We start from the raw sequence: 72,089 nt of genomic DNA, 5'->3' as shown, positions 1-72,089 counted from the left end.
TTAGGTGATTAGTCCAGGCAAACCTCAGTTTATATTTTGAAAAATGTGTTCAAAGTTCAACCACATTACTTAAAGGGGCATACATAGTTGGAGATCTAATTCAGCCTCGGGCAGCTTTCAAAGAGGCACGGGTGGTGTGGATGGATGTAGACTTAAGGCCTCATCATGAGTTGAGCAGTATCCCAGCCGTATTATGGCCGGGTTACCGCCCACGCTAATAGCAATACCACCAACCGGTCCTGCACTATAAGCGCCAGATCAAGGGTTGGGCAGTAATTGTAATTTCCAATTCCCCACTGGGTCTATTGGACCCAATGGGGAATTTTTGGTGCAAATTAATCCGAAAATTGGAATTTTTCAAAGGTGTTTACCCCGGGTTCTGAGCTGGGGGTAAACACGCTTGACCCATCTTTAGGCAGATGCTTAAATGTGGCAGTAATAGCGTTGCCGCTACATTCAAGGATGACTGGCCAACTCGTGATGATGCCCCTATTGTATTTCAGAAAGCCATCACAAACTGGAGTGCATTTACAGACGTTTTAGGATGAAGGGTAAGGGGGGGTAGTGAATGACTGGACTTGTCTGAGTGTGTATTTTAGGTTTGTGTTTGCTTAGACACTCCTACTTGACACATTCAGTGCTTTGAAGTGGGTGAAAAACATGAGTGCCATCACCAGAGATTTGTCCGACTTTTGAAGTGAGTGGATTTGACATTTGCCATTGGGTGACACCTGGGATGAGGAGTGGGTAAGGCTGTGAAACCCTGAGGGCAGTTTGTGGGGTGGTCATGCTCACCAGATTTTTCTGGTAGGGAGTAACAGAGATTCAGGTAGTGATCGTCAAAAAGGTCAGCGTCCATTTATGAAAGCAAGTGTATGAGCTATGTGCCATAATGTAACACTTCAGAGATTTAGTGGGAGTAGCTGGGAACCATAAGGGCTGATTGTTGGAGGGGCTTGCTTGCTTGGTTTTGATGTGAGGGAGCAGCAGAGATTTGGGGAGGTGGGTGACAGACCAGTCAGTGCCTGTAGCAGCAGAGATTTGGGGAGGTGGGTGACAGACTAGTCAGTGCCTGTCTCTTGAAGTAAATGACGAGACATGTGCCATCAGGTGGAGGAGATGGAAGAACAGTTAAACCCGGAGGTCAGCTTTTGGCAGGGCCACTCTAACCGGATTTTGCTGCGAGGTAGCAACAGACATTCAGGGAGGTGTTTGACACACAATGGGACACATTTAGAATAACATGACACCGCCCAAATGAACAAGAGGCAGGAGAGCAACTTGCTGCTCATGATGTTTCACTCCTGCAGCAACACTTTCTGTGTGCACTGGGGATGCCAAAATTGCATGTCTTCAATTGTAGGTATCATCCAATTCAAGATCCACACCCCGTTTCAAGTCACTCTGATGTACATATAGCAGACCAAAAAAATGCATAGGTATTGTGCCACTAATGTGAGCAACCACTGATGCTGACAGAGGAGATTTCACTCTTAGTTCCATGCACTGTCTCAGGGATAGAAGGGGGAGGTGTATGGATGTTACATGATGAAGATCACAGAGGAACTACAGATGGGGTATGTGAACATCGAGAGGAGATTGCAAATTATCAGTTCTCTATCTCTGCTGCCCTGATCCACTGAGAGGTCAGACAGTAATGAAGACAAGATGGATGATGATCATGAAAAATATTATGCACCAACAGGAATAACACCGAAACACACATTGCTCTTGGAAAGCAGCAATACGGAGGATGAAGATGAAGATGAGAATGTTCAGTTGCAGAGGCTGTACTATTAATAGACTGTCACCCCAAATGTTTACAGCCTGAAATTAGGGCCCTTTAGTAACATGCATGCAATGGATGGGTTCACAGAATAATTCTGAGTACAAGTAACGCAGCCAACTCAAATAGATGGCAAATTATTGTTTTATTCACAATTATCTAAAACAACGGAAATTAACGGACATTCACTCAATTTCTCTCAGTGATCTGTTCACAAAACATAGACTTTCTACTAAAAATACGTCAGAATAGATAAAGAAAAACCTACTTTGATTGTGATAGGCTTAGCAGAGCATCTAATGGTACATTACATAAGAACTAAGATGGTGATTGGCTGCCTACTGTCAGGTGGGAAATATATGACTACCTCTAAAACATGTCATATTCAAAACCATTAAGTACACAGTTTTCAATTGGCCTCCAAACTGTAAGGTCCTTCATTATACATAACTCTGCAATTGGTTGGCATGTTTGTGCCATGTCTGGAACATTCGGTTCATTCAGCAGCATGTAAGCCTAGTTCGAGGTGCAGGGAAGCAGGCTTGACTCTCTCTCCCCACCCAATTAGCCCAACATCTCTCATCACCAAAGCCTTCTGCCATGAAGATTGTCTTTGAACTTGACCTTGCAAAGTATCCTTGTCTCTGGCAATACTTGGGAGTGCGAGCACTCACTATCGTTGTTCTAGGACTCCAAGTTCGACTCATTTTCATCCTTGGCTCACGTGACAAGAGACCATGATTTGGTCCATTTTGCAGTTTTTAAATGTCTTAATTGAATACAACTTGGCACTCTTGGTGTTCTTTTTCTGCACCTTAACAGGAGATGATTCATCCTTCACACGTTCACTCCTTTCAAGAATAGATATCCGACCTTGGCTGCTTCAGTTTTGATACCAGGTCAGACAGCCTTGCCATGCAGCTCTATGATGTCAGCTTATTCTTGCTGCAACACAATTCTACCTCTCTTCTTCATGGGTCCTGGTTTACTAAAATTCATGATACTGATGACCAGCTTCTATACAGTGGCGGGCTTGGCTGCATTCTATTCACTACATATAGCCAGCTTCTATGATGCCTTAGTCTACCTTGTGTTTCAGCATCAGCTTAATTATTGAACAGTTGATTCTCTGCAGCACTTCGTGCACGTGTAATTTTCATTTTTTTCGTATTTAAAAGTTCACTCGATTCTTTACTTCATTATTAGTTTCTGTAGGATCCATGCATCCTCTACAGCCAATATCTTGGCACGTCTCACATGTCTCATGTGACATCACTAGCTTCTCTCTTTGCTCTTTTTCAGATTCCTTCAGGGAGTTCCTCCCTCAGATTGGTGTCTCTTCGGGGATACATTCGATAGGGTTGTCTCAATGGGTATCTTCTTTCGAATATACGCTGTGGTATTGGCACAACTGCTGGTGTCAAACAAAGCACAAGCTCAGACTTCCAACACATAGGAGGCAGGGGGGGGGGCAGTAATTCCTGCAGAGGTATGTAACTACTCCTCTACAAGTCTCTTTGAGAAACAGTTTTCCAGTATCCAACAAGAAAGCACCTCACATTACATGGCATCCAGAACACCACCAATACTGCCACTGCCAGCACCATCATGGTCACATAAACCAAGCATGTGTGTTGCTAGCCCAATACGAATGTCAAAGGTGTGTCAGCCCTTTACAAAGAATAAACAGTAAACAAACCAGGACTCTTGGACACCCTGCAGGAAAGTATTGTGGTAAGAGAAGGTAAGTGATGCCTTGGGAACCATACTCCCCTGTAATCTCCTCCTTCACCCATTCTTCAATTCTGACTCTGCTTCTCTTCTATCTGGGGCTCAAACAGCTGCCTCTCTCCTTGACCATCTTCCATCATCCTTAAAATCTGGTCTATTACATTCTGCTTCCTTATCTTACAAATCACTTCAACCTTTCCCTATCCTATTCTACCTTTCTTTATTTAAATAAACAACCATTTTCTTCATAATCAAAAAACCTGCAATTGATCCCACACTTCCCTCTAATTTCAGATACATTTCTCTTGTCTTGTCACCTTCTTGTCTAAATCTTTTGAAAGAGTTGTCTACATCCACATCTTTTAGTTTCTCAATCTGCTTTCCATAGTTCCTCTCTAGCACTCTGTTTTGTGTCCATCCCACTCTTCCAAAACAGCTTTACGACATGTTTTCAGAGGGGTTGGAGTTTTGGCTAGGAAAAACCAGTCCCCTGTGTACTGATTTAGTTAGGAATTGGAGTGTTGCCTGCAGCCTGGCACATGGTTTGTCAGAGAACCAAACTCCAGGGTTCTCAGTAGTTTACGTACAGGGTGGGGTGACAAGCCTTGTTGGTAATAGACGCTGGCAGTTTGTGGTTGTCCACTTTCTGTGTGGTTTGTCTTGGTACCAGTTATACGTGAGTGAGTGGAGAATGTAGACACATCAGTCAGAGGTTGTTACCGTACATGTTTTTTTTTGCACTCAATAACACGTGAAAAATTCTAGCAATATTAGCCATAGGGGTGAAACAGGGAGCTGACGTGCGTTTCGACCATAGTGTTTATCAAGGCTGTGGAGGGTGATGTGTTTGGGGTGAGGATAAAAGTGCACGGTTTAGCGGCGCAGTGGTGGAGGATGAAAGAAACATTTAAAGGTAACAGCATAGTCATAAGCCGTGTGTAGGCCACATGGTTGTATTGCATAGAGAAACATATTGATTGGTCAATACATATTGAGCAGTGATGTGCAGTGAGATGTGATGATTAGCTTGCCCCAGTTGGGGCGGTTTGTTGATATCAGAGGTTTATAGAAAAGTAACACGTTACAGTTAATTTGATCACAGTCAGTCAAATCAAAACAAAAATGTACATGGTACCAAAGAAATAGAGAGGAGAAAGCAGGGGAAATAATGGCGGGATAAAGAAATGAGTTAGCGCTGAATGTAATACCAGATTATGGCTATTATAGGAACTGTATCCATGGGGCCGAAATTCCACTTGACCATGGGCACGTGGGACAGGGGCCAGAGTATTGCCTGCATGTCAGTCACATCAAACTGGGGCAGGTGGTGTCTTTCCATACTTCCCCAGCCAAGAGAGGTCCTAGAGAAATTGAAGAAACAGCAGTTGGATGCATAACAAGCAAGTATACAGGTCCAATCAATATTTATGACTAACTAGGTAGTAGGTTAAGCTTAACAATATTTTCTTTAGAGAAATGATTTCGCTCAACAATTATTATAATAACAATCTTGATTTTTATATAACGTTTTTTGTGAAAACAATAAAGTATACACAATTACTTCTTCAACAGTAATCATCAATTCAACAGGATAATGATCCAGATTCTGAATTCAGTAATCCAACAATCATATGCTCTACACTTTTTGGGAAATTTGACTCCCTTCCTCAGGAGCTATTGTTTGTGTTGTGTGTGCCTCAAATGCACACTGATCTACAACATTTAGAAAAGAGTAAACCTATTTAGTCAAGACATTGATGCATAAAACATTCTTACTATATACATTATCAATCAATCCAATTCTATCATGGTCTCTTCCTTAATTTTTACCTGGCGTTGGTCTGGTTATCACAGTACAAGCTTTGCATTATATTCCAAAATGTATGGACTTCCAGTGATATTCCATAAGTCCAGTATTGTCTGGTGAAAAAAGGACCAACACATTGTATCAAATATCTGTCTACTATAACCATTCTGAAATCTACATATCTCTATCTTGTTCTATTCTCAGTTTTCTGTGGGGTATCCGATGTTCCAGCTCTGCACAACTCTGCCTTGGGAGACTGTATCTGCCTCCTGGGTGCTTCTACCAGTGAGGTAGTTCAATCTAAAATTAAATAACAGATAATAATACATCTGACAGATCTATACCACAAATCTAGTTTTAATACATGACAAAGACTTCAAAATATGTAAACATTATTGAGCAGATGTTTTAACCTTATTGGGGGTTAAGCGGGGTGCCGCTTAAGTTGCTCTTAATGTAATGGTCGCTTTCCTTTATAGCATCCTTTCAAAATTAAAGTGATGGTTTTCCTAAACAAATGGGTCAAACCCTTAGATCTGTGAAGGGAAAAGGACAAAAATACTACTTAATGTGTTTCTTGCAGGCTAAGAAATATAGTGAAGTATCTCCAAAGTATAGCTAAATGGTATAACAAGCCTGGATTATACACAGCAAGCACTGAATTAGCTGGTTCGGGCAGCATGTGTTCCTTGTAAAGACCAAATAGATTTGAGGTGTAGATCTGACAGATAAACTATGATCTGTTATATACTTTTAGATGTGTTATATTGTGCCTTCTCCTGATGTTGCTGTGTGTCCTAGTTATGGAACCCTATAGTGGAACTCTGTTATGCATTCCATGCTGGAATGTTGGGAAAATGAAAGTGTTGGTTGGAGACTGAGTAGGTAGCTCCTACCTGTGCTGGTGGTTGCTGTACGAATATACCTTAATAAACATCTCTGCCATCAAGAGTCCAAGTGTGAGGAGTATTTTGCTCGTGACGAGGTACTGTGATCCCATGCCAGAAACCCCCGGTTCCCAATCCCTCCCCCAGCAGAGCGTTACCTACTGTTTGTTTTGGCTGAAGGTGTCCTGTTTTTCCGCTACACTATTCACCAGAAAGGACCTCAACTTCCTTTTATCCTTCGGGGGCGGCGCCTTCTTTATTGAATCCACAATATCACATTTGGGTTTCAGACCATCAATTGAAATTCCATGACCCAGATACTCAACAGACTCCTTCCCAAACACACTTTTTGATGCTCTCAAGGTAATACCTCTCTTCTCTAATATGACCAAAACCTTCCTGATGCTCTCCTTATGCTTCCCCAGGTATATCCACATATCAAAATGTTGTCCTGAAAACAATGCACAGTCTGCACATCCTTCAACAATATGTCAATCATCTCAAAAACTGATGAGGGAGAAACCAATCCAAAAGGTATCCTGCGAAACTGATATATTCTCTCATAGGTAATAAAAGCAGTCATATTTCTTGATTGTTCATCTAACTCAATCTGGTGGTATGCCAAAGCCATATTGAGCTTTGAGAAAAAACATTGCCTTTCCAATCATAGCCAATATCTCTGTCATGTTGAGAAGTGGATGCCTCTCCACAACAACACACTTATTGAGTTCTTGCAAGTCAAGACACAACCTCCATTCACTGGCCGCCTTCTTCACAACCACCCATGGGTATACCTACTCCACACTTCCAGCACTCTCTATATCATCAGGAGATGTTGTTCTGTGTCCTAGTTATGGAACTCTTTAGTGGAACTCTGTTATGCCTTGCATTCTGGCATGTTGGGCATAGGAAAGTGTCAGTTGGCGACTGAGTAGGTAGCTCCTACCTGTGCTGGGGGTTGCTGGATACCCCACGTACAAGGTGAGATATGTAGATTTCTGAAAGGTTATAATATACAGAGATTTGATACAATTATTTGTCTTTTTTTTCACCAGACAATACTGTATTTATTGAATATAGCTGGAAGTCCATACATTTTTGGAAAATAACACACAGTGGGCCTCATTACGGGTCTGACGGCAACCATGCCGATAAAACCGGCAGTGTACTGCCTGATGCGAAAAAAAATGACCACAGCCTGACCTCCCGGTGCCACCAGGCTATTCCAAGTCCGGCGGCCGGGAAGTCAGGCACCAGCAATTTTGTTAGCCCCTATTCCCATGGATTCCTATAGGACTCCAAGGGAATGGGGACATGGGAGCACTGGCACCGTAAAAAATGGTACCAGTGCTTCCATGAGAACTCTGCGAGCGGGTGCCGTCCCACCTGGCAGGTCTGACCCTGGCAGGCAGGATGGCACCCGCCCTCAGAGTTGTAGTGGGCTGGTCCGGAAACAACGGTGCCGGTAGTCTTACCGGCACCGTTGTTTCCAAACCGGCACTATTATAATGAGGCACAATTTGCTCTGTGATAACCAGACCGACACCAGGTAAAAATTAAGGAAGAGACCATGATCGAAACGGATTGATTGAAAATGTACATAGTAAGAATGGTTTGTGCAAGATGGCTTGACCAAATAGGTATACTCTTTTCCAAATGTTGTAGATCAGTGTGCATTTGAGGCACAAACAACATGAACAATAGCTTGTGAAGAAGGGAAACGAATTTCCTGAAACACGTAGAGCATATGATTGTTGGATTGCTCAAATCAGAATCTGGATCATTATCCTGTTAAATTGATGATTACTGATGAATAATTAATTCACCAAAAATCTTTGTGTAATCAAGATTGTCAATACAATAATAGTTGAGCAAAATCATTTCTTTAAAGGAAATAGTGTTAACCTCAACAAACTACCTTAGTTGTATATTTTGATTGGATACCAATCAAATTAGGTGTGCAGGGGACAGGGGTATTCCACAGGGTTGTGGAAACCTGTCTTGTTCTTCTAATTTGTAATGCAACTCAGCGTCAGAGTTGTTTTCTTCCCCACACCCTACAACCAGCTGCAAAATAACAGTTCATCTCAATTAATCTGTAAGTATGCACTTAGACAATAGGAATTAGAATGCATGGTTTCAGAACATAAGTCACAGAGGAGTTGAAATGTGTAAGAAGGTGGTGAGATCGAAGCACAGTGGGTACATTTGAGGAGCTGCCTCCTACAAAAGGTATAGGAGCCCTGACTTTTTTTTATAGTATTAGTTAATAACATAATGCAGGTAATTCCATTTTAGGAATGACAATCAAGTGATCAGATTTCCCTTTCATAATCTCCATGCCAAAAGTATTGATACACTTGTGTCCTGCTGCATAAGTAGCCTGATCTGCAGCACCTGCTTTCCAGTGGAACAGTGCAGTTTCAGAGGTTCCAGGTGCTGTCTGACAGCTGCAATGTCAGCCAATATACTGCATTGCAGGGCCTGCATTTAAGGTATGCACAGCATTTAATGTATGCACCCCTGTTCCAAACACAACATAACTATGACATTATTATCCTGGAGGCAAACACAGCTGTAAAAATAAGCCATACTTGATTTTGGGTAAGTTGGCCCGCAACACACATAGTTATTCAAGCCACATCACTTTGAAATCACACTTATGTCAGCCCTGTGAACCCATATTGTCCATGGAAAGGTTTTGTATATTCACCTCCAAACAGACATTAATTGCTGCTGCTAGCAAAACTGTAGCCTAGGGGGTTGCCTTTCTTTTACCTTTGTGAGGGCATGTAACACCCTCCCTAGAGAGACAGCCACTCCACAGGAGGCTGTCCTGGGAAAAGGAGTCAAAGGACACATGCATCCTTAAAAGGAGTAGGCTCACACCAGGGTACTACATATCCAAAGGCCTTTGATTCTAATGAGGAGGGGAGGGAGCAGGGTTGGTGCGGACCGAGGGAGAACTTTACAGCTAGAGGAAGGTTTGACCATCTCCTTTCGCTCGATTTCAATTTTTCTGTCCTGTTCCCTCCACTTCCTGGAGCACAAAACACTTTGAGTGTCATCTCAAAAGGCAAAGTTAACTTTTTTTCTAAAATCAGGGATTAGACCTCTAAAGCAGGCTAACTTTAGTTCAATAACCTGGGGCATTTTGCCTCTGAAAGAAAGGGTCTCACACCATTTATTTGATTCATCTCTGGACTTCAAACCTTCAAAAACATTTAATTAAACCCTGATGGGAGAGCAGTTCTTTTGAAAGTCCCCCAGTTTGATATGAAGACAGGCATTCCAAGGCAGAGTTAAAGCTCTCCGACATCGAACCACAACTACCAAACTGAACCTGATAACCTCTGCAATCTGCATTAATGGAAAAATGCTTTGAACCACAGCCTTCTTCAGTTTGACCATGCTTTGATATCTGATTGCCCTTGTACCCCAATGATAGCCACATTTTGAACTCCTCAAGACTCTGCCATGGTATTATTGACTGATATCTGCTACTCCTGTTCCATTTTGGGTCCTAGACATTTGCAACCTAAGAACACATCCTTTGAGCATTGTGTTTTCCCCCCTGCCCCGTCTTTCCAATTACCCAACGGGATGCATCTTGCAAGCTTGCATACTGTGTGCTCTTTCTATGTGGGGATGTTTTTACTGTGTGTGTTTAATCAAAGTATAAATATGTTAATAGAGCCTTGATTGGACATTCCTTTATTTTGGACCAATATACTTCACTGTTTGTGTTGCTACAGAACCACATTTACATACTTCTTGAGAATACAGCCTTTCTTTAGCACGCTTCACCACAAAAGGCAAAGCAAGCATTTTTCTTAACTTGCCTGGTTTACCTTTATGATTTTGTTGGCACCTGGTTTGTAGAAGTGTGAGGGCTTAGTAGGTGTTGTAGCCTCTACTCACCCTTGTACTCCTGAATGGCATAATTCAATTTGTCACAGTAAGAGAGGGTGAACTCCCATTTCAGCTAAGCTTACCATGCACTGAAAGAAATGCCAATGTGGCACCAGCTACCACTGCACAAACCCAAATCTACAGTAGCCATATTTTTTAATTCTACTTAGCTCATGTTGGAAAGGATACATGAGAATTGCTTTGCCATCACAGATTAAAGGTGCATGCACTGATGAGCTCTGGGTGGAGCATTTTAACACTACGCCAGTGGCAGCTGTTTTCTAATGTCTGCTCTACACACTGACTTTTTGATGAGGCCACCAAATGGGTTTACCATTACAATGCATCTGTTGTGTACTTGCTTGAGCTAAAACTGACCAACACACGCAGACTCATGCTTTCATAGGTGATGTGGATGCAGCACAACTTGTAAAGGATCTGTTTTCAACTTCACATGGTGATACACTGTTAGTGAATCTATAGGTAGCATTGCACATCTACTGTCTTCCTTTGTGGTTTCACAATTTAAAGTAAAAGAAGGAACTTTTCATTTGCATGTCTCAGGGGAGGAGGACTTGCAGCAAGCATCAAAAGGAAGAAACACTGCAAATGTGCAAGAATGCTTTACTGCAGCACGTGCAACATCAATTGGATAAATAATGCAGGTATCAGGAAAAACACTAACCAGCCAAAATGTTGCCAAATAAAAGCTGAATTCAATTCCAACATCATGGCTGACAGCATCAGTGGGCAATACATAACTGACCCCTGCTGAAAGCTTTCTGAGCAGTGTGGGTGCAGCATATGGGGTAGATAATTGTTGGGGCATCATCCTCAGTGTTGTACGCATATTGAAGACAGACAGAATGTAGCCATATGACTTAGACAGGAAACATCACCAGAAATTGATAGCAGACCATCAGTCACACAGATGCATGATGCCCATCTACTGGACACTCCACCTGTGGGAAGGCATGAGGGCCCTTTAGAGAATTAGTGCAGTAAGCAGTCCACCTGTCCAGTGGTACTTGTACGGGTTGCTTGAGAATCGCTAAACTGCACCGACGGGAGTGTGCAGTCTGATAAAATTGTTAGTGTATCTGGGTCTATATTCTCTAACAGCAGGAAAAGACTTGCTGTACCACATGTTGTAGAATTTACATTTATAAAAATGAAAAGTCATATCACTGTGGAGGACTATGGAATGACATCTACCCATAGCCAACACACCAGATCAGATGATGATGTGTTATCCATTACAAGTGAGGCACTGAACAGTGGATTAGTTTTGTTCCTTGGTGCTTGTGGTTGGAAAAGAGTAGTAGTGACCGTGATTTAGAAACCCTGACCAGTTGCTGTCATGCACATGGCATTGACTATAATGCAAGTAATGTTCTTTAATCCTACTTGCACCACCTGTCTAAGTTAGCATGTTCTCAAACAGGGTGTGAGGCACCCAGTGAGGTCTTTGGGTTCTTTCTCAGGGGGAGAACCACTCACTGAAATTCCCTGGTACATTTACAGGACACAGCCACCCACTAAGTATCTCAGACACTTACACTGGTCACAGCCAACCTTTAATGTTCTCTGACTCTTTCACAGGGCACAACAATACACTAAGGTTCCCATGCTCTTTCACAGAATGCAGCCACCCACTAAGGTTCTCACACTCTTTTAAAGGGCCCAAACAGTAATACAATTTTTAGGCTCTTTCAGAGGGTACAGCCACCCACTTATGCTCTTTGGTGTATTAACATGGCAAAGCCACACACAAAAGGTTATCAGATTCTCCAACAGGACATAACCATCCACTAAGTGTATAATGTTCTTTCAAAGGGTGCAACCACCTTATTAAATGCTCAGATTATTTCGGAGGGCACAGCCACCAAGTAATTTCTTCTTCCTGCTTCAAGCACTCCAACAGAACATCAACTACAGTTCTTCTACTCTCCCACAGGATGCAACCACTCTCATGGTGTGTTGCCTCTCAGTGAGGCCAGTCCTTCCAATGTGACAGCCTCATTTTGCCCCCCAGCACAATGCCCAACAGGAAGAAAGTGGGGTATAACTCCATATGCCCCCTCAGGTTGCCCAGCTCCACATAGCTAATGAACTGCCTACAAAAAAGCCAGCCGGTTCCTTAATGCTTCATTATTAGCTGAAGTGGTCCTGCCCAAAGACAAGCTCTTTCAGTGGCTCACTGCCCCCAACTGCTTGTTTGGTCAGTGAAAGCAACAGGGGTCAGTTGCACAGGTTCAGGGGTTGGACATGGCATGCCCAATGTCAACACTGTGAGATGCCCCACACATGGGATGTTTTAGGACACTTTCCCTCCTCCTGAACACCTGTGGAGGATTTAGTGGGCATTGCTTTGCTGCTTCCGGCCTCTGTTGAGACAGGATTTGTTTGTTTAGTACGGTGCCACTGAAAACCTACTTTCCACATGGCAGTCCTCCCTAGGATCTAGACTTTGCCCCTTCACTTTTCTCCCACTTGACCTTCTTACCATAGTCCTCCACCATGCAGAAGACTTCAACACTGCCCTCCTTATCTTGTGCTGCCTCCTCTTTGTCTACCTAAGGTAATTGCACCAGCTGTGTGGCACTACTGCTGCCTGGTCCCCTCAACAATCTCCTTCCGATTGACATTCCCTTTGTCCTCAGCAGCACCACCACTCTGCTAGGTGGAGACCACTTAGCTCTATGTTCCCCCGACTCAGACAGGAGCCACCCCAAACTCCTCCTCCATGTTGCTTGCTGTGCCCACTCTCTTCATTCGCATAAGGAATATTCCCTCCTTCTCCTCCTATGCTATCAGTGCTACAACAGTACTTGTCTCCAGTGACTCCATGCTTTATATCATTGCTGGATCCTCCTCTGGTAATGCTGCATATTCTCCAACTGCTGAGACCTCGCCTCCCCACAATGTTAAGGATCAGTGATGCTCTTGGGTCAGGGTTGTCAATCCTGTACCCACAAATATTGTGCGATATGCCCTCCTCATCCGTCACGGTTCAATCCTCAATCAACTATGAAGAGAAATGTAGCTTCTTCTCCTCCTTCTCCCCCTCCACCTTCTTCACATTCCCCCATAGTGTTGCAGGTGCACCAATGCAACTGCCACTAAAAGCAGTGCTGAGAAACATCTGCACAACCCGAGAACCAAAACGTGTGTTGTATTAAATGTTTTCCCAATAGAACAACAGGATCACAACCCCAAGTGAACAAACAAGTTAAACATAATCCTACTACTAAAGCAAATACTTATATTAAAATACTACTCTTGTACAATGTCAAACTAATGCAATAGTACCTTATTTTATTCATTATGCATTTGTAATTTCAAAGCAGCCACAGGACAATGGGGAGGGAGCATGGGAATGAAAGGCAATAATAATAACAATGAAGAAAGAAAGAGATGGTCCAAGTAGGCCGTGTGAGCATTCAGAATGTGTAAGTGCAGAGAGAGGAGGGTGAGCATGGGGTGGGGAGTAAATGCTTTGGAGTGCCACATAGTGAAGTGCTAGGGAATAAGTTGCAAGCAACTGTTAAGTGCCAGGCAGAGATCACTTGGTAAGAGTGGTCAACTGACAAAAAGCAATACGTGCAAGTCTGTGAGATAGCACAGGCCAGTGGGGACCTAGCGGCAAGTGCTGTGAGTGGGCTTAAGCTGTAGGTTATTGGGGCGGGGGGAGGCCAGGGCCCAGCGGACCCATAGGGGCCCTGTCACCAAAATAAGCGACTGTGGGGTTAGCAAGAGAGTGAGAGGGGAAAGTAGAAGATGAAAAGGAAAGTAATGAGGAGCTTCTGGAATTGGAGGAGGTCTGCCTCAAGACAGAGAGGAAGGGTTAGGCTGTTCCAGAGGACGAGCCAGGCAAGAAAAGAGATCAGCCACCAGCTCCCTATTTAAAGAAGTGCTTGACACCCAGATAGTTGGCACCGAAGGAGCATACAGAGCTGGATGGAGAGTATTTGGTGAGAGCCAGTTGTAGATAGCATGGTCCCTGGCCCCAGACAGCCTTGTGAATGATGCAGAGATATTTGAATTCGATCCTTGCAGCAAACGGGAGCCAGAAGAGAGATTTTAGGGCTGCAGAGATGTGGTCCCTGGAGTTGAGGCCAAGGATAAGTCGTGCAGCCCTATTCTGGATAAACTGGAGGGGTAGTAGTGAGGAAGAGAGTAGGTTGAGGAAGAGGCTGTTGCAGTAGCCAGCCTAGAGAGTACCAGATCTCTGGAGACATTGAGCTTCTGGGGGAAAGTGAGGAAAGGAAGGATTCCTTTGAGGAGGTAGAGTGGAAAGTGGGCCTTCTTGGCAAAGTCCTGGATGTGAGAGAGGGAGGAAAGAGAGGAGTGGAAGACTACTCCAAGGTTTCTGGTTTCAGAAGAAGGAGAAGGGGCGAGCCCATAGAAGGTGGTCAGAGTGAGGGGAAGAAAAAGTCACCAGGCATCTCAATGGGTAGGTTTGCAGTCTTGCTTCAATTCTATCAAAAACAATACACGACAAACAGATAAGAAGGAAAGTGAAAAGTGTGTTTTTGTGTGTATTTTTGGGTATATGAATAAGTCTAAGGAACTTTTTTTGGCTTTTTTATTGTTTACATTTCATTAAGGGGACACAACATGAGAAAGCCATAATAGGAAAATTGAACTTTTATTCTTGTTTTGTGGAAACTATCATAATACACTTTCACACAATGAACAAACACTAAGACAAGGGAGCACACAAATTGTCTACAACAGCGTGCATATGCTGAACACCAAGAATCTGCAAAAAAGACCAGCACCAAACAGATAAATCTCCTCCAAAAGGCATGATCAAAGCACCAGAATCGAAGCAACCACTTTCCAGGTGTGATCCTGCCCAGTGAGCAACTTCCCTCACAGCCTAGCAAAAGCCACAGAGTAACAGGAAATGAGCAAGGCTTTATATGGGGAGGGTTATGATTGGCTGGCCAAACTCAATGAATAAGCCATTATATGTCAGGAGATCCACAGCTTTTGATTGGGCAACGAATCATCATGAGCGTTATATTGATAATGTGCAATAGCCAAAGTTGTAATGCATACTGATACATGTGAGTGTCACGTTGGTTCAGAATATAGCTCAGTGTGTTTAGCACTAATTGCAGAGATTTGTGTTCATATGCAAGATTATAATACTGAATTCCAGCAAGGCCAACTCAGCCTTTCCTATGTTGGAAGTTGATAAATCTGAAGGTATGTGTACTTAGTTATGTAGTGCAACCAATGCTAATTTCAGCAGTGTAACTGTACCTGTGATTGCTATAAAATAAATGATATAGCATCAGTATGGTGAAGGTCTAGAAATTGGTTTCTGCAGATGGAGGCTTGTAAAACCTAGGAAGCCACCTCAAATGAAGTCTATAAAGTGTTCTTCCAAGAAGTGATTAGGTATACAAATTCTAGATTGTGGAAGCAAAACGTTCATGCTTCTATCCCGGCTTCCCCAGTCGACTATACAGTGATCGTGGGCATATCAATTTATTTCACTGACATTACTGCACTGTCTTCCTTGAAATGGTGGCTTCTCACATGCTGGGTGTATTTTTTAGCCCATTAATTACCTGACCTGACTTTTTATGTAAGTCATTTCAGCAGAAGGGGTCCTAGACAGAAGAGAGTGGATCAGATATTGCAGTCCTCTGGCAAGCATATTTTAACGTCCGCTCATTTGGCACAAAAACTGTTTGTTTTTTTGAACAACAGAAAGGGTTCTGTGTATGTTTATAAATAACAATTTCACAAGCTAGTGTTTTAGGAAAATTTAAAGCATTAAAATACAAAAGAAAAACCCAGATGTAATCGTTTAGGATCACATCAGATAGTATGTTGGCACCTATATACTTCCCTTGATGATCGAGACAATAAAGCTAGAATTATTAACATTTTGCATAATAAACTTCAAAAACATTGTGTTTTTTAGAATGGTCATGTTAGGCTATGTGATTTGTCTACTTTCTACGTCAGATCTATAAAATGGGATTATTTTATTTTAGTACGTTCATGGTACGTACTAGAAAAGCAAGTGGTAAAGCGCATAAATTGCAAAGTGGGTGCACATCCCAGCTTCACCTTTTAACCAATGTGTAATCCTGGGCATCTCATTTAATCTTGCATTGCCTAAACCTGGGCATCTCATTTAATCTTGCATTGCCTAATATGTCAAAATCAGCAGTTCCTAAACCATTCACTATTGTCACCCATCTGAGTGATTTTTTTCTTAGGGTATGATCTTCACAACAGCATCACGCATGGTTTCACTGGCTAATGTGTTGCTTCCTCTATACTAATAGTGAGCATTGATAAATTGCACACCACAGCCACTTGGTTCTTTGCTCTATAATGCCAGCCCTACTTGAAAACCATGTCCCTCTTCTAATCTCAATCTGACTGGATGTGTGCAACTTCCTTTGTAGCTTCAAATCATCGTCCACTATCTATTCAATGCTAGGGTTATCTTTCTCCTTGCTTCCAATTGCTCTCCCATATCCATGTTTGACCATTTTTGCATTCTGCGAGGCAGCTAATCAAAGTCACCTGTATATTCTGGATTATGTGCACCTTTTACATACTATCTGTGTCCTAAATGTAGACTACTACTGGTGTACCTTCCTCGTGGCTGCTAATGATGAAGAGTGTCCTTGACCTATGCTAGAATGCAAGTAGCCTTGTCGTGGACTGCTGATATTGGCTTTGAAATGCTACTTATTTATCACTCTAATTACAGCAAGAATGAAGAGGGTAAGGGGACAGAGAGGGAGTACCATAGGCTATTTTAATGGCTGCGAGGTAACATGCCAAGCTATGTGTTGTGATTGCGATGAAAGGGGCACGCCTAGCATTCTAGATTTCTTGATTTCTTTGGCTCGACAGAATGGGGCCACCCAAGGTGTCCGTGCCCAAGGACCCAAAGGTTCCATAAGATGGACCTGAATCAAAGTGAAAGCTATACGGGTGTCTGTAACTCAAAACACACCACAGCTTTAGAAAGCGTTAGATACAGACCATGAAAGTATCACGTGAATCATGAAACGGTTTTCATAGAAACCAGAATGTGTCCTCTAGCACCAGGGAAACAATATAACAACCTCAGAGTTATGTGCCCCCACATATACATTTAAATACCTTTTATTACTACATAAAATGTTTTTAATTCAATGTGTTTCTCCCGAAATAACGGTTTGTCATTGTTCGTTAAAAAAAAAGTCTTTCATAATAGCTTGCAATTTTATGAAAATAAATCAATGCAGTCTCCCCATATCAGATTGCTGTGTTCGTTAACAACACACATTTAGACATCGCCAACTTGATATTTTAAGTAATATCAATAGTTTTTTACAGCCCACTCTTTTCTCATTTGTTCTAAATTTGGAGATATCTTCTTCTGTGTGACAATGGTCTCATTTGCACAGGAAATACCCAAGCATCATTAACTAATGCCCAAGTACTCCCTCTGAATATCCTTGGTTCTACCTTCATACGTCCAGGTGTGGCCTTATTTGCCGGGAACAGACCCATGCTCCTGGGGCAGTCTTAATGCGTATGTGCCGCCATAAAATTCTCTGGTTGGGCTCACATGCCCTAATACTGCCTTATAAATCCAGCTGTTGCCAGCAAATATGGAAATACTGCCTCATATGAGAAAGTAGATCCTCATATACCAAGTGCCTGGCTTATACATAGAGATACTGCCAGCCTACAATTGATTGTCGTTGACATAATTGATTGATTGACGTAAAGCTTCATCTTCTCTAGGAAATCATTCTATTCGTAGGTTATGCCTCGCATGTCAGAAACATCTACACATGCCAGGAACAGTGAGGTGTGCTTGGGGTTTGTAACTCCATGACAGGGATTCCCAGGATATAAAGAAGCACTCTCATACCTCACTAATATATATTTTTATCATCCCTATTATTACCAGTAGACGTGGTCATGGTGGGTGATGTTTTTCTTATACAAATAATAGTCTTTCCCATGTATCTACCTATTAAAGGTCTCGCTAAATAGGGCTCTAGTTTTCTGCTTGAGCTCTTGAAGAAATATGTTGAGGTGCTGGTGGCCAATCAGATATGTTGCATCATTGAGAAAGCTCTGTTATAGCATTGGACATCTTTTTATAGAGTTGTTGAAAGCTGCTTTATGGAGGTCCTTTTGTTTGGTGAGATTTTGTTTGGTTAAGGGGGGGCAAGATTATAGGGGGGGTCCCAAAACCTCTTTTTTTCCCACAGACTGAATGGGGGAAAAAACTTTACACACGCCTACAGCCCAAACCGCTGGACCGATTTGGACCAGGAGCAGCGGCTTGGTCCCGAAAGCATGCTTTTGCAAATATGGTGAAAATCCGTCCAGTAGTATTTTTTAAAATGACCAAAAAGTAGGTCACATGCAACATGTTCATTGATTGGACGGTGAAGAGCGTGAAACGCGTCAGATTTTTGGGAACGCCCGCCATCTTGGATTCGCGGACGTCCGCGGACAGCGCTGTGAAACTTTGTTGAAAAATACTATTTAGTACAGTGTGTTGTTGTGTGAAAGTGTTTGGGGAGGGCGGGGGAGTAAGAAATGGGTTAAATGTTTTATGTATTTAGGTGGTAGACCCCCCTGTTGTGTTTGCCTTGTCCGAGGACAACGCGGATGTTCTAAAATGTTCTAAATAAATGAAATGGGGGTGTTCTGAGGACACTACTCCTGTCCGTATTGTTCGCAAGCAAGCTGAAAATGTTCTAAGAACACATCATGTGTCCTGGGATATTCGTCAATAAATAAAATGGGGGTGTCCTGAGGACGGTATGCCTGTCCGTTCTGTTCGCAAGCAATTTCAAATTGTTCTAAGGACACATGTTCACAAGCATGTTCAAAGTGTTCATAGAACACATTATGTGTCCTGGGATGTTCATAAATAAACAAAATGAGGGTGTCCTGAGGATGCTATGTCTGTCTGTACTGTTCGTAGGCAAGTTGAAACTGTTCTAAGGACACTCATGATGTCCGCGGACATTAAAAGTGTCCATATGGCATAGTTGAAATGTTTGATTCTCTGGGTGTGATAAGCTGCGATGGTGCATAGCCATATGGCCATGCACCCAAGACTCTATGCCCTGGCCACAACCTCTGCAGCATATCACACCCATAGTGGCCTATAACTTTTGGATCCAAGAACAAATTTATAAGCAGCAAAGTTATAAACCACTATGGGTGTGATATGCTGTGGTGGTTGTGGGAATGGTCTATAGTCTTGGGTGCATGGACAAGATCAAATGTATAGGCAGCAAAGTTATAAGTCACTATGGGTGTGATTTGCTGTGATGGTTGTACTTAATATAATATACTTACTGTTTGGTTTAGTAACTGTAGTACATGTATTTCTTGATTATTTCTGTGACAAAAGAAAAGATCATGTTAGTATTGGTGTTTTCTAACAATTTATAACATTGAATAATCAACCTTTTTTTACCCTCATATTTAGTAGATTACAAACCAGTGTACTGTGCAATTCGCTCAGTTTCTGTGTTTGTTGCTAAAATCATTGGGTCTGTGGGAGAAAAAAAATCCATGTTGGATTAAAAATAACTTTTTTTGTTATGCTACAGTCTATTTGTTTGTTTGTTTTCAGTGTTCACTTGTTGTTTCTGTCTAATGCTTTATATATTGGCTTGTTGCAGATTTTTAGAACAGTTAGATACCTGTTGACATATTCTAACAGTCTATTTTTTGTTATAATGAAGTGGTATTGATTTATCTATTTGGATATTGTAATATTTTGGGGTAGTTAGATACCAGTTGGCGTATTCTAACTGTTTATTTTTTTATATACTTTAGTGGTATTCATTTATCTGTTTAGTTGTTGTAGAATCTTGGGGCAGTTGTATAGCTGTTGGCATATTGTAACAGTTTATAGTTTTCTAATAGAAGTTTAGTTAATGTTTAAGTACAGTTTAGTTAATACATTTTGGTTTTAAGAAATTATAATGAAGTGGTATTGATTTATAGTTCGGATGTTGTAAAATTTTGGGGTAGTTAGATACCATTTGACATATTCTAACTGTCTATTTCTTGTTATAATGTAGTGGTATTGATTTATCTGTATGGTTATTGAAAATCTTGCGGTAGTTAGATACCAGTTGACCTATTCTAACTGTTTATTTTTTTATATAATTTAGTGGTATTTATTTATCTGTTTAGTTGTTGTAGAATCCTGGGGCAGTTATATAGCTGTTGGCACATTGTAACAGTTTATACTTTTCTAATAAAAGTTTAGTTAATGTTTAAGTAGAGTTTAGTTAATACATTTTGGTTTTAAGAAGATTAAATAAGCGTTTGTAAGATTTGCAGGTAATCTCTGCTTTAGAGTAATGGTACTATCATTACATTCAAACCATCCACAATTCTTTTTTATATATGCAGTACAGTGACCTGCATTGGTTGTGGCTCCTGCGTGATAGATTATACCTATTTTTTTGAAGGTTTTTTTTACCAAGTGATACTTGACCATGTGTGAATCCAGTCAGCTTGCAGTTGTTTTTGGTACCATTTGCATTGTAACGTAGAAGCATTAGTATTACGTATTTACTATGTGTTTGTATTAGTAAGGTGGAGCGATTATCTGAATTGCAGGTAGTACACAATCTACCATGATTTGCATTTTGTACAAGTTGCTGAAATGGAACGGATTCACAATTAGGTATTGATAAATACACAAAGCGCTCATTGGGGATTTGTTCTTGTATCACATTTTTGCACAGATTGCATGTATGTTTCCACATGTATGAAATCTGGAAGATTTCATTTATAGGTATGTTTTTGTTTTCCAGTACTAGTAGTAAGTACATTAGACATTCTTGTGGATCTTCCTGTGAGTTTATACTGAATTTCTCCATTGCAGCACAGTATTCCAATTGTTGTCTTATTCCATAAACACTATACGTGTTGTCAGGATTGTTTGTTGCGTTTCTATGAAGTAGTAACATTTGCAAACACAATTGGTCTGTACTGTGTAAGTAAATGTTGTCAACTATTGGTGGTAATTGAAATAGAATATTCATTGCTACATTTGCATAGCAACTTACACCATTTACATTTGAAAGTTTAAATGGACCAGATAGTTCTGTATCTGAGAGCTTTTTTTGGATTTTGTCTTCCGTTTTTGAAGAAGTACCTGGTTTACTTTCCCTAATAGGTTCTTTTTTGATTGTGGTACTTGATGAACTATTAGTTTCTTTTAATCTCTTTGGAGGATTTGCAGTGATATCCTGTTGCATTTCTGTTTGATTTAGTTTTCTTTTCGAACATTTTACTTTTTGTGGAATAGGATATGTTTTTAGATGGGGCGTGTATAGTGAACGCAGTCTATTGTATTCTAAAATGCAAGGAATATCAGCGTTTACTTTACTTGCAGCAAAGTTGATTAGAAATAGACTGTCAAGTGCTACGTAGCTCATGCCTTCTTTAAAGACTGTGTTACCAATGTCTATCAATGCTTTGTCTAGGGTAAGACCTTGTGATTTATGAATGGTTACTGCGTATGCAAGAGTTGGAGAAAATTGTTCTCTTCGTACAAACATGTCTTTGAAGAGAAGGAATTGAGCTGTTGAGTGTCCTACCCTTTTCACTTCTGAAAGTTTGTCAAGGAGAATATTGACAAACTGAATGTTGTTGTCATGTGGGTATGTTTGAAAGCCAACATCTGTACCCAGTGCTCCATTAACTAGTCCTTGATCCACGTCAAGGTTACGTTTAAGCATTACTCTGCAATTTAAGGATAATTTAAATATTTTTTCCAATCCAGCTGTGTTGGAGATTGAATTTTCTAAACTATTTACAGGCCGATTCATGGAATAATTAGCGCAGCGCAAGTGGCCAAAAACGTGCGATTCGCAGTGGAATAGCGAAAATCGCAGTGCAAGTGCGAAAATTGCACGAAAAACAGCGCACATTGATTCATGGAAGGCCGTGCGCAAGAAAACCATTGATGTGCGCTAAAATAGTGCATGGCGCACGTTGGCGCACAGGCCATCTAACGGCATGCGCCAGGTCACAGCGAAAATCGCACAGGCCACAGCGAAAATCGAACATAGCGCGGCACACACAACAAAAGTAGGCGGAACACGGGGCGTAACACTCGGAATGGGGAACAACTTGCCAAAATGTGGGCGTCACGGGGGAAGTACAGGGTGCAAGTGCGCGGAACGCCCACACGCTCGCCTACAACACGTATTCATGGAATCGAATAGGGCAAAAAAGCGCACGGTCAAACCAGCGCACAGGCACAAACACGACCGCCACAAGAAAGCAGGCGGTAGCGTCTCAGCGCCTGTAATAAATGTGCGCCAAAAGGTGCACCAACAAATAGCACTTATATACAGCCATGATGAATGTCCTATACTGTGGCCCTACAGGACAAATGACGTGCAAAGGGGTACCCACAAACACGGACACCCGCTGACTGAAAAATAACGTGTGTGTGTATTCCGGGGTGCGCGGGAACTTTTACACGCAATTTGGCTGGGTACGTGGATCTCAGGGGTGCGCGGGAAGTCCCAAACGCGATTTGGCTGGGTACGTGGATCTCAGGGGTGCGCGGGAAGTCCCACACGCGATTTGGCAGGGTACGTGGATTTCAGGGTTGCGCGGGAAGTTCCACACGCGATTTGGCCGGGTACGTGCGCGGGATCTCAGGGGTGCGCGGGAAGTCTCACACGAGATTTGGCAGGGTACGTGGATTTCAGGGGTGTGCGGGAAGTTCCACACGCGATTTGGCCGGGTACGTGCGCGGGAATTTACACACGCGACTTGGCTGGGTACGTGGATCTCAGGGGTGCGCAGGAAGTCTCACACGCGATTTGGCAGGGTACGTGGATTTCAGGGGTGCGCGGGAAGTTCCACACGCGATTTGGCCGGGTACGTGCGCGGGAATTCACACACGCGATTTGGCTGGGTATGTGGATCTCAGGGGTGCGTGGGAAGTCTCACACGCGATTTGGCAGGGTACTTTGGAATTCGGGGGTGCGCGGGAAGTTCCACACGCGATTTGGCCGGGTACGTGTATTTCAGGGGTACGCGGGAAATTCTACACGCAATTTGGCTGTGTGCTCCCAGGTATTCCCTGTACACCCTCCACGGCCCCTGCAGGCAGCCGACACCACAGGGGACTACCCTGCACACCTGCTCATGTCACCCAGCACCCCCACCCCCCAGCATCCAGGGGCAGCCTCCACCAGGCCCCCACCCATGTCTCCCACCACCCCCAGCCACCATGGGCATCCCCCACCAGGCCCCCACTCATGTATCCCACCAGCCCCACCCCCCAGCAGTGCAGGGGCAGCACCGCCAGGCCCCCACTCATGTCCAACTCATGTCTCCCACCACCCCCACCCCCCCAGCATTCAGGGGCACCCTCCACCAGGCCCCCACTCATGTCTCCCACCACCCCCACCCCCCAACCACCATGGGCATCCCCCACCAGGCCCCCACTCATGTCTCCCACCACCCCCACCCCCCAGCCACCATGGGCATCCCCCATCAGGCCCCCACTCATGTCTCCCACCCCCCCACCCCCCCAGCCACCATGGGCAGCCCCCACCAGGCCCCCACTCATGTCTCCCACCACCCCCACCCCCCAGCATCCAGGGGCACCCTCCACCAGGCCCCCACTCATGTCTCCCACCACCCCCATCCCCCAGCCACCATGGGCATCCCCCACCAGGCCCCCACTCATGTCTCCCACCACCCCCACCCCCCAGCCACCATGGGCAGCCCCCACCAGGCCCCCACTCATGTCTCCCACCACCCCCACCCCCCAGCAGTGCAGGGGCAGCACCACCAGGCCCCCACTCATGTCTCCCACCACCCCCACCCCCCAGCAGTGCAGGGGCAGCACCACCAGGCCCCCACTCATGTCTCCCACCACCCCCATCCCCCAGCCACCATGGGCATCCCACACCAGGCCCCAACTCATGTCTCCCACCCACCCCCACCCCCCAGCCACCATGGGCAGCCCCCACCAGGCCCCCACTAATGTCTCCCACCACCCCCACCCCCCCAGCAGTGTGGGGCACCCTCCACCAGGCCACCACTCATGTCTCCCACCGCCCCCACCCCCCAGCCACCATGGGCATCCCCCAACAGGCCCCCACTCATGTCTCCCACCACCCCCACCCCCCAGCCACCATGGGCATCCCCCACCAGGCCCCCACTCATGTCTCCCACCCACCCCCACCCCCCAGCCACCATGGGCAGCCCCCACCAGGCCCCCACTCATGTCTCCAACCACCCCCACCCCCCCAGCAGTGTGGGGCACCCTCCACCAGGCCACCACCCATGTCTCCCACCACCCCCACCCCCCAGCCACCATGGGCATCCCCCACCAGGCCCCCACTCATGTCTCCCACCACCCCCACCCCCCAGCAGTGCAGGGGCAGCACCACCAGGCCCCCACTCATGACCAACTCATGTCTCCCACCACCCCCACCCCCCAGCCACCATGGGCATCCCCCACCAGGCCACCACCCATGTCTCCCACCACCCCCACTCCCCCAGCCACCATGGGCAGCCCCCACCAGGCCCCCACGCATGTCTCCCACCACCCCCACCCCCCAGCAGTGCAGGGGCAGCACCACCAGCCCCCACTCATGTCTCCCACCACCCCCACCCCCCAGCCACCATGGGCATCCCCCACCAGGCCCCCACTCATGTCTCCCACCACCCCCACCCCCCAGCAGTGCAGGGGCAGCACCACCAGGCCACCACTCATGTCTCCCACCACCCCCACCCCCCAGCCACCATGGGCATCCCCCACCAGGCCCCCACTCATGTCTCCCACCACCCCAACCCCCAGCAGTGCAGGGGCAGCACCACCAGGCCCCCACTCATGTCTCCCACCACCCCCACCCCCCAGCCACCATGGGCATCCCCCACCAGGCCCCCACTCATGTCTCCCACCACCCCCACCCCCCAGCAGTGCAGGGGCAGCAACACCAGGCCCCCACTCATGTCCAACTCATGTCTCCCACCACCCCCACCCCCCAGCCACCATGGGCATCCCCCACCAGGCCACCACCCATGTCTCCTACCACCCCCACCCCCCCAGCCACCATGGGCAGCCCCCACCAGGCCCCCACTCATGTCTCCCACCACCCCCACCCCCCAGCCACCATGGGCATCCCCCACCAGGCCCCCACTCATGTCTCCCACCCACCCCCACCCCCCAGCCACCATGGGCAGCCCCCACCAGGCCCCCACTCATGTCTCCCACCACCCCCACCCCCCAGCAGTGCAGGGGCAGCACCACCAGGCCCCCACTCATGTCTCCCACCACCCCCACCCCCCAGCAGTGCAGGGGCAGCACCACCAGGCCCCCACTCATGTCTCCCACCACCCCCACCCCCCAGCCACCATGGGCATCCCCCACCAGGCCCCAACTCATGTCTCCCACCCACCCCCACCCCCCAGCCACCATGGGCAGCCCCCACCAGGCCCCCACTCATGTCTCCCACCACCCCCACCCCCCCAGCAGTGTGGGGCACCCTCCACCAGGCCACCACCCATGTCTCCCACCACCCCCATCCCCCAGCCACCATGGGCATCCCCACGCGCTATTTCCACCAATTACACGCTTTGACACTGGGACGTGTCTTTCATTTTTTTAACACGCAACATTTCAAACGTGTGCCATATTCAACGTGCACGTGACTTCATAGACCCGCATACGCTGGTGGCCTTTGGGCCAATGAATGTACAGACGTGTGCTGACGCGCTTAGGCGCTAAGGGCCTTTCCTCGAATTACACACAGACGTGCAGAATTTTCACATGCAAAATCACTCCGTATCAAGCTGGCCACGCTTTCACACACGGAAGACCACGCTCCTGCCCAGAAGGCCAAATTACTGCCCCCCAGAGCCCTGAGCACGCTCCCACCTGCCATCTGCTGCTGCCTGACTGCCTGCTGCCCACGTGCCCTGCCATTTGCTACCTGCACATCAGCCAGGGGTGCTGTTGCTGTGACCACCCCTGCTGGAACCGAAGACTCCCGACTGCTTTTCCATCGCCCCACAGCCCAGCCCCAGGACCCAGTTGCCCACCCACTCCTGCCTCTGGGGTTGCCATGTCGGGCACTGCAACATCTGGCACCAGTGGCAACCCCCGGCCAAGGAGGCAGAGGGGCACCAGCTTCACTTCCACCGAAGTTGGTGTCCTGGTGGAGCATGTCCTGGGGCAGTATGAAGCCCTCTTCGGAAGGTTGCGCGCCGACAAGGAAGGACGGACTCGGATCTGGATGGACATCGTGACTGCCATCAACGCGGAGGAGGTGGCAGTCCGCGACTACGAACGTGTCAGGAAGCGCTGGGAGGACTTCAGGTCCAGGACCCTCAACAAGGCCCGGCGCCTCCTGAGGGCAGCGGATTTTAAGGTGCGCCGGGGCCACTTGTCGGAAGATCAGATGAGGGTCCTGGAACGCATATCCCCAGCGCTCCACATCCAGGTCCTTGAGAGGCAGACCCGTCTGGAGTCGAGCGGTAAGTGTACATGCATACTGATTGTAAGCTGTGCGTGTGGTGTGCCAGGAGTGTGCAGGTTGAACATGTATTTTTATGTGGGCAAGTAGGGGGGGGTGTACAGGGCCGTGAGGGTGACACATGCGAGGGGTCTCATGTGTGACACATGAATGGTGCTTGTGTGTGTGGGCTTGCATGGCACAGGATGTGGAGGAGTGATTGTCAGGTGTGACATGGATGTCGATCGGAACACTGCGACAGTTGGCGGAGGTGTACACATGCATGCAAGTTTGGTGGTGTGTGTGCATGTGTAGTGTACTCCCTATGTTGCATGTGATGTGTGGAGGACCTTTGGCTGCTCATGCGGTTGTATGTGAATGGATGGTGCTGGCTGTTGCAATATGCCTGTGCTATGGCTCATGTGTGCAAGTTGAAATGACATGTGTGTTGGGTATTGTGATGCCATGTCTGAGGTTTACCAATGCCACTCGTGTATGACTGTCATGTGTGTATGAGTCCATTGGACAGTGCCCTGATGCCTGTGTTTTCTTTCTCCCTGTCTGCAGCGTCAACTGATGAAGAGGGCGGAGAAGGTGCTGTGGAGCACAGCAGCAGGGGTCGCACCACCAGCCGGAGACGCAAGGCCCGGATACCCTCCCAGGTTCTGATCTCGTCGGGGAGTGAGGAGTCCGGTGCCGTGTCCCAGGCCGCAGCTGCCGAGGGGAGGTCCAAGAGGTGGAGGTTGGAGTTGGACTCCTCGGCAGCAGAAGGGGCAGCTGGGACCCCACAGGGCCCAACGGAGGAAGATGGCACGGAGTCATCCAGGTTGGTGGGGGGTTTGGAGGAGGAGGAGGCCGTGCAAGCGACAGAGGCGGGGTCTGGAGGTGGGGATTCCACTGGTGCTAGTGGTGCAGTGCAGGATCTGGGACAGGAGGCAGCACAGGCCACCGCAGAGGTGCCTGTGTGCAATCCTTTCCCTGCTCCTGTCACTGCATCATCTTGCACCAGCGGGGATGCCTACCTCCAGACCCGTTCTCAGGGAGGGGATTGGCTTACAACACCTGGCCTTCCTCTCCCTGCGGATGTGGCTATCCTGCACCAGGTTGAGCCTGTCCAGGGTGGTGTGGCGTTGCGTCAACGGGCCATGGGAGCTGACCTGCAGTCTTTTCATGATGAGTCTGCATGTCTTCTTGCATGGCTCGTTGACTGTGTTGACCCACTGGGACAGCTCACCAGGGCTGGATTCCTCCGTTTCCTGGACCTTGTTCCGACCCCCTCCTCCACGGAACCCCCTATGCCCCAGTCGTCCTCCATGCCATCTTCCCACCCATGTGTCACCTGGGTGCCCTGTGGAGCTGCCTCGGACCGTGCAGCCAGGCTGGTGGACAACAGATCCCTGCCACAGTCGGGAGTCGGACATCCAGCAGGGGTGGCCACATCAACGACTGCACCCCAACTGGAGGAGGATGTGCAGGCACCATCGGACAGGGCACATGGACAGCAGCAGCTGCAGCAGCAGGAGGCTGTAGGTGGGAGCCACGATAGCTCGGGGCCTTCAACATCGGAGGGGAAGGCTTCGGCCGGAGGGCAGGAGGACCCTGGATGGGAAGTGTCTTCCGTGTGGCAGCGGTTGGGCCAGCAGATAGGTGCGGAGCGGCAGCGGGCGGAAGAGGCGCGGCTCACGATGGTCAGGGTGGAGAACTCCATGCGGAGGGCCCTGAGGCGGGCTGAGTGGCTCGAGGCAATCCGCAGGGAGTTGAGGGTGAACATGTCGGCCTCCCTGCGGACCCTCGGGGCCATGGAACAGGACCGCCTCCGGGACATAGACGAGGAGTTCGATGATGCCATGGCCCAGAACACCACTAAGTGAGCCACTGGACTGGCCCGCCGCCATTGTATATAGTTATTTAGTGATAGGTTTCCTTTATAGTTTATTTTTATTTGGAGTCGACGGACACTGCTCCACCTTTTTTATATATTTCCATTTTAAATAGGTTTTTTGATAAGTTTCATTTCTTCTGTTGGGATGATGGACCCTGAATACTTTGTACATAGTTGGACTTTGGATTTGGATTTTTTTTTACTATGGATATTTTTTTCCATGGAGCAATGGTTTTCATTTTCTTTTTTCCCTTCATTTCCTTTTTATGGACTAGAACTTTGGAAGAAATTTTTTAGGATTATCATTTATTGATTTCAATTTGAAAAGGGACAAGCAGCTTGATTTTTTTTTTTTTTACTTGTGTATTTTGTTTCATTTTGATTGCCATTACTGTTGTTATTAATACATTATTTGGATTTTTTAATTCTTCAATGTGTGGTTTCATCTCATTGTTTTCATGCATGTCATGATATGGGTTTTCAGGTTCACTTGCAACCATTGTGTGTGTGTGAGACACATATGTTGATTTACATTGTTTCCATTGGAGTAGTATCATGGGTGCATGTAATACTTGGTTGTGTCTTTGGGCTGTGGTGGCTGGCCATGAGGCCCATGCTTGAGAATTGTCAGGGCCTGTGGGCAGGGGGACATGGGTGGGAGCCTGGTGGAGGGTGCCCCTGCACTGCTGGGGGTGGGGTGGTGGGAGACATGAGTGGGGGCCTGGTGGAGGCTGCCCTTGCACTGCTGGGGGGTGGGGTTGATAGGGGACATGAGTGGGGGCCTGGTGGAGGGTGCCCCTCAGTGCTGGGGGGTGGGGGTGATAGGGGACATGAGTGGGGGCCTGGTGGTGGCTGCCCCTGCACTGCTGGGCGGTGGGGGTGGTGGGAGACATGAGTGGGGGCCTGGTGGAGGCTGCCCCTGCACTGCTGGGGGGTGGGGGTGGTGGGAGACATGAGTGGGGGCATGGTGGAGGCTGCCCTGCACTGCTGGGGGGTAGGGGTGGTGGGAGACATGAGTGGGGGCCTGGTGGAGGGTGCCCCTCAGTGCTGGGGGGGGTGGGGGGTGGGAGACATGAGTGGGGGCCTGGTGGAGGCTGCCCCTGCACTGCTGGGGGGTGGGGGTGGTGGTAGACATGGGTGGGAGCCTGGTGGAGGCTGCCCATGGTGGCTGGGGGGTGAGGGTGGTGGGAGACATGAGTGGGGGCCTGGTGGAGGCTGCCCATGGTGGCTGGGGGGTGAGGGTGGTGGGAGACATGAGTGGGGGCCTGGTGGAGGCTGCCCATGGTGGCTGGGGGGTGGGGGTGGTGGTAGACATGGGTGGGAGCCTGGTGGAGGCTGCCCATGGTGGCTGGGGGGTGGGGTGATAGGGGACATGAGTGGGGGCCTGGTGGAGGCTGCCCCTGCACTGCTGGGGGGTGGTGGTGGTGGTAGACATGGGCGGGGGCCTGGTGGAGGCTGCCCATGGTGGCTGGGGGGTGGGGGTGGTGGTAGACATGGGTGGGAGCCTGGTGGAGGCTGCCCATAGTGGCTGGGGGGTGGGGGTGATAGGGGACATGAGTGGGGGCCTGGTGGAGGCTGCCCCTGCACTGCTGGGGGTGGTGGTGGTGGTAGACATGGGTGGGGGCCTGGTGGAGGCTGCCCATGGTGGCTGGGGGGTGGGGGTGGTGGGAGACATGAGTGGGGGCCTGGTGGAGGCTGCCCATGGTGGCTGGGGGGTGGGGGTGCAAGGGGACATGAGTGGGGGCCTGGTGGAGGCTGCCCCTGCACTGCTGGGCGGTTGGGGTGGTGGTAGACATGAGTGGGGGCCTGGTGGAGGCTGCCCCTGCACTGCTGGGGGGTGGGGGTGGTGGGAGACATGAGTGGGTCCTGGTGGAGGCTGCCCCTGCACTGCTGGGGGGTGAGGGTGGTGGGAGACATGAGTGGGGGCCTGGTGGAGGGTGCCCCTCAGTGCTGGGGGGTTGGTGGTGGGAGACATGAGTGGTGGCCTGGTGGAGGCTGCCCCTGCACTGCTGGGGGTGGGGGGGTGGGAGACATAAGTGGGGGCCTGGTGGAGGCTGCCCCTGCACTGCTGGGGGGTGGGGGTGATAGGGGACATGGGTGGGGGCCTGGTGGAGGATGCCCCTCAGTGCTGGCGGGTGGGGGTGATTGGGGACATGAGTGGGGGCCTGGTGGTGGCTGCCCCTGCACTGCTGGGCGGTGGGGGTGGTGGGAGACATGAGTGGGGGCCTGGTGGAGGCTGCCCCTGCACTGCTTAGGGGTTGGGGGTGGTGGGAGACATGAGTGGGGGCCTGGTGGAGGCTGCCCCTGCACTGATGGGGGGTGGGGGTGGTGGGAGACATGAGTGGGGGCCTGGTGGAGGGTGCCCCTCAGTGCTGGGGGAGTGGGGGGTGGGTGACATGAGTGGGGGACTGGTGGAGGCTGCCCCTGCACTGCTGGGGGGTGGGGGTGGTGGGAGACATGAGTGGGGGCCTGGTGGAGGCTGCCCCTGCACTGCTGGGGGGTGGGGGTGATAGGGGACATGAGTGGGGGCCTGGTGGAGGGTGCCCCTCAGTGCTGGGGGGTGGGGGTGATAGGAGACATGAGTGGGGGCCTGGTGGTGGCTGCCCCTGCACTGCTGGGCGGTGGGGGTGGTGGGAGACATGAGTGGGGGCCTGGTGGAGGCTGCCCCTGCACAGCTGGGGGGGTGGGGGTGGTGGGAGACATGGGTGGGGGCCTGGTGGAGGCTGCCCCTGCACTGCTGGGGGGTGGGGGTGGTGGGAGACATGAGTGGGGGCCTGGTGGAGAGTGCTCCTCAGTGCTGAAAGGGTGGGGGGTGGGAGACATGAGTGGGAGCCTGGTGGAGGCTGCCCCTGCACTGCTGGGGGGTGGGGGTGGTGGTAGACATGGGTGGGAGCCTGGTGGAGGCTGCCCATGGTGGCCGGGGGGTGGGGGTGGTGGGAGACATGAGTGGGGGCCTGGTGGAGGCTGCCCCTGCACTGCTGGGGGGTGGGGGTGGTGGGAGACATGAGTGGGGGCCTGGTGGAGGCTGCCCCTGCACTGCTGGTGGTGGGGGGGTTTTAGACATAAGTGGGGGCCTGGTGGAGGCTGCCCCTGCACTGCTGGGGGGTGGGGGTGATAGGGGACATGAGTGGGGGCCTGGTGGAGGATGCCCCTCAGTGCTGGGGGTGGGGGTGATAGGGGACATGAGTGGGGGCCTGGTGGTGGCTGCCCCTGCACTGCTGGGCGGTGGGGGTGGTGGGAGACATGAGTGGGGGCCTGGTGGAGGCTGCCCCTGCACTGCTGGGGGGTGGGGGTGGTGGGAGACATGAGTGGGGGCCTGGTGGAGGCTGCCCCTGCACTGCTGGGGGCTGGGGGTGGTGGGAGACATGAGTGGGGGCCTGGTGGAGGGTGCCCCTCAGTGCTGGGGGGGTGGGGGGTGGGAGACATGAGTGGGGGCCTGGTGGAGGCTGCCCCTGCACTGCTGGGGCGTGGGGGTGGTGGGAGACATGAGTGGGGGCGTGGTGGAGGCTGCCCCTGCACTGCTGGGGGGTGGGGGTGGTGTGAGACATGAGTGGGGGCCTGGTGGAGGCTGTCCCTGCACTGCTGGGGGGTGGGGGTGATAGGGGACATGAGTGGGGGCCTGGTGGAGGGTGCCCCTCAGTGCTGGGGGGTGGGGGTGATAGGGGACATGAGTGGGGGCCTGGTGGTGGCTGCCCCTGCACTGCTGGGCGGTGGGGGTGGTGGGAGACATGAGTGAGGGCCTGGTGGAGGCTGCCCCTGCACTGCTGGGGGGTGGGGGTGGTGGGAGACATGAGTGGGGGCCTGGTGGAGGCTGCCCCTGCACTGCTGGGGGGTGGGGGTGGTGGGAGACATGAGTGGGGGCCTGGTGGAGGGTGCTCCTCAGTGCTGAAAGGGTGGGGGTGGGAGACATGAGTGGGGGCCTGGTGGAGGCTGCCCCTGCACTGCTGGGGGGTGGGGGGGTGGTAGACATGGGTGGGAGCCTGGTGGAGGCTGCCCATGGTGACTGGGGGGTGGGGGTGGTGGGAGACATGAGTGGGGGCCTGGTGGAGGCTGCCCCTGCACTGCTGGGGGGTGGGGGTGATAGGGGACATGAGTGGGTGCCTGGTGGAGGCTGCCCCTGGTGGCTGGGGGGTGGGGGTGATAGGGGACATGAGTGGGGGCCTGGTGGAGGGTGCCCCATGACTGCTGGGGGGTGGGGGTGCAAGGGGACATGAGTGGGGGCCTGGTGGAGGCTGCCCCATGACTGCTGGGGGGTGGGGGTGCAAGGGGACATGAGTGGGGGCCTGGTGGATGGTGCCCCTCAGTGCTGGGGGGGTGGGTAGTGGGAGACATGAGTGGGGGCCTGGTGGAGGCTGCCCATGGTGGCTGGGGGGTGGGGGTGGTGGTAGACATGGGTGGGAGCCTGGTGGAGGCTGCCCATGGTGGCTGGGGGTTGGGGGTCATAGGGGACATGAGTGGGGGCCTGGTGGAGGCTGCCCCTGCACTGCTGGGGGGTGGTGGTGGTGGTAGACATGGGTGGGGGCCTGGTGGAGGCTGCCCATGTTGGCTGGGGGGTGGGAGTGATAGGGGACATGAGTGGGGGCCTGGTGGAGGGTGCCCCATGACTGCTGGGGGGGTGGGGGTGCAAGGGGACATGAGTGGGGGCCTGGTGGAGGCTGCCCCACGGTTGCTGGGGGGTGGGGGTGCAAGGGGACATGAGTGGGGGCCTGGTGGAGGGTGCCCCTCAGTGCTGGGGGGGTGGGGGGTGGGAGACATGAGTGGGGGCCTGGTGGAGGCTGCCCATGGTGGCTGGGGGGTGGGGGTGGTGGGAGACATGAGTGGGGGCCTGGTGGATGGTGCCCCTCAGTGCTGGGGGGGGTGGGGGTGGGAGACATGAGTGGGGGCCTGGTGGAGGGTGCCCCTCAGTGCTGGGGGGTGGGAGTCATGAGTGGGGGCCTGGTGGAGGCTGCCCCTGAGTGCTGGGGGGTGGGGGGTGGGAGACATGAGTGGGGGCCTGGTGGAGGCTGCCCCTGCACTGCTGGGGGGTGGGGTGGGTGGGAGACATGAGTGGGGGCCTCGTGGAGGGTGCCCCTCAGTGCTGGGGAGGGTGGGGGGTGGGAGACATGAGTGGGGGCCTGGTGGAGGGTGCCCCTCAGTGCTGGGGTGGTGGGGGGTGGGAAACATGAGTGGGGTCCTGGTGGAGGCTGCCCATGGTGGCTGGGAGGTGGGGGTGGTGGTAGACATGTGTGGGAGCCTGGTGGAGGCTGCCCATGGTGGCTGGGGGGTGGGGGTGATAGGGGACATGAGTGGGGGCCTGGTGGAGGCTGCCCCTGCACTGCTGGGGGATGGTGGTGGTGGTAGACATGGGTGGGGGCCTGGTGGAGGCTTCCCATGGTGGCTGGGGGGTGGGGGTGGTGGGAGACATGAGTGGGGGCCTGGTGGAGGCTGCCCATGGTGGCTGGGGGGTGGGGGTGATAGGTGACATGAGTGGGGGCCTGGTGGAGGCTGCCCCTGCACTGCTGGGGGGTGGGGGTGGTGGTAGACATGAGTGGGGGCCTGGTGGAGGCTGCCCATGGTGGCTGGGGGGTGGGGGTGGTGGTAGACATGGGTGGGAGCCTGGTGGAGGCTGCCCATGGTGGCTGGGGGGTGGGGGTGATAGGGGACATGAGTGGGGGCCTGGTGGAGGCTGCCCCTGCACTGCTGGGGGTGGTGGTGGTGGTAGACATGGGTGGGGGCCTGGTGGAGGCTGCCCATGGTGGCTGGGGGGTGGGGGTGGTGGGAGACATGAGTGGGGGCCTGGTGGAGGCTGCCCATGGTGGCTGGGGGGTGGGGGTGCAAGGGGACATGAGTGGGGGCCTTGTGGAGGCTGCCCCTGCACTGCTGGGGGGTGGGGGTGGTGGTAGACATGAGTGGGGGCCTGGTGGAGGCTGCCCCTGCACTGCTGGGGGTTGGGGGTGGTGGGAGACATGAGTGGGGCCTGGTGGAGGCTGCCCCTGCACTGCTGGGGGTGGGGGTGGTGGGAGACATGAGTGGGGGCCTGGTGGAGGCTGCCCCTGCACTGCTGGGGGGTGGGGGTGGTGGTAGACATGAGTGGGGGCCTGGTGGAGGCTGCCCCTGCACTGCTGGGGGGTGGGGGTGATAGGGGACATGAGTGGGGGCCTGGTGGAGGGTGCCCCTCAGTGCTGGGGGGTGAGGGTGATAGGGGACATGAGTGGGGGCCTGGTGGTGGCTGCCCCTGCACTGCTGGGCGGTGGGGGTGGTGGGAGACATGAGTGGGGGCCTGGTGGAGGCTGCCCCTGCACTGCTGGGGGTGGGGGTGGTGGGAGACATGAGTGGGGGCCTGGTGGAGGCTGCCCCTGGTGGCTGGGGGGTGGGGGTGATAGGGGACATGAGTGGGGGCCTGGTGGTGGCTGCCCCTGCACTGCTGGGCGGTGGGGGTCGTGGGAGACATGAGTGGGGGCCTGGTGGAGGCTGCCCCTGCACTGCTGGGGGGTGGGGGTGGTGGGAGACATGAGTGGGGGCCTGGTGGAGGCTGCCCCTGCACTGCTGGGGGGTGGGGGTGGTGGGAGACATGAGTGGGGGCCTGGTGGAGGGTGCCCCTCAGTGCTGGGGGGGTGGGGGTGGGAGACATGAGTGGGGGCCTGGTGGAGTCTGCCCCTGCACTGCTGGGGGGTGGGGGTGGTGGGAGACATGATTGGGGGCCTGGTGGAGGCTGCCCCTGCACTGCTGGGGGGTGGGGGTGATAGGGGACATGAGTGGGGGCCTGGTGGAGGGTGCCCCTCAGTGCTGGGGGGTGGGGGTGATAGGGGACATGAGTGGTGGCCTGGTGGTGGCTGCCCCTGCACTGCTGGGCGGTGGGGGTGGTGGGAGACATGAGTGGGGGCCTGGTGGAGGCTGCCCCTGCACTGCTGGGGGGTGGGGGTGGTGGGAGACATGAGTGGGGGCCTGGTGGAGGCTGCCCCTGGTGGCTGGGGGGTGGGGGTGATAGGGGACATGAGTGGGGGCCTGGTGGAGGCTGCCCCATGACTGCTGGGGGGTGGGGGTGCAAGGGGACATGAGTGGGGGCCTGGTGGAGGGTGGCCCACAGTGCTGGGGGGTGGGGGTGCTGGGGGACATGAGCAGGTGTGCAGGGTAGTCCCCTGTTTTGTGGGCTGCCTGCAGGGGCCGTGGAGGGTGTACAGGGAACACCTGTGAGGACCCACCCAGCCTAATCGCGTGTGTAACTTCCCGCGCACCCCTGTAATACACGTACCCAGCCAAATCGCATGTGATCATTCCCGCGCACCCCTGTAATACACGTACCCGGCCAAATCGCGTGTGATAATTTCCGCATACCCCTGTAATACACGTACCCTGGCTAATCGCGTGTAAAACTTCACGCGTACCCCTGTAATACACATACCCTGCCCAATCACGTGTAAAACTTCCCGCCTATCCCTGTAATACACGTACCCTGGCTAATCGCGTGTAAAACTTCCCGTGTACCCCTGATATAAACGTTACCCGCCTTGCGTTCCTTGTTTGTCAGCCCTGTAAACTGGTCCAGGGTTAGCGCAGCCCTTTGCGATGATTTAGCGATTTTGATGGCTTTTCCTTGCGCGAGGGCGTTCTTGGGGGCGTTACTGGCGCTGCTGCAGGGTCGCTGCGATACTCTGCGCCACGGCTGGTTTGGGAGCCTAAAATCCATGAATACGCTGTGCGCGGAAATCGGTTTTAGCGCACGCGCCTGGCGCAGACAATCGCACGCGGACCCTCTGCTCCAGCCGCTTGCGACACTTTTCTGCGAAATTCTATGAATTACCCTGTTAGTCTCGTTGTGGCTTTTTCACACATGGGTAGTGCATTACCATATATGTCTAGTTTGTCTGTGGCGCTAATTTCAGTTATTGGTTGTATTTCTTTTTTTAACATTGTTTCATTGAATTTGAAACAGCTTGCAAGAGTTGGCATTAAAGCCATACAATTTACATTTTTGTGGGATAATTGTTCCATAACATCCATAGCACATGCATTATGGCCATAAAGTGCATGAATGTGCCGGGTTTTCAATAGTGTTTGTGCTTCTTGAGATAATATACCAACTCTAATACTTTTTAAGATGTTGGCATAAGGGAGATCTGCAGATTGCCGCATATTTTGTGCTAATTCTCTGTATTGGAAATGTTGCCAATGGTTGGCATTTCCAATGTTGCCAACAGTTTTACGGCAGAGTTTGTGTCCTAAGGTTTTAAAAATAGGCTCACCTTTCACTGGTGTGAATTGAAAAAGATCTCCGAAAACAATAATATGATTTCCACGAAAGAGCTCTTTGTAGTTTCTTTTGAGTACTTCTTGTAACCTGAGGTGAATCAAGGCCAACATCAGGTTGGAGACCATGCTCATTTCATCTATTAGTAGCATTTTCATTTGTTTTAATACTCTGCGTAGTTCCATTGCAGCTTCTGTAGAAAGTTTGTAATAGTCTAATGTGTTTTGGTGTTCTACTGACAGGAGTAGTAATCGGTGTAAAGTGACACCGCCTATGTTGTAGGCAGCTAAACCTGTGGGGGCAGTGACAACTGTGGGGGCAGTGACAACAGCTAACAGTTTGTTGTTTGTCAATTGTTGAAGGAATTTACTGATTATTTTCATTAAGTATGTTTTGTCAGAACCAGCTTCACTACTAACGTATAGTAGTATAGGTTTGTAATTCTGGCAGGTGCATTCTTTGTTTTCATGTTGTACACCATGTGCAATTTCTTTTGTTACTTCTGCAAAAATGTTACGTTGTTCATTGTTTAGTTTTGATTGTAGTATAGTTAAGATTTCTTTATCTTCATACTGACACATGGTGTTTTCTACTTCTGTCATAGCTAAATCTGCCTCAGTTGTTATTAGTGGCTCTCCCAGTGGTTCTTGGCTTGCTGTTACAGAAGATTGACTACTCTCAGGAGAGTCCTTATCTAGTTGGGCTTGCAGTTCTTCTTCGTGTTGCTGTTCATTGTGCAACATTGTTTTGTACTGTGTAAAGTTTACATCAGTTGCTTTCATTTGCTTTGAAAGCGTCTTCATAGGAGTCATAGTTATCTAGTATTTCTTCTTCTTTTCTCCATGGTTTAAAGAGTTGCAGCAGGGACATGTAATATAGTTCTTTATGTTGAGGAATCTTTAATGACAATTTGATATGATTAATTAAATTTGGTTTGGTGAGTTTTACTAAGCTGCCTTCACAATTTGACACTCTGTATTTACCTTTTATTTCATCAGGTTTTATATTATTTTTGCATGTGAAGTTTTGGGCTATGTGGTATAGACACATGGTTTCCAAAGTGGTGCTTCTGTTTGGGTAGTATGTGTCCAGCAAATTGTTTTTTAAAATGTCTTGGCTGTTGGGATCATGTTTGGCTATTGTTTCTATATCTTCGTATGATTTTAGAACTCTTTTTCTAAATTTAGCAGGACCAAGAATTACCAATACTATATTTTCAGATTTACATTACAAAGCAGTACCAATTAAAAGATCTGCTGCTTCATAGGAGCCACATTCTCTATGGGAGAGCATTTTAATGCCCAAGCTGTATAATTCTTGAGACAGTGTTTTGTCTGATGACAGGTGATTCCAGAGGTCTTGTAGCTCTGTTTTTTCTGCTTTGGTTAAGTATGCTGTAACATAACGTGCAACTGCAGTGGAATTGTCTGCAATGTACTGCATACCTATGTTTGTATTCCATAAATTGGCAATGATTGCATTGTAATCATTGATATATTTTTCTTCTTCTGTTCTTTTTATGTAATATGTATTTTTAGGTGTTTTGCCTTTAAAACTATGTCTAACTGAAGACATGGAGCTGTTCACTTGACCTGTTTTTGTAACCGGTCTAGGGAAACCAAAGTGGCATTTGGTGTAATATTTCCCTTTGTTTTTGTATTTGCAACGACAATATTTGCCACATTTGTGTCTTTGAAATTGTAAAATTTGTGCTTGGAGATCACTATTTGTTGCTTCTGATGGAATTTGACAAGTGACATATTTTTCAATAAACTGTAAAACAGTGGTGTCACTGTCTTGACCAAATTTAGGAGCATCTTTAATCCATAAAAGCATGTGGATATGTGGTGCTCCTCTGGCTTGGTATTCTTTTCTCCAAAAGAAGTGTTGCACTTCTCCAAGGGGAGGAGCAGTTTTATTACAAATAAAGTGTAGCATAGCAATGAAGCGATGGTGAAAATATCTTGAAACATTAACAGGATCTAGAGAACAAAGTTCTCCAGGTGTTAGTATATCTATGATTGTTTTGTTTTGTTTGATATGCGTAGGAAATCATGTAAATCTTCCCATGCATATTCTGCACAATTTAATGTAACAGACCAATTGGGTGGGCCAAGGTTTCTTATCATACAATGTACATATCCGTGACATCAAAACCAGTATTCTTTAGTACCACGCTTATTTGCTAATAGATTTGTAATATTTGGTTTTAAAACCTCATCTTTTTGTTGCATTTTTTGTAATAATTGTGTAGCTGACATATTTTGAAAGTGGGATCCTGATTTTAATGTGTATGCAACTCCGTAACATAAAGTTGCTAGTTCACTTTCAAAGAGTAGGTGGAATATGTATTCCACATTTTGTCTAAATCTGGGATCTTCAGAATACATCCGTAATGAGCAATATTCTGATGCTGTTATTTGAATAGGTCTATCATCGTACCTTCCTCCTTTGACAGTAGGAAAAAGTAGAGGAAAAGCACGTGCTTCTATACTTTTTTCCCATATGCTGATTGGTGATCCTTTTGTTTGACGCATTTGGTACGTTTCTAGTGCATTGTCTACGGTGTCATTAGAATGCAATGGGTGAATTGTATAATGGTCTAAAGTATTGGATATTGTAGCAGGATCTAGGAGCTCAAATTGACCAGCTTCTTGTGTCTCTTGAATTATTTCATTGGTATCCTTCAAGTGTTCTTCAATATTAATTTCTATGTAGTAATCATTATTGTCTTTTAGATATTGCAAAGCTTGTCTAACTTTATGTAAATCTACCAGTTGTTGCCAAATTGTTTTGTCTTTTGTAGGTACTCCATTTACTAAGATAATTAAAGATTGCTCCATTGGACGTTGCACTCCTAGAGTGTGCACATTTTCTCTTAGATCTAATGGCAAATACACTACTTTTCCACGAATACCTTTCACTAATTCATAGGGAGGTAATTTTGCTGTTTTTGGTTGAAGGCGTATTATTGCTTGAAAGGGGTGCACTGTTTGAATTATGATGCTCTCATATAAATTGAGTTGTTGTAGGGGTTTTGGTAGTGGATATAATTCCAAATTATTTGTGATAGCACATGAAGGATTTTGGTTGTTGTCAAGTTTTGTAGTGCAGTAACTGCAAAGTATTAAGGGGTCAGTTATTTCATATTTGTTTTCTGCTATAAGGTAGAGAGCTAATTCAAACCATTTAGAATCTTCATTGTTTTCTATTTTATATGTTAGGTCTACAGTTTTTGTGTTACTTTTATAGAAAGTTCTACGGCAACATACACACACATGGTTTGGTATTTCAGCTGATGTACTTTTAAATTTCAGTATTTCTTTTTTGTATGTGTAGTAGAAGGTTGCCATGCATAGAATTGTTGCTAATTTGCTTTAAAGCTATTTTATTCTGTAAGTGGCTTTCACTTGCAAAATATTTTTTCTGGATATAGTCGATTTCTTCAAGTAGGTCTTTTGCTGTACCATGTAGAAGAATGTTATTTAAATTGGCTAGTGCTAAAGCAGAACTTTTAGCATAGTACAGTTTATAGACTAGATTTCTCATAGTTGAATGATGTGTTGATATCATTTTGATATAATGGAAGGTGGTTTTGCAAGTAGGTTCTGAAATGCAGGCCAATGAATGTCCTTGTAGTCCTGAGTACTTGCGCACTGGACAGGTATCCATATTTTGCAATAGTTTAATTTTTATTTTGTCTTTGCCTTTCACATATTGATTGAGGATTTGGCGTAAAGACTTGAAAGATTCTTTGGGAATGTTACACATTGACGTGCATGGCCATTTGTATGCTAGACGTTCTCATTCGGTTGAATGGATAGGTAATTCTAAGTTTTCTGGGGATATTTTTGTAAGTAGTATTTCTTGTTCCATTATGGTATTATTAACTTTTTCATAACCTCGTCCACTGCTATGTATGGCAATTGTATTTGTTTGCTTTTGTTTGTATGCTTCTTCATTAAAGTATGGTTTTGTGCTCGTAGTGTGACTCCATTCACCTCCACAGATACTTAAGAAGTTATTTCTGTTGACATTTCGTTTATTGAGAAGTCTTTTTAGTAATTTAGTCATTAGTTTTGTTAGTGGTTTCATTTTGTTTAACACTAAAATAAATAAGTTTGTTTTGAGAAGGATTGCACCTTCTATCAAAGCTTCTAAAATTAATTTCCTACAATAGGTGGAGTTTGATTTCTCTCTCTGTTTTTGTGATTTTGTGATTTGTGACTCTGTGATGGAACATTTTTGCTAAAATACTTTTTTTGGTATGCTTAGTTTGCACTATATCAAGATTTATAGGAGCAGTTTCATCTGTAGTGGTAGCTGATTTTTTGTTAAATGTTTTGTGGTTTGTTTTACATTTTGATAGAGGAGGCAAACTTTCTGTACTTGAAGCTTGTTTTGTTTTGCTAAATGACTGTATTAGCTGTTTTGTTTAACATAACCTTCTGCTAGAGAGGGATGCTTGTTTTGGACACTTCTATTTTCATTTGCTCTGTTTCTGCGTTGCTTTCTACAGACTTGATTTTTGGTAGGCATTCTTTAGGGTCTGTTGAAAAAAATAAAGAAGGTATGGGTTGGGGTGATCTTAATGTTTGTGTGCTGTTTGCATGAGTGTGTGAGTAAGATAATAAAGATTTATGTAATGGTGTGTTATTGTGCATTGGGCAACTACAACTAGTTGGGATGGCTATTCTTGAATTTATGTGCTACTAAACTGGGGTTCAGATGATAGTAGAAAGTAAGCTGGTGGTGTGGGGAAGTTGAAATAGTAAATCTAATGGTATACAATTAAAACAGTTGTTTGTTCTATAATATGAAAATTCTAGGGGTTGAGTTGGGTTATTTGGGTGTCGAAAACTAAGAAATTGTGCGTCATTCTGCCTGTAAATCTCTGTTTAAGAAATGGGGATTTGTAGACAGAATGGTGCACAATTTCTATTTTTAGAAACAGAAATAGCATGAATTAACATTACAATGTGTTTGAATAATAGTACAAATAATATGGTGGTATTCAACATACTTTTCTTTTTAAATGAGCAGGTTTCTTCTTAGTTGTTCTTTGTACTTCAAATTCAGCTGCTTCTTTTCAGGAGAATGGTCTTCACTGCAATTGTAAAGAAAACAAATAAGGATTTTTTTTGTATATTGCATTGTTTTTAATTTAGACATTGATGTTTTAATTGACAAAGACCCTCAGCGCCTTCCTCAAAATCATGAAAACGATCTTATTCACATAAGATGCGTCGCACCAGTTGAATACATATCATATATTCTTAGTGCATAAACTGCATTGTAATGAATAACTGTGCCAACCAAAATATCATTTGTATGCCTTGTGGAATTCATAATGTACCACTGAATACCACTATTTCTGTAACTAAGCTCTTGTAAGTAACAGCACCTCAATGCCATGGGCTGCTTGTGCAGTATATAAATATAAGGAAATAAATGTTTACATTTTTGTACAAGTATTGTTGTTTGATTTTTGAACATACGTTGTGCATGCAATTTTGTTTGAGTATGTTAACTATTCATATTGTACTTTAAATATGTTAGTTCAACATGCTTTGAAAATGTGTGTGTAAAAAGAAATTAAATAGCAGATAGGTTTGGAAGTGAGAGTTGATTTTAGGAGATGGAAAAAATGACAGTAAATTCATTTTATAGATTATACAAGCTAAAAGTCAGTTAATCTGTTTATAGGAATCTATAAAAATGGTACATGTACTATATAGAAAATATGCATACCTGTAGTTTGTGTTCATGCATATGGATATGCATGCAGCTGCAAGTAGAAATCTTGGAGACATGTACAGTATTTCTTGTAGAAGGTGCTTTCCAATGATATGACACTTGTACTCAGAGAGATTAACAGTACATTTAAAGTGGTGATCTATGATGATGCAGTTAGATGTGGAGGTCTTGGATGTGATTGGTGGATGTTCATGTGATTTCTTAGCTATATCCAATGAGGGAATGGCACAGAAAGTGAAAAGGAAATGGTAGAAGGACTGTTCCTGTTACGATATGTCCGCGGACATGGCGGTAGTTCGCGGACATCGGGTGTTACATCCGGAGATTTTTGGGTTGGGGAGCCATGCAAATGAGAATGAGAAAAGAAAGGGATTGGTCAGGAAAGTTTAGTGGGTATGTTGTACCAGGAGAGAGTTTCTCAGATACTCTTTTTGCTGAGAGAAGAAGAGATAGCTATGGATGTGTGTTTCAAAAAACCGATTGTTTGGATTTTGGGAGACTCATGGATACATTGGTTGAAGGTGCATGCAGAAAGCTGTGGAGTAGCTGTAGATCTTGGATTCCCACATATGGAAGTGCACTGGCATGGAGTACGTGGAATGAAGTGGTTGGACTTGCGACCTCTCTGTGCTACTTTGGAGACAGAGCAACATCCAGACATAATTGTAATTCATTGTGGAGGGAACAGTTTAGGACATGGTCGGGAATTTCATTGCAATTTGCAATGAAAGAAGGACTTGGGAAGGACATGGACATGTTTCCAAATTCTCAAGTAATTTTTGCACGGATTGCGCAGAGACAAATGTGGCTTCGTTCTTCTTCTTTTGGTCCACAAATGGAGAAAGCCAAGTGCTGGTAGTAGGGACTTCCACTACCTCATTCTCATCATCATCCTCTTCTTCCTCCTGTGCATCCTCACTCCTGTTCCCCTCTTCAGGCCCTTGGGGAGGTGGTGGTGTTGGAGGGGTTGGGGGTGGTGCTGACTCAGATGCAGCACCAGGTGGCAGTAGTGGAGCCACGGAAGCCATCAGCTTGGTGTTGAAAATCTGCAAATTGGCAGGAAAGTTCGCTGTGCTCTGTAGGATAGCCAGAAACACAATGAAAATGAGCTCTCGGGTGTGGTCTTTTGTAGGGGTGCCTGTGTGCGGTTCGCGGACATGCACGCTGTCCGCGGACATATCAAACAGAAAAAAGGTTTCAAAAAGTCACAAAAAGTATGTAGAAACTCAGGATTACTATGTGGGACTTGTTCTATGGTGAGTTTTTGTTGGGAAATATTATAGATTACTTGAAAATGTAGTTTTAAATTGTTCGGGGACACGATCAGTGTTCGCAATCAGAACATACACTGATCGTGGGCGCGGTCACATGATAGCTTTACGATAGCTTTACGAACATGTCCGCGAAGGGATGCATTGAAACTATTTTGTGCATGCGCGTTGGTGTTCTACAGACACTGTTGGGGTCCTGGAGTGATTAAAAGTGTGTCACAAATGAAACAAACAGCTACGGACAGGTGTTTGTTCTTAGAACAGTTTCAACTTTTCTGCGAACAGCACGGACAGGCATAGCATCCTCAGAACACCCCCATTTTATTTATTTACAAACACCCCAGGACACATAATATGTTCTTGAACAATTTCAACTTGCCTGTGAACAATACGGACAGTAATAGCGGCCTGAGGACACCCCCATTTTGTTTATTTATGAACATCCCAGAACACATAATATGTTCTAAGAACACTTTCATCTTGCCAGTGAACAATACGGACAGCGACGTCAGGACACCCACATTTCGTCCATTGACGAACATTTTAGGACACTGCGTGTGTTCTTAGAACAGTTTCAAGTTGACTGCGAACAATACAGACAGGCAGAGTGTCCTCAGGACACTCCCATTTTGTTTCTTTATGAACCTTTTAGGACACAGCCTGTGTTCTTAGAACAATTTCAACTTGCCTGCGAACAATACGGACAGGCATAGCGTCCTCAGGACACCCCCATTTTGTTTATTTACGAACATCCCAGAACACATAATATGTTCTAAGAACACTTTCATCTTGCCAGCGAACAATACGGACAGCGTTGTCAGGACACCCACATTTCATCCATTGACGAACATTTCAGGACACCACGTGTGTTCTACGAACAGTTTCAACTTGCCTGTGAATATTATGGACAGGCATAGCGCCCTAAGGACACTTCCATTTTGTTTCTTTACGAACATTTTAGGACATAGCCTGTGTTCCTAGAACAGTTTCAACTTGCCTACGAACAATATGGACAGGCAGAGTGTCCTCAGGACACTCCCATTTTGTTTCTTTATGAACCTTTTAGGACACAGCCTGTGTTCTTAGAAGAATTTCAACTTGCCTGTGAACAATACGGACAGGCATAGCGTCCTCAGGACACCCCCATTTTGTTTATTTACGAACATCCCAGAACACATAATATGTTCTAAGAACACTTTCATCTTGCCAGCGAACAATATGGACAGCGTCGTCAGGACACCCACATTTCGTCCATTGACGAACATTTCAGGACACCACGTGTGTTCTACGAACAGTTTCAACTTGCCTGTGAATATTATGGACAGGCATAACGCCCTAAGGACACTTCCATTTTGTTTCTTTACGAACATTTTAGGACATAGCCTGTGTTCCTGGAACAGTTTCGACTTGCCTACAAACAATATGGACAGGCAGAGCATCCTAAGGACACTTCCATTTTGTTTCTTTACAAACACTTTAGGACACAGCCTGTGTTCTTAGAACAGTTTCAACTTGCCTGCAAACAATACGGAAAGGCATTGCGTCCTCAGGACACTCCCGTTTTGTTTCTTTACGAACATTTTAGGAAACGGCCTGTGTTCTTAGAACAGTTTCAACTTGCCTACGAACAATACGGACAGGTATAGCGTCCTCAGGATACACCCATTTTGTTTATTTACGAACATCCCAGGACACATAATATGTTCTAAGAACACTTTTATATTGCCAGCGAACAATACGGACAGCGCCCTCAGGACACCCACATTTCATCCATTGATGAACATTTCAGGACATCGGGTATGTTCTTAGAACAGTTTGAACTTGCCAGCGAACAATACGGACAGGCAGAGCGTCCTAAGGACACTCCCATTTTGTTTCTTTATGAACATTTTAGGACACAGCCTGTGTTCTTAGAACAATTTCAACTTGCCTGCGAACAATACGGACAGGCATAGCATCCTCAGGACACCCCCATTTTGTTTATTTACGAACATCCCAGGACACATAATGGCCCTCATTACGATACTGGCGCTAAACCATGGCGCTATTAGCACCATGGTTGGTGCCGGTATCGTAACGAGTCCGCCAATGTTCAATGGGGAATTACCACCCCATTCCAAGGTTGGTGGGGCGGTAATTCCCCATTGAACATTGGCCCTTCCCCATTCCCATTTTTGCCCCATAGGGCTCAATGGGACTGGGGAAGGCGCTAAGTACGGTACCGCAAATTGCGGTACCGTACTTAGCACCAAGGTCCCTTTGCGGGTCCCTACTTTAACGGCTGGTCTAGACCAGCCGTTCAGGTCGGGTCCCGCAAAGGGACCTCGTAGTAAGGTGCTAATGGGTTAACGGCCCTGCAGCCTTTTACGGCGCCGTTAACCCATTATCGCCAGGGTCGTAATGAGGCCCAAATGTTCTAAGAACACTTTCATCTTACCAGCGAACAATACGGTCAGCGTCGTCAGGACACCCACATTTCGTCCATTGACGAACATTTCAGGACACCGCGTGTGTTCTTAGAACACTTTTAATTTGCTAGTGAACAGTACGGACAGATATAGGCCCTCATTATGATACCGGCGCTAAACCATGGCGCTATTAGCTCCATGGTTGGTGCCGGTATCGTAACGTGTCCACCATGGTGAAATGGGGAAATACCGCCCCATTCCAAGGTTGGTGGGGCGGTATTTCCCCATTTCCCCATGGCCCTTCCCCATTCCCATATTTTCCCCATAGGGCATAATGGGAATGGCGAAGGCGCTAAGTACGGTACCACAAATTGCGGTACCATACTTACCGCGAAGGTCCCTTTGCGGGTCCCTACTTTAACGGCTGGTCTAGACCAGCCGTTAAGGTCGCGTCACGCAAAGGGACCTCGTAATTAGGCGCTAATGGGTTAACGGCGATGCAGCCTTTTACGGCGCCGTTAACCCATTAGCGCCAGGGTCGTAATGAGGCCCATAGTGTTCTTAGGACACCTCCATTTTCATTTCTTTACGGACATTCTGGACACCCGCACTGTCCGCGGACACCTGAATTGCTTTTTTTTCAAAAATAAACAAGAAATGAATTAGGACGCAATATAATAACTTTACTTTATTTTACATATATGTTAAATTTATGACAGAGAAGGTGAGGCAGAAACTGAAACAAAAACACGAGAATTAGGGGTTTCAATAGGATTTATATGAGGTGAAGAAGGGATGGAAGTCTCATCCAAACATTTTGTTTCATGGAGAGGGTTTGGGGATAATTGACTGGGATATGGTGAGGGGGACAGCTACATGTGGGACAATGGTATGTAGTTGTTTGCTTGAAGTGATCCTCCACAAGGTTTTTCAAATTATTAAAATGTGCCAAGAATAGGTCAATTTTTTCTTCTATGTGCTGAAGAGTCTTATTCACTACAGCTTTTTCATTAGTATTTTCAATTTTTGTATGGTCTGTACAAAAGAAAAATATATGTTAAATGTATATATAATAATATTATTTGGTTTATATAGTAATGTGTCTACCATTATATTCACTATCTTCTGACATGTCCTCACGTGGGAAATGCTCCTCTAGCCACTCCAGAGTACTAGACATTTCTGTAAGAAAAGGGGTACAAAGTGGACAAAGCGAAATTGCAATGCTACCAGACAGAGATAGTATATTTGGGGCAAGTGATAAGACCTGCAGGAATGAAGGTAATGCCGGAGAGAGACACTGCAGTCCAGAATATGCCACAGCTAGTCACAGTGAAACAAATGCAACAGTTTTTGGGACTCTGTAACTATTGTAGATCATACTCTAGTTACACGAGGCCCTTACTGCAGGGACTCAAGGGAGTGCAAAAGATGAAGGGTCCGATACAATTATCTGAAGAGATGGTGGCCTGCTTTTGGGAACTCAAGGCTGCGATCAGCAATGCTCCAGTATTGGCGACCCCCAATTATGTATCAATATTTTCATTCAAATGGGCAAGTGATGACACCAGTCCTGGCCCAGCACAAAAATCATAGAGCCATAAACCTTTAGCATACTATAGCAGACTGCTAGACCCTGTGATGCAATTACAGTTTCCTTGTGAACAAGCTTTAGCAGCAGTGGCTTTTGTGATTCAAAAGTCTTCAACCATTACCATAGATTGCCTTGTGACGTTGTATGTGGAGCAAATGGTTTTTGCGATCTTGTAAATGTCGAAGTTGACTTTGATGACCCAGAGTGTCTTGTGCATGAGGTTATCCTTTCGAATGTGTCCATACATCCCATACAGTGTCACCTAGTCAATACTGTGCCATTTGTAGCCAAACCTGAAAACATTACCTATGACTGTGTGACTTATGAGGGAGAAGAGGATGAGAAGACATATTTTAATGAGGATGCCTTGGAGGAGATGTAGTACATTAGGTCGATGGGTCCTTGACAATTAATTGCGACACTGGTGAAAGGCAGATGGGTGCAGCAGTTGTGGGCATTTGATGAGGATACCTGGTCAGGATGAAGAAACGATTGCCTTTACATGCCTGTGCACATGTGGCGGAACAAGTGGCACTTATAGAGGCACTAGAAAGGAGTAAGGGGAAGGCAGTCACTATTTATTCTGATTCTGCAAATATAAACTCCACGATACATACAGGCGTGTCAAGGTGGCAGAGAAGAGAGTTTAAGAGATCCCTGACCAGCATCCTGCGCTGCTATCCAGGTTAATCAAAGCCCTAACACTTTCCACAAAGGTAGGGATTGTTAAATGCACTAATTGTACTAACCCCATAGCGCTTGGAAATGATGCTGCAGACAGAGCAGCAAAAGAAGCTGCATATTTGCCATTTACAGAGTCCTCAAAAATGGAAGCCGTGTCATAGCAGGTACAGTTGCCAGACTTGTACACTGCAGTCCCTTTTCTTTGAATTATGGAGATGCAAGAGAGAGCAGCTAAGTATTAAAAGGAGCTCTGGACAAAAAGGAGATATGCTCTCTTGCCTATGGATTTGCTGTGGAGACATTAGCTTACAGCGACGGCAGTAATGCCTGTAGAGCTGCTTCTTGTGGCTCAAGAGCAACTTCACTACCCGTCCTACACTTCTCAGTGATAAATTTCAGCAAAGCTCCAGGAGGAATGGTTCATACGATACCTCCACGAACAGGTAAGTAGATTTGTAGGGAACTGCATACTTTGTATGAAATTCAATCCTAGAAACACCAAGAGGTCAGTAAGAGGAGTTTTTCCAAGTCCCTCTGGGCCTTTTCGGGAACTCCATGTTGATTTCATAGATATGGTTCAGAGATGTGATAATGTTCGTTACCTCCTTGTTTGCCCATTTTCACAATGACTCGTGTGGTCCATGTGTACACCCTGATGCTAAGTCTGCAGAACATGTTTGGGAGAGGGAGGTATTTCCACAGTGGGTATTTTGTGAGGTACTGAAGTCTGACAATGGGACCATCTTTTTTAAAAATGTTTGCAGATATTACTGTGCTCTTAGGGATCAATCACAGGTTTTGTTTAGTGTACCACACTCAGGCCAACGGATTTGTAGAGAAGCTAAATGGAGTTCTTAAGCCTCGTCTCTCTAAACTATGTAGTGATTTTCAGAAGAACTTGCACTAAGGCAATTGCTCTGTTTTATTTGAGGAATCAGCCCGGGGAAGATCACTGCTTTAGCCGTCATAAAACAACTTTGAATGCAGAGCAAAATTGGTAGTTTGTGCCTGCTTCTAACCCAAAATATTTACGGACCAAAATTTCCTTTTTTCCCAAAATTTCCTTTTGTTTTTGTGTTTTGAACCCACCAAAAATGATATTTCAGGGCAAAATGACATTTCCACAAAATAAATCAGCAAAAGATGTGGTGGAAAAAGTAGGAAACCAACGATCCAGCGGAACAACTTTTTTGATGAATTTCACCGATTCTGTTTTGCTTCCAGCCCCAAAAAAGAGCAACAACAGCATGAATATGAATGTCAACTATCACAACATCAGACTCAACTTTAAAACTATACAATTGGCTACAACTGGTGAAACTGTGTTTCCATCTTCTAATTCAAAGTCTGACAGGATCCATCTCTGCTGTTCCTTCCGAGTGATGGAGACTTTGAATCATTAGGTGTCATTGAGGCATCACAGGGTCAGGATGTTGCTCTCCTTGGGTTAGATTCTTGCGCAGACACAAACATTTGTATAGGTAAAATAAACCACTTGTTGAGGAGAGCAGAACCCATCTCATGGCCAGGGAAGTCAGGTGGACTGAAAAGCAGTTCTCATGACATGTGAGAGACTACTGAAATCTGGCGTGACTGCACACATAAGCCTATACAAGTCCCCACTGATCGGCAAGTGGTGCGGACTATTCCTAGAACTCCCGACTTAAAGGAATAAACTCTCCTTTCCAGCATCTATCCATGCTCCTCCGGGATCGTACATGCCGTGCCACCTCCAGATCCTTCCTGTCCCTGCTCTCGTCCTCGGTCCGCACTCCTGGACGTTAACCGCTCATTCCACTGTCTGCAAAAGGAACAATAAAGAGATTACAGTCATACGTGACCTGCAAAAGGGAGAAGATAAAGACATTGTCAAAATCAGCACGCAGCACCACACAACATCTCCAAGTAAAAGAAACCATACATAGTCCTCTCTCATGCCTGGGGTGAATATTAACCACCAGCGTTACAACCAAAAGGCATTTACCAATGTCATTACTTGTCAAGGAGTTGATAACTACTTGTTCATACCCGTTATTCAGGAACACACAGGGCGAAGGCGAGGAATTAACAAATAGGGAGGGTCAAGTAAAAGTATATAGTTCACTTGGAGGGGGGGAGATATTAAAACACAAGATGTCCCCACCACAACACAAACCATTTTCCCTCTTGGACATGCATGTGAAAACAAGTGGGCAGTTGCGTGCCAGCAGATTTAAAAAGAATAACATGCCATACGATGCTCATGAGAGACCGAAAAGCTCGTAGGACATTACACATTAGGGCTTACAGTTCCTTTCTTACAGTTCTGCACTACTAGGAGTGTGTCTCTATTGTCTGATTGGCTCATTTGCATTCCTGCTTTTCATTGGCTCCAATACCACTGTTATAGCTTTCTGTAGGCTAGTAAATGGGAGCCAAAACCTTCAAATCTCCTTTGCCCCTCATTCCCACCACTGTGCTTTTACAACAATGGTAGAATTGCTATAATTAACCTGTCATTTTTGTTGGATTTTCCTTACACCTGTTTTAATTCTCTATCGTTTTCTTGGAGTATCTGAGCCAAACTCTCACTAGGCAACACTGTTCCAGAATCTGCACCCTATATTATTGGAATATTAGTCTCACAATTGCCATTCCATTCTCATTGATTCTTATTTCCAAAGTACTAGTTGCTAGTTTTCTTTGAATAACACATCTTATCATGTAAATCAGCTTGTTAGAATTATGTGCCAGGTTTTTGAAGTATTTGAACCATGTTTCCCAATGTGAATTCTTGCTTAATGTTCTTATTTTTTTTTATTTTTTTTTAATTGTTTTAATCAATGAGTTTTTACAATAGAAGACTTTTCATTTTCAGTGCGAAGCTGTACTAGCATCAGTGATGATAAGAACGGGCGGAGTGTTGTATTGTATTGAGGCCGGAACTCGTCGAAGGTCGTTGGACGGACCGATCAACCTGAGGACGGTCGGCTGAGAAGTTCAGTGTTTATATAGACCAACATTTTGTAGGTGGCTAGCAGCCACGAAGGTCTGTCTCCGGCCATCAATCTGGACCAACAAACATCCTGGTCGCTTAATATGTGCTCCGAAAAGATCTTCGTCAGGTAAACTGTTCGGATCCTGACTGTGCGAGGACATGCTAAGAGCAAATGCCTAATTGATTCTGTTACTCCCGGCGTTTTGCAGAATGTTCTTATTTCTCTCAGTATCTCTGAGCCAGGCATTGTGTGCTAGTCTTCTAATTTTTTTTTAACCAGATGCTCGATTACTCCACTCATGTCTGGTCATTTTAGCTTTGTTTTCACCACAGTGCGGGTGTGTTGGAATGTACTTGATCGGCTTCTCTATCTGACACATAAAGTAACCGCCAAACCCAGTACTTTGTTTAGCTTCTGAAAGTCAATGCAAAACCTCCATGCATTACCAGGCTTATTGCCTACTATGATAGGTAACGTGCTTGAGATCACCTCCTGTCCCACAGTCTAGCGAAAATGATCATTAATAAGTAAGTATGACATTCAAGAGAAGGCACCCAAAGAAATGGAGAAAGACTATTCCTGGGCATGATGGCCAGGTGAAGAGACTGTTAATCTCAGGGCAAGGTTGAATGGCAAAAATATCCACTCAACAAATGTACACTTCCAAAGCTGAATACGTGCCGTTTTGAACAAAACAGAGGTATTGTAAGGCAGGAGAAAAATGCAGAAGACTATTGACACGCTAGCTCAAGATTGCAAATTAATCTTTGTGTATGCATGGAATCAGTGTTGGCACAGGAACACTGAAAACTGAAGACACCACTATTAGCTAAATGTTTGAATTGTTTCTGCAGCAGTGAAGAAGGAGATAATTTAGTGATGATAAGCATTCTAGAGAAGCTCACATTTTAGAAACAAGGGCCTGATTCACAGAACGTTTTCCTATGGGATTGCACCATTATAAAATGCTTCTGTGAATCAGGCCCTTAATGTGTCCAATGCAAAGGTGTGGAGAAATAAGATTAGTAGAAAAGAAGTGTCCAGAGCTATAATGCAAATGCAAAGTAACAAATCCCCGGGACTGATAGTGTCCTGGCGGAATGATACAGGCGAACTTCTACCATTCTGTGCTGATGTTATTCGATGGTCCTCAGGGGCTATTATGTTTGCTGAAGGCATGAACAGTTCATTGTGCCCATAATTTACCTGAACAGGCGATATCCTGTGTGTGCTAGTGTCAGCTTGTGCATTCGGGTGCCTGGGCCATGATATAAATGTGAGCTCAGCCCCTCATTGGATTTCAATGATTCAGACTGGGTATCACTCTCATTGAAATGCTGTTTGATGTTGTTCAAATGTGTGGTTGCAGGGCACATTCATGCGTTTCCCCAACACATGCACAGTTCGATGGCCAGGTGGAGGGACAGTAATATTTAAAGCTGCAAAATATACATGCTAAAAAGGCAATCACATTCTGTGTGCCCATTCTAGGAAACATAGCCTCACTCTGACCTCTAGTTATGATCCTTACAGGCTGGGGTGAGGATAGGTCATCTTCCACCACCCTTGCCAGGGAGCGGCAGGGGCAGGGTATAGCTCCAGTTAATCATTTAAAGAAGCCCCGTTCAGCAACCTCTAATGCCATACCATGGCATGCCATTTTCCATTTCGCCCAACAATGCCTTAGGCCAGGAAGGAAAACATGCCAAAATACTGGAGCCAAAAGCAAATCTGGCCGCTGCTGACAGCCTTCTTAATTTGGTTCTCCAGGAAAAGATTGAAGAAGTGTGTGTATGTGCATAGCTCTTAGAAAATGATGAATCTTTCAGATGCCTACTGAGTAAAGTAGGCCCCAGCCAGTTATGTCAGTGATAGACAATAAAGTTGCTTTGTTTTGCCCTGGTGTCTTGTGGAGGGCAGCCAGCAAACCCTCATGCTTGACGTTCATTTAATAATGAGGGATTGTAAGAATGTTCTTATAGTTATAGCAGTTGATTTCAGGTAAGCTGCACACTCCCCTTCTCTCAGTCACAGTCCTTGGGATGATGACATGAAGCCTGAAGCCATTAGGGTCATTAGCACAATAAAATGCTGACCTGTTGGTAGGGCCTTGGTGCTGGAAAGCAGTACAAGACCTGAACTTATGAAAAGTTGAAGATTGTTTTTGGGATGTGGATAGAACAGAAAAGTACAGTCTAACAAGAAGGTAACCTTGAGGCTAATGATGAATGCAGACATGCCAAGAGGGACTTTGTCATGTGATTGTGCAGGTAAGCAAATATGAAAAGATGGAATCATGAGGAAAATGATAACAGTCTGTATGGCACATGTCTCTGATTCGATGAAGAGAATTCTTCAGTATGAGAAGACCCTCAGCTTAGGCAATATTTGAGCAAATTATTTTGCTGATGGCAAAGCTGCTCATAAGCCATATGTTTACAATAAAAGAAGTTGATTTGGGTGTAGTAGGTAAGGTTGCGGTTAGACATGTTAAAGGGGACCTTCTTTTAGTTTTCATATTGGATTTCAATATAATAAGGTGCGTCTAACTCTGTGATGCTCTTTGTAAATGTATGGGTGGGCTCCATTTCCATCACACCTGCTGCTGCCATGATTTGGATCTTATGCTACCATGGACGTGCAAAAATGACTTGTGGACAATTCCCCTCTGAACCCAGAACTGCCAAATCAGAGAGGGATGAGAAAAACCCTTACATTTAGAGGGGTAGACTGATCAGATCGAGTTTGACAGGAAGCTGTGTTCTCCTTTGGATCCGTGGACTATATGTATGTAGTAGCAAGTACATATGCAGAATCTAAACATTCCCCGACTCTCTTGGGACAACATAAGAGTCCGTGTTTCAATGTGCTTCAGACCTGTCAAATTCAAAGAGGATCTGACACAAAAATAATGTTTCTGAGTATCCTTTTCAATGATCTCCTAGTCAGCTTTGAGCTGGAAGGTCGAGTGTTGTCTTTACTGACCAGCACATATTATAACAGCATATTTAGCCAAATTATTATATAAATCTAAAGAATCCCTGTAGTCGATATAGACAGTCACTCATTTCTTAAGAGAATTAGTTGTACAAAATAGCATCAATAAATCATCAGCACATGCTATCATCAAAATAGGAAATTAGCTAAAACAACAAACATACATTTCCAAATCACAGAGGGATTGTAATCAGAGATGTGTTATACAAATTAAAATGGAGCATGGCAAGCTCACAGCCTAGATGTACTCAACACTCATTCTTAATTAGGGGGGTAGTGGCTCTCCTTTTGGCTGTGCCTAACAATTGCCATATTATTTGTGTGTACTGCCGAAGTAATATACTATGACTTAAGGTGATATTCCACAGCAGCTTGTTAGGATGAATGTCATTGAAAGCTAAGGGGTGATCCATAAAAGAAGCATGATATGATTCATAGTTAATGTGTTGTTATGTGGCTAATACAAAATATAGGCCCACTGCTCTTGTCAAGACCTTCCAAAAGGTTCAACTGCATTGGGAAATTAATATGATTTTCAGTTTTGTAATAATTGTAAAACCACCTTACCAAATAATCTAAAGAAACTAGCTGCAAAAGGCATCAACTTGCTCCTATTTATAGGCAGCAGAAATATTACTGCCATGACTCAAAGAATTTTTTTTTTTTTAAAAAAACATTACAATGAAACAGTTGAAAGGTAAATGAAGAACTATTTCTGAGTTTAATGTAAATCAACAGCTGAAAAACCCTTCATGCATTGAGTTGTATTAAATTATAAAGAATTAAGCACAACTATAAACAACTAGAGGCTGTGATGAGGAGGTTTAGGGGTATTGTCATGAGCTGCTTTAATATATTGGACTACATTCTCTACCTGTATTGGAGACATGAGTCTACATTGTGGTCAGTCGATTTATTTCAATTTGTTTGGCCCATAACCTATAGAAGTGATGGACATTATGCACTTTGGCTGAAACAATATGATACTTTCAGGCTACTTCAGCAAGACGTTGTTTATTCTGGGCTACAATTATTCACAGCATTTATATTTTTGGAGTAGAAATTCATCATTGGATTTTTCAAATCTATGAGCATATGTTTCACTCTAGGCGGCCCTACCCACATTGATAAACTAGCCTAACCTAGACTGACATCCTTTGAGTATGAACAGGTTTAGTAGTGTAAACCACTTTAGTAATAACCGATGTGTCATCTGAGGTTCCCCTGTCAGGGGGAAATTCTCCCGGGTCAGCTGGGCCGTCCACGGACCCCCGGGCAGGGAGGCCCCAACTCCTCCCGCGTATCCCAAAAATGAGTACGACACACACACAAGAAGCAAGGTGGTTCTGCTGTTTATTAAACAACGGCAGGGATGGGTCTAGGCTCGTACGCGTCCGTCCTGACTCTCGAAATTCGTGGGGCTCGCAGGCCCTTTTTGCCTCAGTATGACGCGCTACTTGCGTCACCTGGGAAAGTTAGCAAAAAACCTACCGCCACTCTGGATTGGTTCCTCGAGTGGTAGGGTTAGTATAGCACACGTATAGAGGAGATTGTTAGTGGTTAAGGCTCAGTCAGGTGGTATACTTGGGTTGTCCCTTCTATTAGATACATGAAAATTGTTACACGAAGACCCCTGATGATTGGCTAATGTTAATGCCGTCAGTGATGAGTGCCCCATGTTCTGATTGGTTCACTCGCGAGCCCCCCAGCCTGGGACCATCGTTGTTCCCAGCTCACGATGTACCTGTCATTTGCAACAATATGTAACTATGTGTTTGTGCAGACAATGCGTGAATTTGCTCATATGCTTGAGAGCAGACTATTCCCACCGCCGTAGGTGTCCATTGGGTCATTTCATTGTTGCAGCCTGTGTCTCAAAACGTGGGACCCAGGCGACTTCTCCCTCCTGGGTCTGGCACCCTGTCAGGTTCGGCTGGGTCAAGTGAGGAGAGACCGTGGTTGAGGCAGAATTCTGCACATTTAAAATTGTATTTGCCTCTGCGTGTCTGGCTTAGTTTGCAGGTGTGGCCTTGGCTTCGGCTTGTGGCATGCGAGTTGCAACATTGCCCCCTTGGCTGTCAGTTCTCGCTGGGCTCATTCTGCAGGGTCAGCAATTGTACTCTTGTTCGTTCAATGTTCGTGGAGGCTCTTGTTTGCGGCCTACTTGGGCCTGGTGAATAGGTGGGGATGTTTGATGCACGGCACTTTAAGTTACGGTATCATATTGCTTCGTATCCAGTATCATGTCTTTGTTGCATTTTTCATCACAATGCATGGGTTAGGAGAAGCGTCAGCAAGCATTGTAGATGAGTGCTTTGTGCGTCTTGCGTTTCTGCATTTTGAAAACCCTATGTGAAAAATAATAAAGATGCGCGTCAGTGGGTGTGTCCGTCACCTACGTCATAGCACTGAATATGTTCTTCGTGTGGATTGGTGTGGGAGTGTCCAGTGTGCATGGTTGCACGGGTGTTCTGACCGTTGGCTAGGTCGTCATGGCATCTCTAATGATGTGTTTATTTACTGTTGAATGGTTCAGTCGAGTTCATCCATGCCGCAGGTGTCGGCTTGGGCAGAGCAGGCTGGTGGGCAGGCTGGTGGGCACATCCGTATGTTCCTGTACCAGGGTATTTGGTCGTCTGGTAGATAGGCAAATTCTTCTCGTGGCGGGTGTCTGGGCCGCGATCCTCTAGGCCAGGGGCGTGAAGGGATTGGGGGGAGTCTTTTGTCCCATTCTCCCACTTCAGTCCCCCCTCTGGTCGACTTGTCGACCACAAACATATCCTTTTCCTTATCTCCTCTTACTCTCCATATCTTAGTTACTCCTCCCAGGTGTCCATAGTGGTTGGCATGGTCTTCAAATGACCAATACATATACACACAGCTTCCTCCAGGTGTGCAGTATACCCATTTCCCTATGTAGCTCCTTGGGTTTCTTGGGTTTTCGATCTTCACAGATGGTGGGTCCAGGTGGTTGGTGATGATCTGTTTGCGCAGTTTTTCTCTTTCTTTTATTATTGTGTCTGTGTGCTGGCCATCATCCGTCGGCATCAAGGGGTGCATACCAACCATTTCGATCATTTCGTCTGTAGTGCGTGCCTTCCGGGCCTTCCAAAACCTTATTATGATCAGTGCAGCTCCAGCCAGCATTATGCATCCAACTATAATCTTCAGTCCGTCCGACAGCCATGATGGCATCCATGACCATAACATTGAAAACCAGCTGTCATCCTTCTTCACTCCTTTACTTTCTTCCATCATTTTGGAGTGCATCTGAGCCAGTTGTGATACTGCTTCTGTCAGTGTACCATTGTCAGCATCGTTAGCAGGAGTAAATGTGCAGCATGATTGTCCTATCTTTGCGCAAACTCCTCCTTCCATTGCTGTAAGGAGATCCAATACATATCTGTTCTGTAGTGCTACCATCCTTACTGCTCGCAGTTCCTCTTTTATTGCGTTGAATCCATTTACTGTAGAATTTATTGTCATCATTAGCTCCCATCGGGTTATCTGGAGCCATTTTGCGTTTGCGTAAGCTTGTAGTCCCGGATGTATTATTGACGAGAAGAACATTGCTGCTCTGCTGAATAGTCTGTGTTCTGGTGGGATTGAAGTCAGTGCTGTTTCCGACCTTTCCCATAGGTAATTTCCTGTCAGAGGTTCTCCTTGTCTCTTCTTTCTATTCAGGACATTGTTGTTGTTGTTGTTTTCGTTCTCGGACCCCTTCTGAGGTTGTACAGATCTCTTCTTCCTCTTGTTTCCTTCATCCATTTTAGGGAAGTTTGCCATGTTCACATGTTTCTGGGGCACCACTAGTGATGGTACGTTAATGTGTACCATAGTGCATATACCATTCCACAGAGGGGGCAGTGTGTGGTATGCCTTGTTTCCACAGGCCCAGTAATGGTCCATTAATACTGCTGTTCCTGCTCCCCCCTCTGGTAACTCTATCACGCTTGCACAGTTGGTGGTGTATCCCACGTCCACTTCTCCTCTATGCTGGTAGCATATCTTAGGTGCAGACAGCGGCAGTATGCTCATTGGGTCTTCATCCTTCTCCATCCACGTCAGCATGGGTACATACTTTCCCCAAATCGTCCAACATCTGTTATTGTGTTCATCAATAGTTGTAATATTTTCTCTTGTTACCATGTTGCTGCCAATCACTCCTATGTCCCATTTGTTGTCCATGTACACCTTCCCTGTTATTGTTACCAGTGGTCTTTCCCAACATCCTTGTGTACCAGGAACTTCAGTGGCGTACCAGTCACATGGTAGGTATTGTAGTGTTACTTTCTTCGTTTCTCCCTTTTCAGGACCACTTGTCATGTATCTGAATGCTTCAGCATGCAAACTGCTCTTGTGGTAACGCAAATAAGTCTTGAGGAAGTTGTTTTCGTATGGATATGTGTCTCGCGTTTTCCACACCAGTCTCACCACCGTCCCTTAAAATCGCCCTCTCGTTTGGAATAGTGCCAGGTATATTATACATCGTGCTGTCTTTTCATCTATTTCTGTGGCAACAAATGTTCGAGAAGCGCTCATGGCGTATGAGATCAATGAGCAGAAGTAGCAGCTGTCTTCTGTTGTCTGCTTACCTATTTGGGTCATGTGTTGGTACCACATGTTGTTCGAGACGTGTGCTGAATCTGTAATGTAATTATCAATGCCTTTATTATCTGAGTATGTGCTGCATTTAACTCTATTTCCCTTATGTGGAGGCTTGCTAGTACCACCTGACGTAACACCTGTTGCAGCCATGGGTGGGGGTACATTAGGTTCGGGTGCAGCCAAAATATTGATAGCATAACTTTTCTGCCATACAGAGGCAGCCAAAAACCCAGTGATCATCAGAATCCCTATCATCTTTATTACAGAAGCTAGTCTCACCGGCATTTTGCTCTTACCTTGCTGCAGTCCTGCAGCTTATTCTTGCGACGTTAAAGTTGCTCGCCTGAAAATTCTCAATAAGCTTATTATTAGTGTTAGTTGTTGTTTTCAAGCTCTCCCTATCAAGTAGTCGTTCAGTGCCCAGGCGAAGAGCTGTTCCCACGCCAATCTAAGCGATCTGTCTCTTAGGGCAGGCAAGTGTTGGTGAAGATGGGGCATTGATTGTTCTATGGCCAAGATGAATGCTGTGCAGTAAACACGCACCCTCCTTCTTTTTAGGTACTTTGGCCTTTTTATGTGATAGACAAATTGGTGTGATAGGGCTTCAGGGTAATTATCGTCTGAGGGTAGCATCTACTCCTGGGCAATGGACGCTGTTAGTTATCTGTTTTCTCAGCAATACAATAATACGCGGTACCTGCATGTGCGAGAAAGAAAAAGAAAACATACAAGAGTTTATATGTATATGTGTGCAAGACAATGTCCTTCAATTGGGTGGTGACTGTAGTGGGTAGGAGGTCGGTGGGCAGAGAGTTTGGGGCTCAACTGGCGGAAGTCTCTTTACTCTTTGATCGTGTGACCATGGGGTCGGCGGTATGGGAATTACCAGTTTCTTCAATTTCAGTAGTTGTCTCTGGGGAATCTGGGGGGTGGCAGGGTATGGAGACACTTAGGTTGTCAGCTGTGGTAGAAGTCTCTTTCTCCGTGGGTGACGCTGTCGCTGTTCTTCCAATGGCCCTGTCGGTGACGCTAGGGCGGGTCTGGAGTTTGCAGATCTTCACGTCGTGTAGGTGATTCCAAGCACGCTTATCCTGCAACTTTACTGCTCTCGTAGATACCTCCTCTACAAGGTGGGGACCAGTGAAGCGTGGGCTGTTCCACTTTCTATTGAAATTGCGGAGTAGCACGTGGTCACCTTTAGCAATTTTGCACAGTTTTTCCTTTTCCAATCCTTTGTCCTCGTATTCTTGTTGATAACTCTTAGACCCGCCCTGCGTGCGCTCGAGCTGGTGAGACACAAACACTACACTAGTAATCAAAGAAGACACATATTGGTACATTTCATCACCAAGAACAGTTGCAGTGTTTTCATAGTCTGTGAATGCCCTTGATGTTGGCATTAGAGGAAGGCGCATTTGACGTCCGGTCACCACCTCGTGAGGAGTGAGGTGGTGGTCGGAGCCTGGTCTATTCCTTAGTTCAAATAGAGCTAGCGGAAGGCAATACAGCCAACTCTTCTTTGTTGTATGCTGTATCTTTGCAATTGCCTCCTTCAGTAGGCCATTCAGGCGTTCGCATATACCGTTGGCCTGCGGGTGATATGCACATGCAAATTTATGCTTGATGTTCAGTAAGGACGTGATGTGCTGGAACATTTCATTAGCGAAATGCGGGCCGTTACCCGACCGCAGTACCTCGCACACTCCCCACCTGGGGAAAACCTCCCTCACTAGAAATTTAGCTGCTCTGAATGCATCTGGATGTGAGCAAGGTCCTGCCTCAATCCACCTGGAGAATGGGCATACCACTACAATCATATACCTATTTCCTTGACATACGTTGATCATATCAACGTAATCAATATGGACGTGCAGGAATGGTCCCTCTGGCCGGGGTATAGTACCTTTTATCACTTGCAGCGTGTGACCGGCCGTAAACTGTTGACATGTGATACAGTTGCTGATAAAATTTGTCACATGGGAATTTAACTCTGGGCAGAACCAATCTTCCCTAATTCGTGCTGCAATAACTTCCTTGCCTGTATGAGCTGGGTGGTTGAGTTGGCTCAGGGCGGTGTTCAATAGTGCCAATGGCATTACCATCTTTCCAGTGTTACCCTGACGCCATAGTGCGTCAGTTGGCGACATTGTACATCCTCTTTTTACCCATATTTCTTTTTCTGCCATTGGTGCAGCCGCTTGTAACTCCATTATCTGTGTAGCTGGGAGATGGGTGTACCCTTCTCTCATCAACATCTCGTTTGCTATCCCCCTCCCTCTCCCTCTCTCTAACTCTGGGGGGTTCCATATCTCACCAAAATATGCGGCATACTACGCATGTGCGTCTGCTGCTGCATTTCCTTTTGAGATATGATCTTCTCCGTTAGTGTGTGCAAGACATTTGACCAAAGCTAGTTCTTGGGGATCATTTATTACTTCAATTAATTCAGCTAACAATAGAGCATGTTGAACTGCGGTGCCGTCAGCTCTCCTAAACCCTCTTCTCCTCCATTTTGACAATCCTGAGTGGACAGTAGACGTGACATATGCGCTATCAGAATATATAGTTACTCTTTTGTCAAAGCTTTCCTTCAACGCCAAGATCAGTGCAACCAATTCTGCTGCTTGAGCAGAGTGATGTTGTGGTAATTGTACACATTTCACCGCCACACACACCAATTCCTCTGTCATTTTTACCACTGCTGCCCCAGTTCTTCTTCTCCCATCACTCTGGTCTATTGTTGATGACCCATCAATGAACAAGAGCTCTCCTCCATTTAGCGCGTCCTCTTCAACTTTTCTAGTACATGAGTACATTTCGGTAGTCTGCGTACAATCATGTGCATAGTTGCCTTCCTCAATAACTTCCGCTATAAACCTTGCAGGATTAACTGTGCTGCATCTAACAATTGATAATTCTGGTCTAGATAAGATGATCTCATAACCTGACGCCCTCTGCGTGGTTAGTGTGGATTTAGGCTTGTTCAATATTGCAAATAGTGCATGTTCCACAAATAGTGTGGTTGGGCACCCCATTGTAATTGATGATGCTTTCTCTACCGCGAAGGCAGCTGCGGCGAGACCTTGTTCGCAAGGGAAATGACCTAACATTACAGGATCCAAGTGACCGCTGTAAAATGCTACTGGTTTGTAACCCATGCTTGTTTTTTGAGCCAACACTGCTTTCATTACTGCTGAGTCGCAATGTGAAAATATAAAGAATTGTCGTTCATAATCTGGGGTGGCCAGTACCGGAGCAGTTGATATTGCGTCTTTCAGTTCATCAAAGGCCTCTTTCATTTCCCTTGTCCACCCCAATTTTTTCTCCCCTTTGTTAGCTTCTCAAAATGCTTCAAGTAGGGGTCCTATGTATGAGCTGTAATCAAATACCCATGCTCTACAGTAGTTGCACATTCCCAGGAACTGCTGCAGTTCCCTCACTGTTTGTGGCAATGGCGTTTTTGATATAGCCTGTGCTCTTTGTGGTGCAATCTTTCTTCCGTGTTGGGATATCAGCTGACCAATGTACAGTACCTGTTCCTGACAGTACTGTAATTTTTCTTTGTCTACCTTGTAACCCTTTTCAGCCAATATTGTCAGCATCTTCAATGAGTCATCCCTACATTTTTTTTCGCTTGTGCTGCAAATTATTATATTGTCAACATACTGCAACACTGTGCTTTCCAATTCAATGTTTCCCAAGTCCATCTGTATTACTCTGTTGAAAATTGAGGGTGACTCGCAGTACCCTTGTGGCAATCTGGTGTGTTTGCATTTTGTGTTTCTGTATGTGAAGCTTGTCAGATCTTGTGAATCTGGATGCAGGGGTATTGAGAAAAAGGCATTTTTGAGGTCAATCACTGTAAATCGTGATGCCTCTGCTGGAATGCCACACAATATTGTGGCCGGGTTTGCTGCTATGGGGTATTCTGCTTCCACTATGTTGTTCAAGGGCCTGAGGTCCTGGATGAAGCGCCAAGACCCTCCTTTAGCTTTGCGCACTGGATATACGGCTGTGTTACGTGGTGATTCTGATGGTACCAATATGCCATTATTTATAAGGGCCGTTATTGTTTCATATATGCCCTCATCTGCCTCTTTTGATAGTGGGTATTGCTTCACTCTAGGGAGTATTGCACCTTTTTTCAATTTTATTCTTACTCCCCCTATACTTTTTATGCACCCCACGTCATAGGGACTAGTAGTCCATAATGATGTTGGGACTTTTGCCATATCCTCCTCAAAAAAGGGAACTGGGGTGGATGTGGGTGCTTCAAGTGCCATTGCAATTTTCTGTGCCACTTGTTTGTATGTCACTCTTAGCCATATATCTACACTCATCATAAATACCATTTCACCCTCTTCCTTTTCTTCTGAAAAGAGCTCCTCGTTTGACACCTGGGTGAGCCTGCATCCCTCAGCTAGCGCTATCACTGCCCTCCATGCTCTTCCTTCCCTGTCTTGGGCGTGTACTGCGATATAATTAGCAGTTGCTATAATGCTCTCCATGCTCACTGAAATCACCTTTCCTTCTGGTTCATTGGCTGGTGTTTCTGGTCTAAACAAATAGGCCGTTGGCCTCCTCCAGATCTTTCCTTCTATTCCTGGCATCCATGCGAATGCCATGTCTGTTCCGTACTGGAACAGTTCGCCATCTACTGGTTCAGCCCTAATCACTGTCTGTCCACAGTATGCTTGCATAATTTGCCGTGCAGTGAGCATGTTTATTCCAGGAGTGGAACAAATGATGTCGTCCTCCGTAAAGGAGATCGTCATATTCAACCTGCTCATTATGTCTCTCCCAAGTATGTTTACTGGTGAGTCCCTTGAATATAAAAGCGGGACGGACATGTCATAATCCCCTATTGATAAGGGGATGTTATCAGTAAAGGGAACCAACCCCCTAGCCCCAGAGAATCCTTGGGTGTACATGGCCTCACCTGACATCTTAAATTTACCTTCCCTTATATAAGACCGGGTTGCCCCGGTGTCGACAAGGAATGATAACTTTTTGTCACCTATCGTTACCTCTATGCGTGGTTCCTCCGCACTATTAGGTGTTACCGACAGGATGGGACACACCAAGGCCGTCTGTGGGCTGTCCTATTGTGGGTATAATGATTGACCACTTCCGGTGTAAGGGTTGTGTCCCAGGACCGTCACCCTTCCCAGTTGTGTTTGCTGTAGCTGTGTATTGGTAGAGGTTATTTTATGGTCTTGAATTTGGGCGGGTTGCTGTACTTGCTGCACTTGAGGTTGTTGTGTTATCGCTACCTGTTGTTGTGGTAGTGAATATGTCTGTGACTGTTGTTGTGTTACTAGTTGTTGCTGCACATTTCCCGGTTGCAGTGCCTGCTGTTGTTGGTTGCCCTGCTGTTCCCTTGTAGGCCCTTGCTGTCCCTGTTCTCCCCATGCTGGTGTGCCGGGTCCCATTCTACATGTGCGTGACATGTGCCCTAGTAATCCACAAATCCAACATACCGGTGGTTCCCTGGTCTGCCATGGAAAGCTCCCTGAATTGTCCTGATATACTGGTTGCCCGGTGGGGTAGAAATTTCTGAATCCTCCCCCTTGCTGTTGTGTGTTATAGCCGTATCCCCTTCCCCTCATCATTCCTCCCCTTCCCCTGTTATAGTTATAATATCCAGCTCCTGGTGTTGAGTATCCTCCTCCCATGTTAGGTGTGTATGGTTGGGGTGGTGGCAGCTGTTGTGCTACAATCTGTGATGATTGTATTTGGGAGGGATCTTGTGCAGCCACTACTTGTGTGGGGTTTTGGGTCATTGTTGTAGGTGTAGTTATTAGTGCACCTTCCATCGTGTATTTAGTAAGTTTTTTCTGCACCAATTTAGCCTCTTCCGCTTTTCTATCCTCTTCCTTTTGTTTCATCTTCTCTTGCCATGTCCTACAATGATGTACTGTCGTCAGTTGTATTTCTGGCCATGCTTTTGCTTCCATCCCCACTACTTTCTTCAATTGTTTCTGCACTGCTTCTGGGAGCCCTTGTATTAGTATATGGTAGAATATTGCTGGTGTGTTGTCCCTTTGTTCTCTAGTTTCCATACGCCACTTCTCTTGAATTTCCTGGATGTAATCAACAGGATCTTCGTTCTCACGCATCTTGTGTGATGTAATCGCTTCTATGTCTGATGTGTCTGGGTATTGTACCCTCAGCGCTTGCCATAATGCATGTCTGCAGTTTGCGAATGGTGCCCCGTCGTGTGATGTGTTTGTTATTGTTACCCCGGGAAAGCCTGCTCTTTTCCAGATGTCATCTGCCGCATCCCCCAATATTGATATTAGGAGGCCCTTTACATCTCCTACTGCTAGTTTCTGTCCTGCGGTGTGTTTTTCCATTTCATATATCCATTTTCCCGCACCTCCACTTAATGATGGGAGCCTGCACTTTATATTTTCTTTGTCTGCATGCTTCCAAGGGACATATTGTGGTCTAACCCCTCCCCTCTCCAGAAGTGGCATTAGGTTGTGCCCTGTTTGACCCCCTGGGTTCCACAAAGTCGAGTCCGTGTAACCCTCCTCTTCTTCCATATCGTCTACATCGTCTGTTGTGTCCATATTTCCTTTGCTCGTAACTGTTTCTCCTCCATCCCTACCCCTTCTTTTATCATTTCCTTTATTTAATGTGGGTGTGTGTATTCGTTCTTCCTGCCTGCGTCCAGGGAGGTCTCTAAGCCTGCCTGCATAGGGTGTGTGTTCGTGAGGGGCGGGTGCGGGTATAGGTGGGCATGTTGCACGGGATGAGTGTGGGGTGGTGGAGCATGTTGGACGGGATGATGAGGGTGTAGCTGCACGTGTCTGCCTTCCCGCCATTCCTTGCTCTTCCCCCTCACTTCCCCCCAGTTCTTCCTTTCTCCTGCAGGCCCATGGTGATTCCCTGTTTGTCCGGGTGATGTACAATTTATCTAGGCTTTCCCTTTCCCTATTTCTTCCTTCCTTCTCCATTCCTTCTTCTTCCTCACTACAAAAGTCATCCAGGAGAGACAACCCCCAATCTGTCTTTTTCCCCCTAATCGTTACTGTTTTTAAGTCTATTAGATCCGTTCCTCCCGAGTCTTCTTTACCAATTGCTCCCCTTTGTGCTGATGTTGTTGCTACTTCTGTGTCTCTGCGTACATATCTCCTTACTTCACTCTCCCCTCTCCTATCTTCTCTTTCCCCTTCTCTTTTCTCCGCTATTTCTCTACCAATTTCCTCTCTTTTCTTTATTAATTCCTCCATTACTTCACTACTCATCTTTTCCAATATCCTTTCCTCTTCTCTCTTCCTTTCCCATCTCTCTCTTTCCCGCTCTAATATACTCTCTATCATCCTCCCTTCTTCGTATTTCTTTGTCGTTTCTGATAGTATTCTCCTCTTCCATATTTCCATTTCTTTTTCTTTCTCTTCTTCCTCTCTTTTCTTGTCACGCAGTGCTGCTCTGGATACCCTTTCTGCTACTGCCTTTACCCTTTCGGCTTCTCTCTTTCGCTCCTCAGTTCGTTCCCTCATTTTTTCCAATTCATTCTTACTTTCTTTCCTTTCCCGTGCTCTCTCTCTTTCCTCTTTCTCAAGCTGCTTGATCAGGGCATTTTGCTCATCCCTTAATTCTGCTAATCGTTCCTCCAAAATCTCTTCCTTTTGTCGTAACAGCTCTTCCTCCTTTCTTTTTCCCCCTTCCCCTTTCATTTCGCTCTTTCTGTCATTATCCTCGTCCATTTTCCTTACTACCTCCTTCTCTTCTCCTGTTAATGAACCTCGTAATTTTAATAATGCCTGCGCAGCTACCCACTGATCATGTCCTATTGCTGCGATGTGTTCTTCGCTCGTCCTCCCCTCCCCTGCGGGCATCTTCGTATAAGTTGATCCCGTCATACTAGTCTGCTCCCCTCCCGTGTGGCCACCTGTAGCTGTATATGGTGGCGGGCTGTATGCCGGGTTCGAGTACCCCTCAGCTGCCCTTAATTGTTCTCTTACTATTTCTCGTAGTTCAGTTAAAGGATATAACCCCCCTTCCTCTTTTTTCACTACCTTCGCTAGGGGCATATCGTCGCTTTGTTCCTTTTTTATTTCCTTTTTGTTTATGTTGTTACTCTTTTCTCTTCCCTCGTGTCTGTTCCCCGTGTTCTGTGTGCCTTCACTCTCTTTTTCCCCATTCTCTTCTTCCTCCTTAATCTTCTTCTCTTCCGTTGTTTCCCCCATAGTGAACATTCCGTTTGGTCCTGGTCGGGACCCTTGGAACATCCTCCATAAGTTAAACACCTCCACGTGGTGTGTCAACTTCTTCCCCTTGTATGTGTTATGCAGATGGGTTAATAGTGAGTGTTGGGTATATGGATCGAAACTGCCATTAGGCGGCCATGGTGTCGTCATTTTGTTGTCCGTCCCCTGTGTCCATTCTATGCTGTATTTGATCAGTTTCTCCCTATGGGGTGACAGTGTTTTACATATATGCTGTAGCGGGGTAGCGAGGGTGTTCCCCCACCCTCCCGATCCTGTCCTGTATGACATAGTAGCACTTCAATTGTTATCCTACCTCTATATGGTAGCGGTTATCTTGCTAATAGTGTACGCTATACAATTTCAGATCTTTACCTGGCCCCGTAATTTTGGGGACTTGCGATTGTCCGCTAAAACAAAATAGTAAAATATAGAATTTGCATTTGTATATTCTTTTCTTTCTTTTCTTCCTTCACCGAACACCTTTACGGCCCCCTACGGCCGAGGCGCACGTAGCCCCCTGTGGCTGCGTGCCCTGTGTGACGTTCTTATACAGCCGTCCCACTTTGTTTTACCCCTCCTCCTCTTTCTTCACTTGTCGTGGCCGGCGTTCTCCCTGCGCGGCCACGTCCCCCTTTTCACCTTGCCCCGATCTACTCGTTACCGTTTATCTCCGTCTCCACTCCCTTACCATTATTCTCTTCCCCACCACTCTTCAAAAAATGCCTTGTGTTTGAGATATCCTATGAAAACCCTACTGGTGACGTCACCGACCTCTTCCAAAACTACTGGTTAGTTCTTTACATGTTTTTAAAAGTTTGAAATACGTTTGCAATCTACCCCCGTTAACCCCACAGCTGTCCTCTTGTCACGCCTGGAACAAGGTAATCAACAATATAATCAGACTGCGCACGCTGCGTCGCCTCGCGTGTGATACGCCCCTCGACAGGAGGGCTTAACCAGCCAATTATCTTCCGTATTAGGCAACCAGCTAGCTACCGCCTACAGGGAAACGTCATCTATCTATCGAGTTTTCTGCTCAACCAATAGGGATCCTCATCTACTCATTGATTAATAATCACCAAATCGTAGGAAACCGCACACACACACGCCCTTACAGGTGGTCGCGACCTAGGCCAATCAGTGTCTACGAGCAGCCGCACGTGATGTTTTCGTGCTCCGCCCCCTCCTCTTTCGTAACGTAGCGGACCGCTCTCGCACTTGTCCAGCTACCATTCACTTCACCGTCAACACTAATTTATCAAACCTTCGCCGCGCACCTGTGTAACACCTCCCGCCTCCTGTATTCTATTCCTCCCCCCTCCCTCACAATTTCACATTGCTTGTTGGGCGTGGCATACTCACCAAGTTCTCTTGATGCGGGGCCGCTCGACTGCGTGCACCACTCCAAGCGGCTCGCCACCTCCCCTCGTCTGGACCACGTCTGGACACTCGCCAACCGCGGGCGGGATACTTCTCAACCGGCTCCCTATGGCCAATATCCGGATTGCGCTGTCCTGTCTTCTCGCAGTTCCACGATGGTCCTGTAGTCCTCAAAAAGGGGGCAGCGGCAGAGGGGGCCGCGCCGCCGGGCCTCCCCGCAACGAGAGCACTCGGAAAAATAAAATAAAAGCAGATCTTAAACAGATCTCAGCAGTGCCTCCAACTTGTCAGGGGGAAATTCTCCCGGGGTCAGCTGGGCCGTCCGCGGACCCCCGGGCAGGGAGGCCCCAACTCCTCCCGCGTATCCCAAAAGTGAGTATGAGACACACACAAGAAGCAAGGTGGTTCTGCTGTTTATTAAACAACGGCAGGGATGGGTCTAGGATCGTACACGTCCGTCCTGACTCTCGAAATTTGTGGGGTTCGCAGGCCCTTTTTGCCTCAGTATGACGCGCTACTTGCGTCACCTGGGAAAGTTAGTAAAAAACCTACCGTCACTCTGGATTGGTTCCTCGAGTGGTAGGGTTACTATAGCACACGTATAGAGGAGATTGCTAGTGGTTAAGGGTCAGTCAGGTGGTATACTTGGGTTGTCCCTTCTATTAGATACATGAAAATTGTTACACGAAGACCCCTGATGATTGACTAATGTTAATGGCGTCAGTGATGAGTGCCCCATGTTCTGATTGGTCCACTCGCGAGCCCCCCAGCCTGGGACCATCGTTGTTCCCAGCTCGCGGTGTACCTGTCATTTGCAACAATATGTAACTATGTGTTTGTGCAGACAATGCGTGAATTTGCTCATATGCTTGAGAGCAGACTATTCCCACCGCCGTAGGTGTCCATTGGGTCATTTCATTGTCGCAGCCTGTGTCTCAAAACGTGGGACCCAGGCGACTTCTCCCTCCTGGGTCTGGCACCCTGTCAGGTTCGGCTTGGTCACGTGAGGAGAGACCGTGGTTGAGGCAGAATTCTGCACATTTAAAATTGTATTTGCCTCTGCGTGTCTGGCTTAGTTTGCAGGTGTGGCCTTGGCTTCGGCTTGTGGCATGCAAGTTGCAAAATTGCCCCCTTGGCTGTCATTTCTCGCTGGGCTCATTCTGCAGGGTCAGCAATTGTACTCTTGTTCGTTCAATGTTCGTGGAGGCTCTTGTTTGCGGCCTACTTGGGCCTGGTGAATAGGTGGGGATGTTTGATGCACGGCACTTTAAGTTACGCTATCATATTGCTTCGTATCCAGTATCATGTCTTTGTTGCATTTTTCATCACAATGCATGGGTTAGGAGAAGCGTCAGCAAGCATTGTAGATGAGTGCTTTGTGCGTCTTGCGTTTCTGCATTTTGAAAACCCTATGTGAAAAATAATAAAGATGCACGTCAGTGGGTGTGTCCGTCACCTACGTCATAGCACTGAATATGTTCTTCGTGTGGATTGGTGTGGGAGTGTCCAGTGTGCATGGTTGCACGGGTGTTCTGACCGTTGGCTAGGTCGTCATGGCATCTCTAACGATGTGTTTATTTACTGTTGAATGGTTCAGTCGAGTTCATCCATGCCGCAGGTGTCGGCTTGGGCAGAGCAGGCTGGTGGGCAGGCTGGTGGGCACATCCGTATGTTCCTGTACCAGGGTATTTGGTCATCTGGTAGATAGGCAAATTCTTCTCGTGGCGGGTGTCTGGCCCGCGATCCTCTAGGCCAGGGGCGTGAGGGGATTGGGGGGAGTCTTTTGTCCCATTCTCCCACTTCACCCCTGTTAAATATATTATGTTGCCTAACAGTGACCTTTACTAAAGAGCAATATTAGGATTGGCAAGTGGAATAGAAGATACAATGTCAAGTTTTAAAACAAGAGAGGAAATATGTGTTTGTAGCTATGGGAGATAGCAAAGAATCACTAATAGATTTTCAATAGGAAATCACAATACAAAAGAAATCAATAGTACAAGTGCTGCAATGGTGCTGGAAAGTCGGTTTGCAAAGTGTTTCAGATAGCAAACAGTCATTAACTGTTCACATTCCCCATTCTAGTCATTAACCATAGATTACTAACGGCTGGAAATTGTAATGACTTTAATGTGTTAAATAGATTGCAGGTTTGAGGTTTTGATTTACAGAGAAACATACCCTGATCTAAAACCCTGACTATCAAAATCCCACGCCAAAATGTGGGGACAAGAAGCAGGCTGTTTTTATTCCAAATATTCGCATGTATTTAACATAACAAATCAAAATTATAGGTGGTCCACTAACTTTGAATGCTGGGTAAGTCACCCACAATATTTCATATTACCATTTAATTTCTTTATTCAACATAGGTCTTACAGCAGTTGCATAGCCTCCATAATATCTTGCTAATATTTTATGTTCCCAATGTATAAAAATATCCATTGATATTAAAGCAAGTCAAATTACTTACTATTCAAGACCAAAATATGCAATCTTCGCTAATATGAACATTTACATTATTTTTGCATCTTTGCATAATATTTTAAAGAACACACACGCCTTTTTCATATCCTGCAATGTATAATTCACCTAATTTTCTCTGACTCTATCTACATGTGTTGGTCTCAGAGAAAAAAAAACATTGGATTCACATGCACATTTCTTATTCTAGATCTGATTCTACTCTAAATGTTGGGCAAGTAGATTACTAGATTGAACATTGATACCAGAATACTGGATATGGTATGTAAGCTTCTACTTTGGAGAGCACAATATCTAGATTAATTGAAATGGTCACGCACGCATGAGGCTTAAAAGGAATCAGCACTTCTTTGTAAATGGCATTAGTCTTATGTGGTTATTTTCATTTAATAGGAACATAATACTTCATGACATAACACATTGAATTTAATATACCTAATACATACTATATATCAACTGTCACCTTCTCACAGAATATTGTGTCAATAAACCCAGAGACGGCGGGCCATTACCGCCTAAGCTACTGTCCCGCCATCAAGGAGCGTATTGCCATTAGTACCCCAGCCCATTAGAACGGGTACTAATGTATTTTTTCCCAGCTCTGAGACGCCTTGTGTTTCGCAGCCAAAACAAATTAAAAACAAGTTTTAAAAAAAGGCCGCCGTGGATAGAAAACTTAGTCTGTTTTCTCTTTCTCTGGCAGCCAGAGTAAACAAAGAAAATGGCTGACATGGAAGGGGAGAAGGGACTACACGTAGACCCTTCTCCCCTTCCATGGTGGCCATTCCGGAACAAAAATGCTGTCAGAGATGGGAGCGAGCTGCACGCCGTTGCATGATATGATATGATATGATATTTTGTTTATATCGCGCTCATACACAAGTGTTTCAGAGCACGAGTGATCGGTATTACCATCATGTTAGGCTCGGAATCCAGCCAACCACAGGTACCTTTTTTTTTGCA

Source organism: Ambystoma mexicanum, chromosome 1q (assembly GCF_040938575.1).
Source record: "Ambystoma mexicanum isolate Mex_15411 chromosome 1q, UKY_AmexF1_1, whole genome shotgun sequence".
In the NCBI taxonomy this organism is placed as follows: Eukaryota; Metazoa; Chordata; class Amphibia; order Caudata; family Ambystomatidae; genus Ambystoma; species Ambystoma mexicanum.
This window is presented reverse-complemented; position numbering follows the sequence as displayed.